This window comes from Anomaloglossus baeobatrachus, chromosome 12 (assembly GCF_048569485.1).
Source record: "Anomaloglossus baeobatrachus isolate aAnoBae1 chromosome 12, aAnoBae1.hap1, whole genome shotgun sequence".
Classification (NCBI taxonomy): domain Eukaryota; kingdom Metazoa; phylum Chordata; class Amphibia; order Anura; family Aromobatidae; genus Anomaloglossus; species Anomaloglossus baeobatrachus.
Genome location: NC_134364.1, coordinates 106,332,222 through 106,404,310, shown reverse-complemented (window position 1 = coordinate 106,404,310; position 72,089 = coordinate 106,332,222). Strand labels below are relative to the sequence as shown.

The 72,089-nt window shown below is 44.2% G+C and overlaps 3 protein-coding genes across 3 annotated transcripts; all 3 read left to right on the top strand.

The window, feature by feature from the left end:
* Window positions 1–35,050: 35,050 nt before the first annotated feature.
* LOC142257633 (olfactory receptor 12D1-like) lies at window positions 35,051–36,001 on the top strand. The gene has a single exon (XM_075329770.1). It carries the CDS (start codon window positions 35,051–35,053, stop codon window positions 35,999–36,001), a length of 951 nt encoding a protein of 316 aa, XP_075185885.1.
* Window positions 36,002–45,284: 9,283 nt separating this feature from the next.
* On the top strand, window positions 45,285–46,223 carry LOC142257632 (olfactory receptor 12D1-like). Its single transcript, XM_075329769.1, has one exon. The coding sequence runs from the start codon at window positions 45,285–45,287 to the stop codon at window positions 46,221–46,223; it is 939 nt and encodes a 312-aa protein (XP_075185884.1).
* A 17,268-nt stretch (window positions 46,224–63,491) lies between these two features.
* LOC142257631 (olfactory receptor 12D1-like) lies at window positions 63,492–64,439 on the top strand. The gene has a single exon (XM_075329768.1). It carries the CDS (start codon window positions 63,492–63,494, stop codon window positions 64,437–64,439), a length of 948 nt encoding a protein of 315 aa, XP_075185883.1.
* The last annotated feature ends 7,650 nt before the right edge of the window (window positions 64,440–72,089 follow it).

The following is a 72,089-nucleotide window of genomic DNA, read 5'->3' as shown; positions in this document are numbered from 1 at the left end:
GGGTTGCTGCAGCGGTAAGGCCCAGTTCCGTGACCCCGTTGGTGTCATTAAATGGCAAATGATGGGGATGATGGGAGTTATTTGTGATACCACCTGTGGATCTCGGCCAGAGACAGCTGACGCTGCAAGATGGGGACCGCTGGGGCAGATGGTGGCGCAGCTTGGATGGCATAGCTCTCTACAGGTAGAGCTGGGCCCCAGAGATGTTGGGAGTAGTAGTCCTGATACTTGATAGAGGGACTTAACGTTGGGGGGCAGGACTGAGGCTGCTGTTAATAATTTGGCAACACAAGAGCTGTAGTTTCCTTTACATTTTACTTAATAGTAGAGTGTACAAGCGCGGGAGACTGATCTAGTATGTAACAGAGGTCCGGTCAGCCAGGAAGTAATTGAGGGGATCTGCCTAGCCAGGTGGTTGGAGGCCTTCCTTCTAGCGCTGTAGTGTGCGGGTCCCAGTGGCTTGGAGCTACACTGTGGTCCCTTCTTCTCACATTGGTAATGATTCTCACCCACATGGCAGGCAGCGTGAGTCCTTTACTGGTGCCGCTCTTTGGTCATGGCTCCTAGCACTACTACTATGCTGCTGTGTCCTGGGCACTGGGTGGGTCAGGAGACTTGCAATCTTCTACCCTCTGGATTCTGCTGGTGGGACTTTAGTACCCACATGGTCTAGGACTCTGGTACCCTGTTCTCTGAGCTCGATCCTGAGAGAGCTCAGTTACAGCTTCCTTCTCAGAGACCGTCTCCACTGTTCTGCCTAGTTTAGTTTCACTTTCATGTGTCTGTGTGTTCCTAACTCCTCCTCCAGGCCAGAATGTATAGCGATGGTCCCCTCAAACCAGGTTCTTGAGCTCCCCTTTCTGGTATGGAGTAGGAAGTGTTGAGTGCTGGTCACCTAGCATGGGTGCTAGTAACCTAGCCCTTCTTGCTTCCAGGCACAGCATGTTACGGGGGGGACTGGCAAATCAGGATAAGGTGGTAAATATCCCAATCGCCAGATGGGGCCCATCGTGCTCCAGATGACAAAGGAGCTGCTGGCAACCCGAAAGTTAGACGGAGAATACAGAGCTGAGTGGCTCTAAGATAACCCAGGAGACCTGGGAACCGGTCATGTGTATTTGGACACATCAGACCGGACGACAACCCAGTTAGCGTTTTGGTGTACCTGGCACTACACCAACCACATGTGCAGGGAACACATCAGGCCGGGTGGTGACCAGGTAGCGTTGACCAGAAGACCACCTCGAAAGTGCCCAGTCGGCCACATGTATAGGAGACGTCAGACCGAGCGGTCCCCCGATTAGCGTTTCTGGTCAGGCCAGGTGGTCACACCGGTACGGTAGCGTTGACTGGGAAGCCGAAGAGGATAACAGGTGGCGCAGCAGCCGCAGCCCAGTTGATTGCACTAGCAGGACAAGACATTAAGAGGTGGAAGCCCAGCGCCTGACCCTAGCGTGCTGAGCCACGGCGGTGTTTTGGCGTGACAGGCACCGGACGCCTAACCCTACCTACAGCTTCCAATCTATTGCTTATGCCACAATGAGGCTCTAACATGGAGTTGTGCTCTGTCTGAGCAAATGTGAAGACTGCACACTTCCATGTTATCTCCAGCCCATTTTATAACCTGGGTCCACCCCAAACCCAGGGTGGACCACAATGGCACCTCCAGGGTCCAATAGCGAAGTGCCACGTCATCAGCGACATCACCAGTGGCCTATCCGGAACTGCCACATCACTGATGACCACATGGCTGCCACGCCCCAAACACCTCACCAGTCACCGTCTGATGACCAATGGTGAGGTGCCGTGTCATAGGGGCGGGCCTCCGCGAGCCAGTCCGGAGTGGCCACATCATCAGGACACCTGATGTGTGCCGGCCTATCAGAGCCTGCCACCTCACGGACATGCCCAGTGAGGTCCTTAACAGACCTAGCCTCTGATTTACTAAGTGCCCGAGCATGCTCAGTAGGCACAACACAGGACTTAGACATGGCACGATGTCCAAGTACCTGTGCAAAGAGGCTTTTCGCACTAAGTGTAGGAGCATGCTCAGTGGCCTGAACTGAGGACTCAGCCTCAGGAATGGCACTATCAGGCTGAGCATACTCACTAGGTGAAACACTGGACTTTAGTTCTGGATGTGGTAAATCGGCACGCACATGCGCACTAGCCGCATCTCCACACTTAGACGTGGAGAAGGAAGCAGCCAGCTGGATGACCCAAGGCACGGACAAAAATGGCAGCCGGCGCCTGGGCGCAACAGGAACCGCAGCAGGCTGCTTGCGGCTATGACGGCGCTGATTCGTAACATAGCATCACCCCCTGTGGGGAGGGCAATGTTACTGTGGCAATCGGACCACTGGGGTGCTACAGAGACACATACAAACTCAGAGGAGACGTGACAGAGCTAAAATCCCTAACTACAGTCTCACCCCAATGCACAAAATCTTACTGCACCAAAACTGCTAACAGGGATTAAAAAACAACCAGGCTGCTGCTTTCTTCATGACAGGTATCTATCAAATCAGTATAACAGAAAATTATGGCCAAACCTTTACTTTAACATGGTAAATCATAATGACAGGTTCTCTTTAAGAAGCCATACCTTTTCTGTGTGAATTCCACACTACAAATTGCATAAAATTATTCTATGCAAAAATACGGGAAATGTGTAAAATACATTTTTTCAATTGTTCTCTAGTAGTGATGAGTGAGCCTGCTTGGTGCTCAAAGCTCAGTGCTTGATCAAGTACCATGGGTGCTCGAGTACCCATTTTGTTTCCTCCCCTGACACAGCCCCTGGCCACCGGAGTCTCCATCATCCATGTGCAGGAGGCATCAGACATCACCCGGTAACCTCCATTCCGTCTTTCTGGTCAACACAGTCCCCTTCATGCACATGCAGCAGGCATCAGACATCACCCATCAACCTCAGTTCTGTCTTCCCAAATGACATAGTCCCTATCATCGGCATGCACCTGGCAACATCCGTTTCATGTGACCTTTACAAATATTCCCCTTGGCCAAAGTAACTGTGTGGTTAGTTCTACTCGAGTCCCCGTTCAGGAAAAAAATCTCTTTCTCTCTTTTCTGGAACGGGAACTCGAGTGGAAGGAACCGAACAGTTACTTTGGCTGAAGGGAACAATTCGATGGTGCACAAGAAATTTAAGAGCGATGCCTACTGCATGCCATTTATGGGTATTGTGGTGGCGGGAAGATGGAATGGAGCTTGTCGAATGATGTCTGCTGCCTACTGCATATGGATGATGGGGATTGTGGTGGTCGGGAGCTGTGTCAGGACAGGTAATAGAATGGGGACTTGGAAAAATGGACTTTGTGTTTGGTATTCGAATTGAGCATATTCGAGAGACTAACATGCGATTCGAGTGCTGAGCATCTAAGCACTTTTGTGCTCGCTCATCAATATTCTTTACTCCTCAGTACAAGCTATCCTTCTAATTGCAAAAATAAAAATCCGTTGTAAAGTTTATGAAAAAAATCTACACATCACATTCTATAAAAATATGATAGAGGAAAGTAACAATTGTATTTACCTCTGAGTTATTCCCCATTATTATGTGTGGATAATGTTGTTTGGTGCCATCACATTATCTTCTCTTAGTTGATGGATGAATAAAGGACAATATTAAATACAACAATCATCTGTGCTATTTATAATGATGTGAATTGGAAGAGGAGTCGCAGGAACAAGTCCTTAGGGGAAGATTTGTCACTTGAGATTTATCGGCCTAAATTAAGACTTTTTAATGAAGTAGCTAAAAAGTGTAATAAGATCTATAAAAGTAATTCCGGGCCCGGGACTTCCTGTGATGCGGTCTGTGCTGACGCTGCGGGGGGAGTGACCAGGGAGGTATGGCGCCATGCTTAAAAGCATGTTTCATTCACAGCGTGGTCATCCCCCTGATGAAATGATCACACTCATAGGATTGTGAAACGTATACGTCGGGGTCTCCAGGGGGACCTCTTGCTGCCACTCATTGGCTGTGTGTGTCTTATGGGTATGCTTCCATTTTGGGTCTGCGCCCATTGTTTTTTACTCTATGCCTGAATCAGGCTCAATGTGATTGCCACCTTGCTTTGCTATGCAAATGTAATTTTCATGCCTATAATAGCATTTGTGCCTGTGCTTTCATGGATTATATGTGATGCTGACGCTGTGTTGGATCATTGTATTTACAATTTATGACTCCTGCTTTACCTATGCGTATCAGCATTGATTACATCATTCATTTATGACTCTCCCATGAGCACGTATTTTTCATTTTTTGCAAATGCTATATGGTATTTATCATGGGTATTATGTTGATGGCCTTGATTATTCCCGATGCATGATTTAATGGGGGGCACGCATCTTATGCTTATGACATTTCCTCCGTTTTTCATTGCATCTGGCTGTAATTGTACGTGCGTATTTGTCACATATATATAATTATGTTGCCATCCCAACAGTTACTCATGTCTATTTAAAAATCATTATCCCATGGTGGCCCATTGACACTATATTGTATGTTTTAAACATCATCTATACAATTTTTTGTCACATACATGCCTTTGATGTTGCCGCCTATCCTCTATTGTGCCAGTCCTGTGCTTCAATAAATTGTTAATTTTGCAATACACTCTGTTTGTTCTCCTTGTTCTCATATGCCTAGAGTGTGCCATGTAGGAAGGTATATCATGTTGTCCTTTTCCTACCTATATTGTGTGGCCTTTTGCTTTCTAACATATTTTTCTGTGGTTCCCACAGCTCATTCCACTTCCATTATGGATTTCCGCTCCCATGACGAATCATGGTTAAATGAGCTGGACAAGGCACTCGCTGAGGTCGGCGGCGCTGCAGCAGAGACGGAGGGAGACTGTGCATTGTCCGAAAATGTGCAAAGCTATAGAAACTTGCTCCACAGACGCACCAAGGTTTGGTGGAACCGGGCGTTTCTGGATAAATACATACAGAGGGGGCTCATACCAAGGGGCCTAAGGGTCCAAATTTTTCCATCCTTCCAGGTGGATAATGATTCCATTAAATCCCGCTGGGAGGAGCTTTCTAATGCCTGTTCAAGGGGATTCCTCAGCCTTCTGAGTGAAATGGACAGTGCCTCGATCTCGGAGATGGAGGGGGAGATGGAGAAACTCTTGACCATAATCAAAGAGAGTATGTCGGTTGATGCCTTGGCCAAGTTTACTAGTCAGAACGAGTCTGACCTCGTACGCCTGGAAAAAGAAATCAAAACAGTAAAAATCAAAAAATTCCAACGGGATCAAAATGACTCCCATCAAGATCGCGTCTATAGGTGGCGATCCAATGTTGTTGGACGTCGATCTAGATCACATTCGCTTTCCAGGATACGGGGCGCTGGCTCAGCTGGACGACTTAATATGGTTCCCAGTGATACTGATGAATCAGATATGGAGATTGGTCAACCCAGTGGCATCTTGACAAGGCTCAAGTCTAAACAGCAACAACCCAATACAAGCAAGCGTAAAGCTTTACAGGTAATCAATCTGTCTAACCATACCCTCTCCACCTCTCAGATTAATGTTCTGTCTAAAGGATTATCCTTTTCACCTACCAATTCCTTTCACTGCTTTACAGCAGTGAAGGATTTATATCTTTTTGCCCGGAAGGTTGTCTTAAGCAAACTTCATAATAAACGTAACCAATCTGGTGAACCATTGGACCCTCGCGAACAGCAGGCTATACGGGATCTTGAGGAGCTGCTAGACGAGGCTGTGCCCACCATGCATGATAATTTTCCACCTAGTGTTTTACCCAGATCGACCAGGTTTCCCCCCTTGTCCGTTTGTCCCGCCGTGGAAATATTTACTAAACTCGTTGTTAAAGATTTTGAACAACTGTCCAGGAGACGTCGCCATGATAATCTTACACACCGAGATAGATTGGCGATTGAGTCCCTGGACAGGTTGGATGATGTCGTTATCAAACCCGCGGACAAGGGGGGAAACATTGTGATCTGGCCCACTATCATGTACGAGAGGGAGGCATTTCGCCAGCTACGTGACAAAGCTACTTACCATCGTCTCCACTATAACCCCGCTCTAACCTTCTCCGCCCAACTCCAGTCCATCCTTGGCAAAGCATGTGATGATGGCATCATTAGTAAGCAGGTTGTAGAGGGACTCACAGTACGTTTTCCTAAAATATCTACTTTCTATCTACTGCCAAAAATCCACAAAGATGCCCTCTGTCCTCCTGGCCGTCCTATTGTGTCCGGCATTGAGGGGTTGTGTGAGCCAACATGTCGATTTATCGACTATTACCTAAAACCTTTGGTCGAAACACTCCCCTCATATGTTCGTGACACTATGGACGTTCTCAGGAGGATAGACGGCATCTCTGTGGATGAAGGGACACTGCTTGTTACTGCAGATGTTGAGTCCCTCTACACCTGCATTTGCCATGAGGATGGTCTGGCGGCTACCAAGCATTTTTTGTTGGCCTCAGGTCGGGATGGCTCGATGTGTGACTTAATCCTTGAGTTGCTCCGCTTTGTCCTTACCCACAATTTCTTTTTATTTAAAGATAATTATTATTTGCAGCAGCGCGGCACTGCCATGGGCGCGGCCTGTGCGCCTTCATACGCAAACCTCTTCCTGGGGTTCTGGGAGAGGGGTTTGCTATGCGACGGAGGCGGGCCGGCCGATGCCCATGTGCAGTGCTGGTTGCGATATATTGATGATTTGTTTATTTTGTGGGCGGGCAAGGCGGAGCAACTTGACGAATTCATGGGCCGACTGGGCATGAACTCTTGTAATATTAAATTAACTCACAGGAGTAATGCAAGACGTCTGGATTTCCTTGATATTGACATTGAGATTGATGGCAATCAGGTTATCCAGACAAATGTTTTCCGCAAAACAACTTCGGTTAACTTCCTGCTTCATGCCTCGTCGTCCCATGATCAGTCTACTATTCGAGCCATTCCGACGGGTCAATTTTTGCGCATGAAGCGCATTTGCTCCTCCGACCTTAAGTTTGAGGAGCAAGCGGCGGATCTTACAATTCGGTTTCAAGAGCGGGGTTATAGTAATAGGAGCATAAAAAGAGCTTATTTACGGGCAAAACATACCCCTCGTTCAACTTTGCTTTATGGTGGGGCAGCTAAGTCTGGCATCTCCTCTAATCCTGGTCCGATTCGGTTTATCTCTACATTTAATCATGAATGGAATAGTATGCGATCTATCCTGAACAGGCATTGGGGGGTCCTCCAGTCCGACTCTACTCTCCGCAATTTATTATCTGATTATCCACTTTTGACATCCCGTAGGTCACGTAATCTCCGTGACATTCTTGTCCGGAGTCATTACATCCCATGCCAGCCCAGTACCTTTTTGGACCTTGGTAGCCCCCTCAAGGGCTGTTTTCCCTGCGGCCACTGTCTGGCCTGCAGCAATGTCCTTCGCAGTTCATCCTTCACCTCTGCTGATGGGGTCCGTACCTATGATATTCGGCACTATGTATCGTGCGGCACCAGCAACGTGGTTTACTATGCTACTTGTGGGTGCCGCATGATATATATAGGTCTCACCAGCAGAGAGTTACGCAAACGCGTGAGGGAACATGTGAGGGACATTGCTGCGGCCCGAACGGTGGTTGATACTTCCAGCCTTAAGACCCTCCCACGTCATTTTCGTGCCTTCCATGCATGTGATCCTAAATGCCTGCTTGTTAGGGGTATAGATGTTATCCATGGGGGTGCACGAGGAGGGAATGTACGAAAAATTCTAGCACAACGTGAAACCCGCTGGATTTACACCCTGGGAACAATGTCCCCTAGGGGGTTAAATGAACATCTTAGCTTTGCACCATTTTTGTGATAATGCATTGTCTCTTTTTCCTGTCTCCCTGGTCTTAAGTGCCTCGTTTTTAATTATTTACTTTTCTGTTTTTAATTTCAGTAATAAATTTCTCCTGGCACTTCTTTAGGAGCGCTGAATACCTCTGCATGGCATTCTCTCATATTCTTTATGTTTGGGATCACGGATCTGGACTTATATTCAAGACCACAAGATCGTTTGCATCGCATCTTCCTTCCATGTGATCTATGTTACTCTTTTTTCTCATGCCCCCTCCCTGGTCCCTCCCCTCTGCGCCTGACAGCCGCATTTCCGGGTAACAGCCGGTCTCCTCGGCATCTTTGATCGCCTCTGCGCATGCGCTGGTTATGAGTGACGCGTCCTCATCTCCGCGCATGCGCATACCACTTTGATGGGCGTTGATTGCCGGGGATTCTGGGCCCGGGACTTCCTGTGATGCGGTCTGTGCTGACGCTGCGGGGGGAGTGACCAGGGAGGTATGGCGCCATGCTTAAAAGCATGTTTCATTCACAGCGTGGTCATCCCCCTGATGAAATGATCACACTCATAGGATCGTGAAACGTATACGTCGGGGTCTCCAGGGGGACCTCTTGCTGCCACTCATTGGCTGTGTGTGTCTTATGGGTATGCTTCCATTTTGGGTCTGCGCCCATTGTTTTTTACTCTATGCCTGAATCAGGCTCAATGTGATTGCCACCTTGCTTTGCTATGCAAATGTAATTTTCATGCCTATAATAGCATTTGTGCCTGTGCTTTCATGGATTATATGTGATGCTGACGCTGTGTTGGATTATTGTATTTACAATTTATGACTCCTGCTTTACCTATGCGTATCAGCATTGATTACATCATTCATTTATGACTCTCCCATGAGCACGTATTTTTCATTTTTTGCAAATGCTATATGGTATTTATCATGGGTATTATGTTGATGGCCTTGATTATTCCCGATGCATGATTTAATGGGGGGCACGCATCTTATGCTTATGACATTTCCTCCGTTTTTCATTGCATCTGGCTGTAATTGTACGTGCGTATTTGTCACATATATATAATTATGTTGCCATCCCAACAGTTACTCATGTCTATTTAATAATCATTATCCCATGGTGGCCCATTGACACTATATTGTATGTTTTAAACATCATCTATACAATTTTTTGTCACATACATGCCTTTGATGTTGCCGCCTATCCTCTATTGTGCCAGTCCTGTGCTTCAATAAATTGTTAATTTTGCAATACACTCTGTTTGTTCTCCTTGTTCTAATTTGCCATGTTTGTCAAGGTTATAATTTGGCAAGATCTTGACAAAAATATTTCTGTGTCTCTCAATGCTGTATCAGAGACAATATGAGGCACATTATTGGCCTAAAGTAGGCAATGGACTATTTAAGATCTAAATTATTAAAATATTCTGATACAGTATGACAATGTATTAAAAGTAGTGATGGGTGGACCTTGTCTGTAAAAGTCCGGATCCACGAGGGTTTAAAAGAATTCGATCACCGACCCCAGGCCTGACGTTTTCAAGGCACTCCAGGATCGATCTGAATCCAGCCACCCGAGTAAAAAAAATAAAAATCAAAGAAAAAAGAAAGAAAATAAGAGTAAAGCAAGCACTTCATACTTACTGGTCTCTGCAATGCTGTACACTGCTTCCGGGACTGCTCACTCTATTTCCGGGACTGCTCATTATCTTCATGCATATGTCGCGGGCTGGGAGGAAGCCACTGCGCTGTGCTCGCTAACAGTCGGGTCCGGCGCTGCTGCGATGGCTGCTCGGTGGCTCAAGCGGTGGGCCGGATCCGGGGACTCGAGCGGCGCTCCTCGCCCGTGAGTGAAAGGGGTGGTTGGTTTGGGAGATTTAGTCCATGACGCCACCCACGGGTCGTGGTGAAGATAGGCACCACCGCTGCCGATGACGAGGATCACGGGAGCGATAGTAAAGAACAGCTGGGATGTTGTTTTTCCCCTCCGTGGGTAGGGGTTGGTGGTCCTGGGGCCCGATGATCTGACGGGGAGGCAGGGTCGGTGAGGTGCAGGGTTGCAGGGACAGCACGGCGCGGTGCCGGATGGCACGGGTGTACTCACTCAGCAAGAAAGGTACAAAGTCCTCGGTAAACCAAACGGCTGGATGGACGGGTCCCGCAGCCGGCTGCAGTGCTTCTCCCCGGACAGGTGATGGCGGCTGTCTTTCCCTGCACCTTGATGTTCTCTGACTACTATGGATTCCCAACGGTAGTCCGCTCCCCGGTGTATGGGTACCGGAGGAGCCCGTTTGCCCACAGACGCTGGCCCTTGGGTCTCTAGCCTTAGGCGGTAGCTGTATACCCTCACAGTGTGGGCTGTTGCCTTCAATCGGGACTTTTGCTGTTGTGAAACCCCTGGGGTTCCAGTCACATTCGGATCTGACTATGGTCGGCGGCTCCAAGCCTGGTCGGGGTCCGATGGCTCTGCCTGTGTGTGCTGGCTTCACTTCGCTCCCCGGTTGGTACCGGCGGACCGTCACCCGTCCCCGGTCCTACGGTTCCGCGTTGCTCCACCACTCCTGCAGATGGTCCCCGGTCCTACGGTTCCGCGTTGCTCCACCACTCCTGCAGATGGCCACCACCGTCTGCCAACCTTGCTGTTAGTGCCTGGGCCACAAACCCAGACACCCAAGTGGTTGCTCCTCACTCCTCAAACTCCAACACTCAACTGCCCACTTAACTGTCACTTTTCCCGCCTCCAGGCCTGTGAACTCCTTGGTAGGTGGAGCCAACCACTTGGCCCCGCCCCACCTGGTGTGGACATGAGACACTGGAGGGAGGCAACAAGGATTTTTGTTTGGCTGGTTTCCCTGTCTAATGGGGGTGGGGGTGTTTGAGTGTTATCTGTGACGACCTGGCTAGGCCAGGGCGCCACATTCCCCCTTGGTGAAATGCAGACCGTCCGTGGGCTGCCCGTCCATCACCGGTTTTATTTTTATTTTCAAAAACTGTAAAATATAAATAACATGGAAACATTTCAAACATAAGCATTTCTTGTAAGGACACTTCAACGTTGCACATATAAACATTTTTAATAAACAGACGGACAGTTGTCTTCCGCTCTCCCACCCAAGCAACCTAGCCCTGATGCTGCCCCTAAGAAGTGGGCAGCACCCTTTGACCCCAGTCCAGGTTCAGGCTGCCCGAGCGGGAACGGGTACGGTTACTCGCACCCGGCTGTCACTTCAGGGGAACCCACGTCCTTGGGGGACCCCTGATCCCCCGGAGGATGGCTCTGCTGAGGGCCCTTCCTCCAATCTGCCTCTCTGGAGGCGGCTCCACGGAATATCACCCTCAACTTATTTACAGGCCCACAAGTTCGTGGGTGGCCTGCCAGTTCTCGGCCTTGTCCATGAGTAGTCTCTCATGCAGGTGGGGTAAACACATAAAGTCCCTCCGGGGACAACTTGCCGGCAACGGACGGAATAATCACACAGTCAATCAGGTGAAGAACTCGGTTGATTTTTGGCATTCATTTAAACTGCTGAGGGTCCCAACGGGGACAACAACTTTTCTTTTCCTCCTTTTTAAACAGCAATCCCGCGGCACAGCTGCTGTTGCTGCCGCTCCCAGTGGGGAGCACCTTCTGCTTGCTCCGGTTCAGGTGGTGTGGGGGATGGGCCCAGACAGGGTCCCTCCGTGCCGGCTACGACCGGTACCTTCGATAATGAGGGACCCCGCTGTGACGTGGCCTGCTCTGCCTCCTGGCAGCTGCATCCCCGCCGTGCCTCAGCCGAGGCCCGGGGTCTGGGAGCGGTTGACGGGACTTGCGGTGCTGGCCTCTGGTCGAGGATCACCTCCGCTGCGGCCGGGCGGACTGCTGGGGCCGTCGTCATCTCCGTCGCAGTCGGAATGTAAGTCGGGACGGGTGCCAGGGCGGTGACAAAGGTAAGGCCCGGGGGTCGCAGGTCTGGGCCCTCTCCCTCAGATGCTGCGGGCGCCGCTACCAGTGACAGGGGTAATGCGTCGGTCGGGGCGTTGGCTGCGGGCATGGGCAGTGAGGGAGGTAGCATGGTGGACGGCAGCAGGCCGGGCCCCTCAGCCGTATCGACCGATCCCTCAGGGACATAGGGGCGTGGGTCGCTTACCCGCTCCTCTGAGACCACCTCCACTTCGGATGCCCAAACGGTTGCGGCCAGGCCCTTCATCTCCGACGTCCACTTCGCCAGCATGAAGTGGACTTGGGCCTGGAGCTCCTGGCACATCTTTTGGCTGGATCCAGGAACATGTTTCAGCAGAGTCCTAGCGTCCCTACACGCTGCAGCGCTAGTTACATGCCGCCGCGGCTGCGACCACCACTCCTCCGACAACTCCCTCGGGCGCAGACATCTTTTTCCCATCCCCCCTTGGTACTCTTCAGCACTTCCGTTTGTTGGGGGCGGGGCTTCGCTTTCGCGCCTTCCCTGCTCAGAGAAGATGCTTGAGCGGGAGATTTTCAAGCCAAGATGGCGACGCTTTCAAATTTTTGGCCGGACACCGCCAGCGGAGATCACAAGGTGCACATATACTGGTAAGTAGATGGGTTCAATCCTGTTCGTGACGCCAAGTTGTCGCGGGCGGGGAGAACGCCGTCGCTGCTGCGCTCTCGCTAACGCTCGGGTCCGGCGCTGCTGCGGCTGCTGCTCGGTGGCTTGAGTGGTGGGCCGGATCCGGGGACTCGAGCAGCGCTCCTCGCCTGTGAGTGAAAGGGGTGGTTGGTTTGGGGGATTTAGTCCGTGACACCACCCACGGGTCGAGGTGAAGATAGGCACCACCGCTGCTGGTAACGGGGATCCCGGGAGCGATGGTAGGGAGCAGCTGGGATGTGGTTTTCCCCCTCCGTGGGTAGGGGTCGGTGGTCCCAGGGCCCGGTGATGTTGTGACGGGGAGGCAGGGTTGGTGAGGTGCAGGGTTGCAGGGACAGCACGGCGCGGTGCCGGATGGCACGGGTGTACTCACTCAGCAAGAAAGGTACAAAGTCCTCGGTAAACCAAACGGCTGGATGGACGGGTCCCGCAGCCGGCTGCAGTGCTTCTCCCCGGACAAGTGATGGCGGCTGTGTTTCCCTGCACCTTGATGTTCTCTGACTACTATGGATTCCCAACGGTAGTCTGCTCCCCAGTTTATGGGTACCGGAGGAGCCCGTTTGCCCGCTGTTACCTTCAATCGGGACTCTTGCTGTTGTGAAACCCCTGGGGTTCCAGTCACATTCGGATCTGACTATTGTCGGCGGCTCCAAGCCTGGTCGGGGTCCGATGGCCCTGCCTGTGTGTTCTGGCTTCACTTCGCTCCCCGGTCGGTACCGGCGGACCGTCACCCGTCCCCGGTCCTACGGTTCCGCGTTGCTCCACCACTCCTGCAGATGGCCACCACCATCTGCCAACCTTGCTGTTAGTGCCTGGGCCACAAACCCAGACACCCAAGTGCTTGCTCCTCACTCCTCAAACTCCAACACTCAACTGCCCACTTAACTGTCACTTTTCCCGCCTTCAGGCCTGTGAACTCCTCGGTGGGTGGAGCCAACCGCTTGGCCCCACCCCACCTGGTGTGGACATCAGACACTGGAGGGAGGCAACAAGGATTTTTGTTTGACAGCTACAGGCTGCAGCCCCCAAACCTGTGCTTAAACACCTAGAAAACACCCTCAAAGGTGTCCAAATGGTGACAAACAGCTCACAACACAACACAAACACATGGGAAAGTGACAAGGACATATACTCATGCGAAAACAAAAGAGCAGGACAAGGAAAAAGTGGAGGACACACAGATATAGGCATGGCACGCCCTTCTAAAATCATGTAAAACACCGCAAGGTTACTCCAAGCGGAGTCTCCCTTTTTTCCAAAAATTGGGCCCCACACACACCCACCCCTTCAGTGGCAGCACTTGTGCCCCAGTTGTACACTTCACAGCTAGATTTGCATCAAGCACATTCAAAAATATGCCATAATTAACCGTCCCCAGGATGACACCAGGGTAGGTAGCAAAGTCTTTCCTGATCCCAGCTCTGTTCATCTTGGCTCCTTTTAAAAAACACAGCAAACAAGGGTTACTCCAAGCGGAGTCTCCCTTTTTTCCAAAAATTGGGCCCCACACACCCACCCATTCAGTGGCAGCACTTGTGCCCTAGTTGCAAACAGGATGTTTTGATTTGCATGAAGCACATTCCAAATCCACAAGCATTTACTCTCCCCAGGATGACACAGGGGTAGTAAATTCCTTCTGGATCCATGACTTGTTCATTTTGATGAACGTCAGTCTGTCCACATTGTCGCTGGACAGACGCGTGCGCTTATCTGTCAGCACACACCCAGCAGCACTGAAGACACGTTCAGAGACAACGCTGGCAGCTGGACACGACAAAATCTCCAAGGCGTAACTGGAGAGCTCTGGCCATTTTTCTAGATTTGAAGCCCAAAATGAGCAAGGCTCCATTTGCAAAGTCATGGCATCGATGTTCATTTGGAGATACTCCTGTATCATCCTCTCCAGCCGTTGACTATGTGTCAGACTTGTTGTCTCTGGTGGTCTTGCAAAGGAGGGTCTAAAAAAATTATGAAAAGATTCCATAAAATTGCTGTTACCAGCACCAGATACGGTCCTACTGGTACGGGTAGACTGTTGAAGATGACGAGACCGTCCCATGTTTGGCAAGTTACAACTGGGAGATTCACTCCCTGCACCTGCACGGTTGTTTGGTGGAAAAGCCGAGCTAAGATCGAGTAACAGCTTCTGCTGATACTCCTGCATACGTGCGTCCCTTTCTATGGCTGGAATTATGTCACAAAATTTGGACTTGTACCGGGGATCTAATAGTGTGGCAAGCCAGTAGTCATCATCACTTCTAATTTTGACAATACGAGTGTCATGTTGGAGGTAGTGGAGCAAGAAGGCACTCATGTGTCTTGCGCAGCCATGCGGACCAAGTCCACGCTGTGTTTGTGGCATAGAGGTGCTAACCGTTCTTTCTTCCTCTGACATCTCCCCCCAACCTCTTTCAACAGAAATTTGACCAAGGTCTCCCTCATCCGCTGAGTCTTCCATGTCCATGGACAGTTCGTCCTCCATTTCTTCATGTTCTCCTGCACCTTCCTCAACATTTAGCCTGCTACCATGCGCCCTTGTTGATCCCTGTCCCCCATGGTCCCATGCCTGCCGCGTTGGTGATGATGAACGTCTGGACCTTGGTGATGTTGTTGTCCCTTGCGCATATGAATCCTCCTGTAGTTCCTCCCCTTCCTGTTGTCCCACCCCCTGACTCCGAATAGTGTTTAGCGTGTGCTCCAGCATGTAAATGACTGGAATTGTCATGCTGATAATGGCATTGTCAGCGCTAAACATAATCGTCGCCATGTCGAAACTGTGCAGAAGGGTGCATAGGTCCTTGATCTGAGACCACTCCATCAGGGTGATCTGCCCCACCTCTGCATCTCGTTGGCCCAGGCTATACGTCATGACGTATTGCACCAGGGCTCGGCGGTGCTGCCACAGTCGCTGTAACATGTGGAGAGTTGAATTCCAGCGTGTCGCCACATCGCATTTCAGGCAATGAACCAGCAGGCCGAAAGACTTCTGGAGCGATGCAAGTCGCTCAGCTGCGGCGCTTGAACGGTGGAAGTGAGCAGACAGTTTTCGTGCCCTGTTCAGAAGGCCATCTAGGCCGGGATAGTGTGTTAAGAATTGCTGAACAACAAGGTTCAACACGTGAGCAATACATGGCACGTGTGTCACCTTGCCCAGGCGAAGGGCTGCACCCAGGTTTGCAGCATTATCGCACACGGCCTTACCAGGCTGCAAGTTGAGCGGAGACAACCATTTATTAAACTCGGACCGCAGAGCTGACCACAACTCCTCAGCTGTGTGACTCTTATTCCCAAGACATGTCAAGCTAAAGACCGCCTGATGCCGTTGCGCTCTGCTGCCAGCATAGTAATGAGGCGTGCGTGATTCCTTCTGCGCAGTGAGAACGCTGGTGGCCTGACCAGGCAGGCTTGGGGCGGAGGTGGAGGACCCAGATGAGGTGGAGGAGGCAGAAGCAGTGGCAGAACTTGGACAGACAGAGGATTGACACACAAGTCGTGGGGACGGCAAGACTTGTGCAGCAGACCCTTCAACATCTATCACCATAGTTACCCAGTGCCCAGTCAGCGACATGTAACGTCCCTGTCCATGCTTACTGGTCCAAGTATCGGTGGTGAAATGCACCCGTTCACACACAGAGTTTCGCAAGGAAGCGGTGATGTTGTGTGCGACATGCTGGTGTAGCGCGGGCACACCTTTCTTACAGAAGTAGTGGCGACTAGGCATCTGGTACTGGGGCACAGCGACAGACATAAGGTCTCTAAAATCCTGTGTGTCCACTAGGCGGAAAGGCAGCATTTCGGTAGCCAAGAGCTTACAGAGTCAACCTCTTAGCTTTGTCATGGGTCGCAGGAAGTGGCCTTTTATTTGACCACATCTGAGGGACAGAGATCTGGCTGCTGTGTGTAGACGGTAACACCAAAAATCAGCCTAGGTATAGTATGAATAAACTGGGGATTATATATAGTAAGGTAGTCTCCAGACATAAGGAAAAAATACCACCACCCAATTTTCCATACATAAAGATGGATACTCTGATCTGTATCAATACAGGCAACCAATTCACAAAAAGATCAGATAGCAAGATTTCATGTAAAAAATCACTTTATTTGTCAAAAAAAGGGGTAAAAATGAACAAGTGGAGTATAATAGCAGAGAGGATACACATGATAGGCATACCAAAACAGCTGGGAGCAAACAAGCGTGCAATAAAGGAGAACCATAGAAGAGCCTTGTAAGAAAGTATATGGGACGCCAGGCAGACACAGGGGATACACCCAGGTACAATCCCAGATTAACAAAGTACAAAAGGCATCATATCAGTGGCAAGCAGTTGTAGAACAATAAGCACACATCAGGGAGGGGGCGCCCCCTCCTCCCTGACAAAGGCTGACGCTGAAACGCGCGTCGGATGGGACCTGGCGCCATTACCTGCTGTGAGTATGTGTGCTTATTGTTCTACAACTGCTTGCCACTGATATGATGCCTTTTGTACTTTGTTAATCTGGGATTGTACCTGGGATTGTACCTGGGTGTATCCCCTGTGTCTGCCTGGCGTCCCATATACTTTCTTGTTCTTGGGATGACAACTCAGAGGACTGCTGTTTTTTGAATGCGGTACTTGAAGTGGCTGAGAGGGTACTTGTTGGACCACTTGAGATCCATTCAAGCATTTTCCTTTTTTGGCCATCATCTACCTTTGTTCCTGTTGTTCGTGTCCATAAAAAAGGGAGCACATCGGGTTGTCCACGGTAAGTAGTAGACATCTTACTTTTGCTGGTAGATGGTCTATCTTCAGCAGATGATAATGGAGCTTTGCCACCTTCCCCACGGACAAAACCTTTTTTTCCTTTTCCACCACGCCTCTTCCCCTTTCCACCAGCATCTGTCATTTTGCCACTCATGTTGATTGCGACAAGATTGTGCACTGAAAATGTGGTAGTAAAAATTGAGAGGTGGTGTAGATTGCAGCGGTGGTCTAGCTTTATTAACAGCAGAATAATAAAGAATAAATATCCCTGACAATGCAACTACGGCCCTTAAACTGGCAGCATAAATTGCTAGTATAATGGATTAGTAACTATGAGTTGGAGTGTGCAATGCAGGCAGACGTGCTGCAAATATCTGTGCACTAGTGGGACTAGACAAAAGTCAAATAGCCACGTTTAGGATGACACTAGGTACACTGAGTGTTTGCTAGTATAATGGCTTAGTTATAATGAGTTGGAGTTTGCAGAGGACAGGAGGGTACAGTGCCAGGATTGTGGGGCTCTGGGTAGAGGAATGGAAGCCTGCCTTTCTATTCCCTCCTAATGGGGAAATGCAGCGACGAAATCTCTGACCTTAGCTACACAGACGCTGTCTCTGTTTTCAGGACCTGTCACCTATGGCTCTGACCCTGCCGGTTTGAGCCTTTAAAAGGACTTATAGAAAGTGCTATCCCTAAGCTGTCCAGCGCTGTGTATGGAGCGCATACAGCAGTATCGGCGATAGGACAAAGGACGGAGCTGCGCCAGTGATGTCTGACACCAAGGACGCAGAAGAGATAATGGCGTCCGGACGGGCAGATACTCGTTTTTATAATGCAGGGACATGTGACATGGACATCCTATCACACATGCCGTTGCTTCTCTGGCTAAAAGTCCACTGAGCTGTGTGTGTGTCTGGGATTGGCTGACATGCTGGCCCGCCCCACTACACGCGCGCGCTTAGGGAAGGAAGACAAGGAAAAAAAAAAAAAATGGATATCGCCATTATACAAACAGCAGTGATCTGAAGGCGCTGTTCACGCACACTATACACTGAAATTTCATAATAGTGTGAGTCACAGAGTGACTTACACTATTACAGCGGAAAGCCAGCTAGGAATTAGCTGTTTTTTTGCTGCTAGAACCATTATCGAACGTTTCTAGAACTATTGAGCTTTTGCAAAAAGCTCGAGTTCTAGTTCGATCTAGAACAGGTTCCAAAATCACTCGAGCCTAGAACTGGAGAACCTCGAACCGCGAACCGCGCTCAACTCTAACACAGGCACGTCGGGCAGCGGTAAGCGCTCCATGGAGGAGTCGAAGATCACAGGTTTAATTAATGAGGATGAGTGGGGAGAAGCTGAGGGCACATAATGGAGGTACATTTGTGAAGGAACACAGCTTTGCGACAGGCAGAGGGGGAGTACTGTATTCCAAAGGAGGTAAAGCGGGTGTGTGTGGTGATGGGGGTGCATTGTATGCGTGTGTGTGTGTGTGTGTGTGTGTGTGTGTATGGTGATGGGGGTACATTGTAGTGTGTGTGTGTGTGTGTGTGTGGTGATGGGGGTAATTGCATTGTAGTGTGTGTGTGTGTGTGTGTGTGGTGATGGGGGTAATTGCATTGTAGTGTGTGTGTGTGTCAAGGAGGTGATGAGGGTGTATTGTGTGTGTCTGTGTGTGTGTGTATGGGGTGTGGATTGTATTGTGTGTGCTTTTGTAGGGGGTGATGGAGGGGTGCATTGTATAGTGTGTGTGTGTGTGGTGATGGGGGTGCATTGTATTGTGCGTGTGTGCGGGGTTTACAAAAGAGCAGTTTGGGGGGAATATTTTGGAGAGGGGCAATATGGAGGGATATTATAGAGAGAAGCAGTGTGTGGGTATATTACAAAGTGAGCAATGTGGAGGGGACATTATGGAGAGAAGCTGTGTATGGGGACATTTTGGAAAGAGGCAGCGTGGGGGAATATTAAGGAGAGAGGCATTGTGGGAGGTATTTTGGATAAGGGTAGTGTGGGGGGATATTTTGTGATGGAAGCACAGCAATTATTTATTCAGGTCCATAGCATGGGAGATACTGTATTTATATTCATGGGGCAGTATAATGATACTTTTATTTTTAAAGATTCTGTGTGAGAAATTGCTGCTGAAGAATAAAGAGGGAGGGCTTCAGAGACGAGCAGTGGGCACGGAACCTCATCATGGCGTCTGTACTGCGTGGAGACAAAAGGGACGGGAATGACTCAGATGTCACCTATATAGGTACCTGGATGTAAATGATTATTTGTGATATTGCCTGCATCTTATCAGTATTGTGGTTCCTGTATGGTCCGCAGTCTGATAACAACAACATATCCTTACCATTGTAAAGGACAAGCTGAGAGTTGTAGATTCCGGCATCTTCCGAGTTGTCCCATTGATCTGCATTGTAAAATGCAGAGCGTTTTTTGAGTGGAAAACACCAAAAGAATGGAGCGGTCACTTCTTTTAATCACTTGGTGGTTTTAGAAACCTGAAGTGGGTAAAAGATGCTCAAAATCCTGAACCTGTGCACAGCGAGTAGATGCAGATGGTCATTCAAGGATTTTTTCATAGTGGTTTCCATGGTGAAATTTCTCACGAAAAAGCTAATACAAGGAGAGCTCAAAACTGGTTCACAGACTAAAAACTCCTTAATTTATAAAATATTAATTTTATTAACAGAAGCAATTAATTAAAAAAAAACACTTCCACATTGTATAGAAAATGTCCATATAGTGCCATACAACAATTCAAAACATATATCCCCCTTATTATTGAAGTCCTATGTGTTTCCCCTATTTAGGAGCAAGAACAAATGTCAGTAAGGCATAGTACGGAAATATATCCCTGAACAGTCCAGTAGTCAAGGGTCCTACAGTCAAGATCCCTAAAGGCAGCACTTTACCCTAAGTTAGTTGGTTCTGTATTGAGATATAGTTCTGTATATACTGCCACTTCCTATATTAGTGAGGAGGTTGTCAACCCTCTACCCCTAATCGACCCAAAAAAACAGAGCAATAATTTTTTTACAATTGGATCATAATAGTCCCGTATTGTTTTATATGCATATATTGTCTTCACATAGGTCTGACTTTTTTATTCTGTGTGATGTCATTTCCTCCGTCTGTTTCTCCTCCTTTTCCTCTTTTAAGTTTCACTTTATGTCTAAACTAGTATGGACTTGGACTAAGAGTGAGTAGGTCGAAACGCGTACCATCATCATCACGGGTCGTAGAGGATCTTAATGTTTTGGATGTGACTCACATCTCCCCCTGTTTTTAATGGAATCTGAATAAAGAATTAGTTTTATACACTTGGACGTGGATGCTGGATTTTTCCCTTTTCCTGGAGTTCCCTGGCTTGGCCGGCCTTTCCATCCGTGCACCTGTCCCTCATCGGAGTCCCCTCAGACCTGGCTGAGCTGATTTCTCTTTTTTCTCTAGTTTCCGGTGTAGGTCTCTTGCTCTCTGAAGACTGACACTACCCACAAGACAAAACTTTGACACCTATCTTGTAGTTTTGACATTTAAAATCCTTTCAGGCAGACAGCAGTACAATAGCATCGATTGCCCCACTCTACATAGGGTTTTAAAAAAGCAGGAAGGTACAATCTATGCAACACACAGACTGTGGCCCGGCATTTGAATTTGAAAAATGAAGACATGCTACACTGACCGTTGTAGGCCTTTTGCTCCCAGAAAACTGGCAGTACTGACAAAAATATCTATGTGTGAGGTGGATAGAAAAGGTATCTTTTCCATGTAGAGTGTAAAGACATTATTAGACAAATTGACTCATTTGCACCCTAGTTTGGCAGTGTTGCTGCCCTTGCTTACACAGATGCATGAAAACTTCATTTGGAAAGGCTGCAGCTCAGTGATCAAGAGCTGATGCAACACTTGCAGGCATTTCTGAAAATATGATAAAGAAAAGGACCTCTCACAAGAAACATTAAAGCCATAATCGACCAAACAAACCGATTTCTCAACCGAGAAGAAATATTGTAAATTGCAGGATACAACTGTACCGCCCCGGGGCTCGGTCGGCTGCCGAGCCACTCGGATCCATGCTTGTCGGTGAGTGGCTCGAGCTCTTCCACGGACTCGGGGGTCACGTCGCTCTGAAAGGGGGTTGGCGCTACACATAGGGACTTCGGTGGGGAGGTCCACGGCCGGAGCCGAGGTGGTTTGCAGGGGGATTTAAGTTTGTGACGCCACCCATGGATTGTGGTGAATGGATGGACACCACCACTGCCGTTTACTAGGCTCCCGGGGACGGTGTTGCGTAGCTTGGTGTTGACCCCCTCCGTGTGTAGGAGGATGATGGTCCCAGGGGCCCGAGGGAGGTGCTGAGGCGAGGGGATGGATGTGTGCTGGGGTGCTGGTGCGGTGCGGCGCGGTGCGTGGCCCGAAGGCACTGGTGTACTCACTATGATAAAACACACTGGAGTCTCTGGTAAACCAAACAAGATGATGAACGGTGCCCGCAGCCGGCTGCAGCTTCCCCTTAACAGGTTGGTGGTTTCCGCCTTTTTCCTGCACCTCTTTAGTGTAAACGTTATGACTCTCCCCACTCCCCACTCCCCAGCTTGCTGTGTGTCGGGAAAGCCCTGTTTGCCCTCAGACGCTGGCCCCTTAGGTCTCTATGCCTTGGCGGTGGCTTTACCCTAATGGTTGGGCTGTTGTGTTCAGTCGGGTCTTGTGTGGGAAAGGTCCTAAAGTCCAGTCCTCAATCAGTTGATTTGACTTAGCCTAGTTGTTTCTGGGCCCCGTACTGGGTCTGAGTACCCCTCCTGGTGCTCCGGTTTCCAATCGGTTCCCCGGTTCAGTACCGGTGGGCCACCGCCCGTCCCCGGTCCCTATGGTTCCACCGGCTGTAATCCCAGCTCCTGCAGGTGGCCACTACCATCTGCCTCTTTGCCAAAGGTGACTGGGCTCCAACCCAGACACCTAGCGTAGACTTTGGCAGGCCTGAGCACAGGTCTGCCCTTGAACTTGACTCTCCTCACTTCCCTCCACTGTCAAAGCTCAACTCCAACTCCCACTAACTGTTTTCCCGCCTCTGGGCCTGTGAACTCCTCGGTGGGTGGGGTCAACCGCCTGGCTCCGTCCCCCTGGTGTGAACATCAAACCCGGAGGGTGGTGACAAAGGTTTGTAGTTTGGATGCTGTCACCTTTCTAAGGGGAGGGTGTGTGTGTCCACGGGACTACCTGGGACGACCTGACTAGTCCAGGGTGTCACACAACATATTTGGAAAGAGGGCAGTGCTCTAATAACACAATGGAAAGGAGCTTCTTTATATTAAGTACCAGTCAACCCTTCTATATATCTTATAAAATATGATGGATTGCATTGTGTGTATGGACTTGAACTTCACACAGATGAAAGGGTGTCTGCTCTCATTGTTCTACCAGATAGAGTTACATCATCCTGAATCAGCGATGTTCACTTATCAAGGGGGTGGCACCAGGGGCACCTACAGGGAAGACCTCCGTGAAGACAACCTGCCTTTTGGTGGCACTTCACGGCTGAAAATCGTGAGCTGGAAAGAAAGGGTATCTTTATAATGCAGACTGTCACAACATAATCAGGCTTAGATTGTCTCATTTTCACCCTACTTTGGCAAATTTGCTGCCATTGCATAAATGTACGAATGAAGACTCCTTTTGGGAATTGCCAACATAACCTCCTTGGCTTCCCCCTCATCTGCTGAGCTACACAGCTGCGTGCATCTGGGTTCACACTAAGTGGGATCTACAACTTCATCATAAGGCTCTATGTTGTCCCACTCCTCCTCTTCCTGACCTGACATCACAGGACAGTAGGCATGCACCTCATGTATCAGAGTCTCTTCTTCATCACCTCCACTAGTTGACCAGGGTCAGGGGGTTGCTGGGAGTCTACTTCGTTTGGACCAGTATCCAACTCACAAAGATTTTGGGCAGCGGTGCAGATGCTTCCCTCCTCTTCAGCCTTGGAATCTTTGAAGTGCACCTGCGATGCCCATGAGATTGAATGTGTAAACAGCTCTTGTGACTCGCTTTTCTGTGGTTCCCCACAGTCAGTTTGTCAGTTAGAGATTTGTGACGTGGGTGGAAGCAAGTGTAATTGGGGTGTACCACTGAGGAATAAACTGTGTGTGATGTTGAGGTACAGGAAGAGGAGACAAGAAGAGGCCACTTGATGCAGCGCTTCCATCCACTCCAGCACCTGCTGTTTATCAGCCTTATTTCAAAGTTGAAGCAATGTGCGCCTGCCAAAGAATTCTAGTGGTATAAGCTGTCCAGTAACGGAAGTTGTTCTCCTTTCTGTTGGGATATGATGAGCTGGCATTTGCTCACTAGACCTTTGACTAACAGAACTTCCCACACATACACCTCCAACACCTCGCCTATTCCCCATCCAAGACAATCTTGTCATGATTTACCACTCATGGTTGATGTACCCATTCCCTTTCAAACAGATGTTTCACAAAACTACGCCCACACGTCAGAAACATGACACAAAAGATAATTTATTTCCTGCCTGAGTTGGCAATATTTTGAAGGCACTAAAATGTACCACTACGTAGAATTACGTTTCACTGACTAATTTGGAGCAGACAAGGAAAAGTGCCAAGAAGACCTTTTAAGCTTGTTCAATAGCACATTTTCAGCAGGCACTAATAAGAATAATAATAAATGTGCTTCACTGTGTAATTTTGAGCAGGCAATTAAAATTGCCAAAAATCACATTTTACATACATCCCTAGAAACTTTTTAGGTCACACATGGGTAACTAGCAATACTTATAAATGTGCCTCATAATGTCTGATTCCATACATTCCCCATTCTTCATTGTTGTGATCATACACAGATTTAATATAATTGACTCTACATTATTTTTCTCAATTGAGGTTACTGTTGCTTATTATCTGTGCTAGATCAGCACAATTTGTTCTTATACTGCATTTTCATATATTAGTATAGTGGTACTCTTTATTGGGGTATCCTTTTTTTTCTGGGTTAATATATATAAATGTGTTTGTGTAATTTTCAGCAGGCAATTCAATTTGGCAAGAATCACTTTTAAGATACTTCCCTAACAACTTTTTAGGCCACACATGGCTAACTACCAATACTTATAAATGTTTGAGTAATTTTCCGCAGGCAATTAAAATTGGCAAGAAACACTTTTTAAGATACCTCACTAACAACTTTATAGGCCATGCACGGCTAACTACTAATACCTATAAATGTGTTTGCATAATTTTCAGCAGGCAACTAAGATTGGCAAGAACCATTTTTTACATACTTTCCAAGCAACTTTTTAGGCCACGATCGGCTAGCTAGCAATACTTATAAATGTGTTTGTGTCAATTTCAGCAGGCAATTAACCTGCTACTGACATAGCATGTATTGAGTACATCCTAGATAATGTTGATGTAATCACCACCGGCTGCTGCGGTGAGCCAGCAGTGAGCCCTGCACATGTCAGCTGATTTGCACAGCTGACATGTGCAGCTATCAACAGCTGACATGTGCAGCTATCAGTCGTGGGTGGATCCGCGATCCATTCCTGCCTGTTAACCCCTTTGATGTAAAAATGTGACAGCACGATGTAAATGGCCGCGGCAGGGAAGAGGCTTTTACCGGCCACCATTGGAGGCCCCATTATGTGATCACGAGGAGCAAATGGTTGCTATGGTAGAACAGGGTCATGTGATGACTCCTGTCGCTATCATGTCACTTCCTAAAGAAGCAGGTAAGAGGTCAACGAGGTAACTCAACTATAAACCGAGGGGGGCTTCACAGCATAAAAAAAATGTGCTGAAAAAGTCGGCTTATTCACAATGATATACAGTATTTCCTGATTTTCAGCAAATCTCCTAAAATAATGCAAAATATATTGAGAAAAATAAATGCAAAATTTATAGAGCAAATATTATTTTTTTTTACTATACAGTTGACCTTAATCTACCTCTTATTTTTATTCTTAATGCTGCTTGCATAAAATACAATAACTATACAATAAGCTAGAGTTTGAGTTATCAATCATGCTCTGCATTGTCTTAATTTTAGAAAAACATTTATACACATTCTCTAGGGAAGTCAGAAAATATTAATTGCATCGGGACTTGGTAGTCCTTTAGGGTTTACAAAAGTAATATAAATTTGTGAATGCAAAGCGGTCTAGTCTTTGTGCTAACGTGAAGGTCAAAATACAGTTTCTGCACGTGAACTGGTGATAAATTTTTGTTTGAACTCCCTTTTGATTTTTTTGGGAGGTAAGTGTAGTTATTTTAACATATATGTACATACATAAATACATATATTTTTTCTTGCCTTACATTTTCCTGGCCAGGCACTAACTACTGCTTTGATTTCTATAATTCAATAATATTAATAATTCTTACAGGGTGCATTATTTATTAGTTAAAAAATTGTCCACTACTCTTAGATTAATGGCCTATCCATAGAATAGGTCATCAATGTCTAAAGCCGGTTTCACACATCCAGCATTTCGCCGCTTTGCCGGATCAGTCACACTCCAGCACAGTGCAATACAGTACAATGGCATCGCGGCAAGCTCCAGTCACATGCTGTCATGTGACCGGATCATGTTACCGGAGCTTGCTACGATGCCATTGTACTGTATTGCACTGTATTTGAGTGTGACGGATCCGGCAAAGCGGCGAAATGCACGATGTGTGAAATTGGCCTTATCGGTCATGGTCAGACACCCAATACCTCCACCGATTAACTGACCTCGGTGTCACAGCCAGTGACTGATCATCCACCTCATATTCAAATCGATAACAGGTAGATGTGCACTACCGGGCAATGGCCACAAACAGAAGACGGGGTAGCTCCGGAACTAAGCATTTCCGATTGCCTGCTGCCACCTCCAAAACTGAAAACAGCTAATCAGTGGGAGAACAGCGTGTCAGACCCCAGTCGATCAGACACGGATTTCCCATCCTAAGGAAAGGTCATCAGTGTTAAAGTACTGGACAACCTAGTTAATTTTTCACCTTCAGCTTGATTGGTGCTTAGTCTGAAATTTTCCATTTTATTTTAAAGATTATTTTGCAGAATAGACTAGGTTTTAAATATTTTTTTCTCATTCATTTTGACATTAAATAGAGGAGAACGAGAAGACATTCGTAATACTACCACACATTTTCAATTTAATTTCACAATCCGCCTTACTGGTACTTAACATTTAACGATTAGCTCTGAGTTCTTCTTACAGTAGAAAAGTCAGGTTTTTTTTAATTACTTTTATGTGCCTTTTTTCCTGTAGGACAAACCAGGTTTTAAGACTTTTTTTTAAATTAATTTACATAGGCGTAGTGAACATTTATTAGTTAAAAAAGAACACTCAATTAACGTCTTTAAGTTGTGTTCACTTCCACTATGCTCTCCGTAACGGAGAGATAATACAGGAGATACCATATACAGGTGCATCTCAATAAATTAGAATGTCATCAAAAAGTTAATTTATTTCAGTAATTCAATACAAAAAGGAAACGCATATATTATATAGAGTCATTACACACAGAGGTATCTATGCCTATATATTATATAGAGTCATTACACACAGAGGTATCTATTTCTATATATTATATAGAGTCATTACACACAGAGGTATCTATTTCTATATATTATATGGAGTCAATACACACAGAGGGATCTATTTCTATATATTATATAGAGTCATTACACGCAGAGGGATCTATTCCTATATATTATATAGAGTCATTACACACAGAGGGATCTATTTCTATATATTATATAGAGTCATTGCACACAGAGTGATCTATTTCACGTGTTTATTATATATTACAGTATATAGAGTCATTACACACAGAGTGATCTATTTTACGTGTTTATTATATAGAGTCATTACACACGGAGGGATCTATTTAATGTGTTTATTATATAGAGTTATTACACACAGAGTGATCTATTTCACGTGTTTATTATATAGAGTCATTACACACGAAGGGATCTATTTTGAGTGTTTATTGTTTATTATATAGATACAGGTAAAATATATTTTTGTACCGTGTTAGCCAGTAGAGATAAAAAAAAGTTTGTTTAATAGAACTGAGAGTCCTCAGTGGTTGATACCTTTTAATGGCTAACTGAAAAGATGGTAATAATTGCAAGCTTTCGAGACTACTCAGGTCTCTTCATCAGGCATGGTATAACACAAAATCTGAAGAGTCACATATTTATACACAACAGGACATAGAATAGTGTAGTGAAAGAAGAAAAAGAAAATAAAAAAAAACAAAAAACAAAAAAGTCCTGCAAATCAGAACTATCACTATGGCAAGGGGGCAAACTGTTGTCGCCATAAATATTGTTGTGGTTCATAGATAAGCAGTGTGAAAGCTTTATTGTCCTCTGATTGGAGTCTGGTCCAGGCTGTGAGGCCCCCCGGATGCTCTGAAGAGCACATTTCTTAATTGATGTAAAAAGACATAAATCCATGAGACACATTCATTCCTGCTCTGAATGTGTCAAAGGTCATCATAAGCTTGTATTCCCAGACTTTCCTGTCTCTTTGGGACTTGAAATTCCCTTTCAATACCAGCAACTTCATGTCCATGATGCTGTGGTCTGAGTTACAAAAATGTTTGGCCACAGGTAGATCCATCCTTTTTTCTCTAATTGTGTGGCGGTGAGAATTCATCCTTGCCCTGAGCTGTTGTCCGGTCTCCCCTACATACAGACCCCCAGTTGGTTGTAGTTTCCGTGCAGCTGCTCTTAACACCTCCAGATGTGGATTGTAGGTGATTACAAGAGGGACCCGGTTGTTTTCTTCTTTAGTTTTATAATGTAGGACATGGTTTCTTGATATTCTGGTGGCTCTTGTAATCTGGTTTTCAATTGTTCTTCGGTGGTAGCCTTGATTCAGAAAGGTCTTTCTGAGGCCCTCAAGGTGATTGTCTCTATCTGTAGTATTGGAACATATCCGATTGTTCCTGATGGCCTGACTGAACACTATAGAGTTTTTTATGTGTTTTGGATGAAAACTGTCCCATTTCAGGTATGTTGGACGGTCAATTGGCTTCTTGTCCAGGGATGTCTCTATTTCATTGTTCGGTAGTTTAACGATGGTGTCCAAAAAGTTGATTTCAGTGCAGGAGTAGCTGAGTGTTAGGTTGATGGTGGGATGAAACTGATTAAAGTGTTCATGGAAGGTCTTCAGCTGCTCCTCAGACTCTGTCCAGATGATTAAAATATCATCAATGTAACGGTAGTAGGCCAGAGGCCTGATAGGACAAGAAGATAAAAAGTCACTCTCAAGCTTGGCCATGAAAAGATTTGCATATTGTGGTGCCATTTTGCTTCCCATTGCAGTCCTAGTCTCCTGTAGCTATCTGTTATTTTCAAATACAAAGTAATTATGGGTGAGGATGAATTTTATAAGTTTTACCACAGAATCGGCATCAATTCCTCTATTTTCCAGGAAACCTTTGCAAGCATTTAATCCATCCTGGTGTGGAATATTCGGGTACAAGGATTCCACATCCATGGTGGCAAGGATGGTTCCCTCTGGTAGAGGACCTGTTGCTGATAGTTTTTTCAATAGGTCAGTAGTTTCCTGGATGTAGCTGGTTGTATCCCTACCAAGGGTTTAAGGATACCATCTACCAATCCAGAGACTTGTTCAGTGAGGGTGCCCACACATGAAATGATGGGTCTTCCTGGGTTTCCAGATTTGTGAATTTCGGGAAGCATGTAGAAAGTGCCTATTCTTGGACTCACCGGTATCAGTTCATCAGTTCTTATGGATATGTGCATCCCCCATACTCTGGAATGCTCTACCTCAGCACATCAGACTCTCCCGTACCGTGGAAAGCTTCAAGAGGAACCTCAAGACCCACGTCTTCCAACAAGCCTACAAACTACAATAGCCCTCAGTCCAGTAGACCACTGCGCAACCAGCTCTGTCCTCACCTATTGTACCATCACCCATTCCCTGTAGACTGTGAGCCCTCGCGGGCAGGGTCCTCTCTCCTCCTATACCAGTCTGTTTTGTACTGTTAATGATTGTTGTACGTATACCCTCTTTCACTTGTAAAGCGCCATGGAATAAATGGCGCTATAATAATAAATAATAATAATAATAATAATGTCAGACAGACAAGAGGCCAACTTGTTAAGTTTTTGTGTTATACCATGCCTGATGAAGAGACCTGAGTAGTCTCGAAAGCTTGCTATTATTAACATCTTTTCAGTTAGCCATTAAAATATATCAACTACTGAGGACTCTCAGTTCTTTTAAATAAACTTTTTTTATTATATAGAGTCATTACACACAGAGTGATTTATTTCAAGTCGTTATTTCTGTTAATGTTGATGATTATGGCTTACAGCCAATGAAAACCCAAAAGACATTATCTCAGAAAATTAGAATATTATATAAGACCAACTGAAACAATGATTTTAAACTTAGAAATGTTGGCGCCTTCTGAAAAGTCTGCACAGTAAATGCACTCAATACTTGGTCGGCTCCTTTTGTATGAATTACTTCATCAATGCGGCAATGTGGCATGGAGGGGATCAGCCTGTAGCACTGCTGAGGTGTTATGGAAGCCCAGGTGGCTTTGATAGCTGCCTTCAGCTCGTCTGCATTATTGGGTCTGGTGTCTCTCATCTTCCTCTTGACAATACTCTATAGATTCTCTATGAGGTTTAGGTCAGGCAAGTTTGCTGGCCAATCAACCACAGTGATACTGGGGTTATTAAATCAGGCATTGGTACTTTTGGCAGTCTGGACAGGTGCCAAGTCCTGCTAGAAAATTAAATTTTCATCTCCAAAAAGCTTGTCGGCAGAGGGAAGCATGAAGTCCTGTAAAATGTCCTGGTAGACGGTTGCACTGACTTTGGTCTTGATAAAACACAGTGGACCTACACCAGCAGATGACATGGCTCCCCAAACCATCACAAATTGTGCAGACCTCACACTAGACCTCCAGCAGCTTGGATTGTGGCCTCTCCACTCTTCCTCCAGACTCTAGGACCTTGATTTCCAAAAGAAATGCAAATTTTACTTTCATCTGAAAACAAAACCTTGAACCACTGAGCAACAGTCCAGTTATTTTTCTCCTTGGCACAGGTAAGGCGTTACTGATGTTGTCTATTAGCCATGAGTGGCTTGACATAAGGAATACAACAGTTTTAGCCCATGTCCTGGATACATCTGTGTGTGGTGGCTCTTGAAGCACTGACTCAAGCAGCGTCCACTCCTTGTGAATCTCTCCCAAATTTTTTGAATAGGGGATTTCATAACAATCTTATCAAAACTGTGGTTATCCCGGTTGCTTGTGCACCTTTTTCTACCAGACTTTTTCCTTCCACTCAACTTTCCATTAATATGCTTGGATACAGCATTCTATGAGAGCCACTGTTTTTAATATTCCGTCTTTTTTTCTACATTTTTCTATAATTTCCTTTAATGGTTTTCAATAAAACATGTTTTTAGCTATATTAATTGCTTTATGCATGTGAGATGCTCTGTATACTACAATGTCCATTATTCCCCACTTTAAAATATGTTCATTTAGTGCCAATCATTTACCCTCAATGTAGGCTGCATATAAAGCAGGAGGCAAGCACTGAGTATATCCCTGATGAAGAAGTGAGTTGTTTTGAAACGCTTTAATTGGCTACACAGGCCTCCATACTCAGGGGTGATGTCACCCACTTCCTTTCTGCATATTCTGCGTCTGGTGCCTTTCCACATTGCTGGCGCCGCTGTCAGCCGAGGTATTCCAGCAGCAGCATCACACTTAGCAGATCGGGGCTCTCACTGTTGTGCCGAGATAGACCCGCACAGTACCCCACACCTGGCACTTCTTCTGGTCTGTACACCACCCAGGACCAAGCTATGTGCATGGTCTTGGGTGGTGTATTAATCTCCTTGTAGATTCCCTCGTGACCCGCTTCCTCTACCCCAGGACGGAGTCTGCTGTATCGCAATCCCTCACCAGCCACCTGGGTTCATTTACTACTCTACCTACCATACCCTGTCAGGTCATCTGAAGTCACAGTGAGTGGTTAGATCTTATGGTTTATGGTATTTTCTACCTTGCCATCAGATTCATCCTTTGTTTTTCCACGTTTATTAATTTTTTTGTGGGCGATCTTGTTGCCAATGTGGACCATCCTCTACTACCTCTTTTGGCTTACTATTCACACAGTTCTTGTGTGGGACATACCTATAGACCACCTGTGCAGCAACATTAATATTATACTAGAAATAAGCCCGATGCTATCACATCGGGAGTGCGGTGAAATGAACATCTGTCTATGCTTAGTGGTGATGGCAGGAGCAGTGGACAAGTGTCACACTGTTTACGCTTTCCAACATATCTGTTGTATGTCATCCCTCTGCATTTGTGTATTGTATGTGTTGCGTCACTTGACCTCTTTTACCCCTGTGCACTGTCTCTTCCTTGTTGTGTGCTGTATATTGGTATCTGGTGTTGTGTTTCTTGAGCTGTGTTCACAAATTGAGCTGTGTTCACAAATTGTGCTTATTCAGCCCACAATTTGGATTCTGTCTGCACTGTTGTCCCTGGTTACAATGGCTATGATGTGGATGCGAACTGCGGCTGCGCAACTAACAGTGTCGCAGTGCATTGTGGGATACGGTGACATCCTCGACTGGCAATTATGTATGTAGATACAGTATTTATTGGTGACACTATTACAACAGTGGTGATTTGCTGCTAACTGCTCTTCTTTGTCTATACTAGAGTATTGTCTACTAATTGGTGCATGGATATTACCATAATCATCAAAGTTAACAGAACTAAATACTTGAAATAGATCCCTCTGTGTGTAATGACTCTATATAATATATAGGAATAGATCCCTCTGTGTGTAATGACTCTATATAATATATAATAAATATGTGACATAGATCCCTCTGTGTGTAATGAATGACTCTTCATAAAATATTCGTTTTCCTTGTTGTAGTGGATTACTGAAAAAAATTAACTTCTTGATGACATGCTAATTTATTGAGATGCACTTCTAAATGACGACCACTTACATGGAAGGATGAAAAACCTGCATTTACAAAAGTATCTATGTGCATTTTTTTTTGTTTTTTTACTGGCTAACTTGTGGGAGCAAATATGAACAAGCTTAAGATATCTCATCTCCAGATTGTACTATTTTTTTCCAGCATATTCAAAGAAAGAATGAAGTGCCTGAAAGTTGTACTTTTTTTATTTTCTGTTTTTGTATTTTCCTATGATTTGTATTTTTTATTTTATTTTATGATTTGGTTTTTCCTTGTTTTTTTTTTTAATTCATTTAAAGGTAATCTGTCCTGAACCAAAATGATACTATCTTTCAGTTAGATATTTAATCTGCATGATAATAACATTACTGAACGTGCATCTATTGGGAGAAAACAAATTTTATTCCATTTGGGAGCCCGTGCTTTCAGTCACGGCTAAATACACAGTGAGAGGCAGCTGTAAACACGCCTCTGCACTTTGATTGACAGCTGGTCCTGTAGCGCATCAGTGAACTGTCAATCTAAATGCCAGGGTGTGCTTACATGACTCACAGTATAGTAAGTGGTGACTGTAGCAAGTCTGGGCACACCGGTATGATTGTAGGCAGTTGATTTGCAAAATTGATGAAGTTCATTTTCTCCCAGTAGTCAAAGTTTTAATAAGGCAGCTGTACACTAGTGTAGTGCTATTAATGGGAACCGCTCATGTAAAAAATATGTTGTTAACCTGCAGATATAGGGTAAGTTTGCAGGTTAATATCATTTTGACACCATGTGTCTGCCGTACTGAGAGCTCCACTGCCTGGAAGAAATAATCTGTATTTTTCTGGGCAGCCAATGCCTTTCAGTCATAAAGGCACAGCCGGAACAATTTCAGTCATCTCTCTATGCATAGTGAGCGGCGGCTGTAACCATGACCCTGGCACTGACTGATAGCTGGCTGAGCATTGCATCAGTATGTCGTGGGCGGTGGACAGACCACAACCGGGGGGGCTCTCGAGGTGCTTGGATCAGGGCGGTGGCTGTGACTCGAGTGGCAGCCGTCCGACAGCCCACAAGTGAAAAGGGGTTATTTACAGGGGAAAGAGTCTTTGTCAGTGACGCCATCCGTTGGTTGGTTGTGAGGGATGGTGAAATACTGCCGCTGCCTTGTAGGTAGGTGCCCGGAGCTGATAGAGCAGGGCAGCAAGAGGGGATCCCCTCCACGGGTAGGGGAGGTGTAGTCCCGGGGCCAAGGGAATGGTGAGGGATTGCAGAGAGCAGGAAACTCACAGTTCAGTTGTCATGGTGCTGGATGAGCCGCTGATGATTTGGAGGGTCAGTAAACACACAGAGTCCGTGTTGTAAACCAAGGCCGGATGCCGGGAGCCTCTGGAGGGGTGTGCTGGATCCCGCATGCAGATATACAGCCAGGGGCCCTTTCTCCTGCACTTTCTGTCTGTCTCTCTTTTCTGGACTAGTCCATTTCTAACGGACTCCAGACCGGATCCCCTCTCTCGGCATCGGCGGGCTACAACCCTGCCCCGGTCTACCTCAGGTTCCCGGTGACTGGTTCTCCGTCGCCTGTGGCCCTCACTGCCACCTAGTCAGAGTTGCTAGTTCAGTCATCCGGTGTTCTGGGGCTCCAACCCCTAGTTCAGTCATCCGGTGGTCTGGGGCTCCAACCCCGACTACCACCCTCTCCAGGGAGCTACAACTCCCTCCTGTCAGCTCTCCCCTCCTCTCTCTGACACAAACTGCTCTGCTCTGCCCCTCCACTTCACTGTCCTGTCTTGTTCTTTCCCATTGTCATGGGAGGGAGTTGGTGACTAGGGCCTGATTGGCTGGTGTGGGGACTGTGTTGGTGCCAAAGAGGAGGATGGCCTGCATTTTGGTGGATTTGTACAGGCTCTGTGACAACCTGGTTTTACCAGGGCGTCACAAGTACACAGCCGGTTGCCAGTCACAACTGTATAACTGAAAGCTGCCAGGAAGGATAAAAATCATTTCCTCCTGTCAGCGGGGCTCCCAGTGCCGCATGCCATCAGAATGCTATTAACCTGCAGATTATTCCCATATTTGCAGGTTCATAGTGTTTTTTTCATGACAGGTTCCCTTTAACCTTCAAATTAATCATGTATCTTAAGGTCAATAGAATTTGGGGAGTTGACAGGTAACGTTAAAATATTTTTTTTAAATAACAGTCAACAGTGGTTATTTGTTGAGATCTGCACACCGGACTCCACCGCATGTTGACTTCTGAGACAGGTTCCCTGCAAGTGAAAGCTTCTGTTAAACCCCTATCTTTAAAATAAATATTATAACATTGATGGGGTAGATAACTGTTACCTGATTCTTAATTTCTTACCTTGGGATTCTTAACATTCTTTTATCCAAATAGTGTTCTACAGAGGAAAGAACCGCAAATTTAACCAATTGGAGGTAAGTTAACGTCCAATCTTTCAAGGAGCCTTGAATATCAGCCAAGCCTGAGATGCACTTAAAATTTTATTTCAATATGTGGCCTTTATCCAGGGTATTTATTGTAGTTTAGTACTCTAAGAGCTTCTGAATAGTCAGCAGAATAGCTATCTCCAAGTCTAGGAATTTATGGATCTGCCTAAATTTGTGATATGTCTCTATGCTAGAGAAGTGGATGTCTGTAGACAAAATCTGTTTTATACTAACAAGAACACTTAAAAATTCTGTTGACTTAATCCTTTTAAGCCAAAATAGAAAAAAAGAAAATAAATTATTGTGAAATTATGTTTTTTGGGCAGAAAAAAAGATTTGATAAACTTTGTACACTTTAGTTACAGATGTTAATGGAAAAGTTGAATGAGACCCATGTAACAGAATTCATACTTCTAGGAATCACTGATCTCGTTCAGTTACAAGTTGTACTTTTTGTTACTTTTCTTATGTTCTACCTCCTAAGCTTTATTGGCAATTTAAGCATTGTGGCGGTAATTATTGCTGATTATGGTCTTCACACTCCAATGTACTTTCTACTGGGCAACCTTTCTTTTTTGGATTTCTTCTACGCAACCACAACAGTCCCTAAAATGCTGTCTGGTTTACTTATAGAAGATAAGAAAATAACTTTTGAAGCGTGCATAGTCCAGCTTCACATCTTTCATTTCCTAGGAAGCACAGAAGCTATGCTTCTTATGTCAATGTCTTATGACCGGTATGTTGCCATTTGTAACCCACTGAGATACCATGTCCTTATGGCCAAGGCTGTGTGTTTGCAACTTGCCTTCACGTCTTGGCTTGTTGGATTTTTATATTCCCTGACCCATACAATTTTGACTTCCAGACTTCCTTTCTGCCACTTGAACAAAATAACCCACTTCTACTGTGATATAAAACCCCTGTTGAAGTTGGCATGTACCGACACACATATTAACGAGAGCTTGGTCAACATAGTGACAGGTTCTGTGGCTGTAGGCACATTTATTCTAATTATTATCTCGTACAGCTTTATTGCAACCCATATCCAGAATATCCGATCAGAGCATGGTAGAAGTAAAGCCCTCTCCACCTGCACTTCCCACCTCACTGTGGTCCTTTTGTATTATGGAACAGCTTTCTGCACGTATTTGAGACCAGCGACCAAGGATTCCCTGGAGCAAGACAGACTGACTGCAATCCTCTTCACGGTCATCACGCCAGCATTAAACCCTATTATCTATGCTCTGAGAAACAAAGATGTGAAAAGGGCTTTTAGAAAACTGTTTTTGGAAAGTCAATTACTAAAACAATTACCCTGTTAGTTAATACAGCTATCTCTAAAGGACCAAGAAGACCCTAGTTATATCCCATCATCATCAGGAGGACTTACCAACCAACTTATATTTTGGTCATCTACAGGCCCTACCAATCTTTCAACCTTGGTCAAAAAGATCCTTGTTATCTTGGACAATTGAGATCTTAGAAATTTTCAACCCCATAGTGATTGAGCCAAATTTTGACCTTATTAACCAAGCCAAATTTTTGTCGTGAAACTGAAATGACAGAAGGGGGGCGCAAATGGTGTCTTATCCGGTGGTACCAGAAAGAATTTTAAAGGTGCACTAACCTGGTGCAGTTATGTTATAGACACAACCACTATAACCACGTGTTGACGAAGGCTGCTGCAGAACCTAGGAAGATAGCGTTGAAGGAGATGGAAGAAAAGGATCTATCCGCGCTGCCAGAAGATGATCACGGAAGATCAACAGGGATTAAGACATTGGATTTTATTGTTCTACGCGTTTCAGAGCTGTATAACCCCTTCTTCAGGAATAAAAATCAATAATGTATATTACCTAATGTACAGCAAGGATAGATCCTTTTCTTCCATCTCCTCCAATGCTAAGCCAAATTTTTAAAATTTGAACAGTGTCACTTTATGGGGTAATTTTTCTGGAATGCTTCACTTAATCCCAATGATTCTGAGATTATTTATGTCACAACACATTGTACTTTATATTCGTTGTAAATTTAGGGTGATGTATTTTGCATGTGTGCACATATTGGAAATTTGATGAAAATTTTGAAAAGTGCAGTTTTAATACTTTCAGTATTTTTTATTCTTAAACAGTCATGTTGTACAAAATAATTAATAAATACATTTCCCATACATCTACTTTACATATGGATAATTTTTCAAAATTTTTAGTTCAAATTAAGTTTTATTATGATTTTCCACAGAAAGTAACGTCAACATTACAAAGCAACTTATTAGTATATGGAGTAATCACATTGAGAAGGCATGTAATTACAAAAACATAAGTCTAATTTATATCCCAACAGTTAACATAAAATAAACATCTCCTCCGTGGAAGCTCAGGTGGTTTTAATGTGACGACCTGGCAAAACCAGGTTGTCACAGAGACTGCACAAATCTTCCAGGTGCAGGCCTCCATCCTCCTTGGCATACCAACAAAATCCCACACACAGGTACATACACCAGCCACAAAAGCCTAGTCACCAAAGGGTAGTCATAAATGGGCTGTAGTCAGCAGTGGGGTGCCGCAGGGATCTGTGCTAGGACCGATTCTTTTTAATCTCTTTATTAATGACCTTGTGGATGGGATTGATAGTAAAGTGTCAGTCTTTGCTGATGACACCAAACTATGTAGGATATTAAAAACTGACCTTGATAATACAATATTACAAAACGATCTGGATAAGATGTCAGAATGGGCAGATACTTGGCAAATGAGATTTAATGTTGATAAATGTAAAGTAATGCCCTAGGACGGAGTAATCCTATAACTGCGTATACATTAAATGGAAGTAAACTCGGGACTACAGATCAGGAGAAGGACTTGGGTATTCTCATTACAAATAAGCTGAGCAGCAGCACTCAATGTCAAGCAGCAGCTGCTAAAGCAAACAAGATTCTAGGGTGTGTAAAAAGAGATTAGATCCCGTGATCCCAACGTATTGTTACCCCTCTATAAATCACTTGTAAGGCCACATCTGGAATATAGGAACCAGTTTTGGGCTCCACATTTTAAAAAGGACATTCAGAAGTTAGAGGCAGTTCAAAGGCGGCAACTAGACTACTACAAGGAATGGAGGCCGCCCGTATGATGAGAGGTTGAAAAAGTTAGATATGTTTAGCTTAGAAAAAAGACGTCTCAGAGGAGATCTCATTTATATGTATAAATACATGTGTGGTCAATATAAAGGACTGGCACATGACTTATTTCTTCCAAAGACAATACTAAGGACCAGGGGGCACTCACTGCGAGTGGAAGAAAAGCGATTCTGACAGCCAAATAGGAAAGGGTTCTTTACAGTTAGAGCAGTCAGACTGTGGAATGCCCTACCACAAGACGTAGTAATGACGGATACTATAACAGCTTTTAAAAAAGGGCTGGATGATTTCCTCGGTACACACCACATTGTTGGTTATAGATGACTTAGTGACCAAATGTAGAACTGGTGGAGGAAGGTTGAACTAGATGGACCTAGGTCTTTTTTCAACCTACGTAACTATGTAACATCCCCCCAGGACAATAGGGACACACCAGTGGATGGGGCAAGGCAGATGGTGACGCCCACCTAGGGGTGCTGAGGTGTCAGGGGAAAGAACAATACAGAACAAGTTAGGGAGAGGAACTGAGAAGAGTCAAGTGACACCGTAGTCAGGGGTTGGAGCCTCTAAACTACCGGACTACCTGAGCTGACTAGGTGCAGATGGCAGAGCAGGGCCACAGGCGATGGATATCTGGTACCGGAAGACCTTAAGTGGACCAGGGCAGGGTCGTAGCCCGCCGGTGCCAACAGCAGGAATCCGGTCCGAAGGCTGTGCACAGTCAGGGTGCCTAGACCCTAGGGCGAAGACAGCTTCAATCCCCTTGTCAATTAACCAGCAGGGGACAAGATTCCACGTCTTGTCCCGCCAGCAGCCCAGATAGAGCGAGACGGAAGCCCAACGCGGGGGATAGGGCATCTGCATGTGTCTACAGAAATCCCAAGGGTCAGTTCTCGCGGGCCACAGCTCCCACAGCAAAGACACCGGGAGTGGAATTTTCCCATTCCTTGCGGACTAGTCAAGACACAAGACACAAAATTAGAGTGCAGGAGGAAGGGTCCTTGTTCTGCTCACCGAAGTGCGGGACCCGAGCACACCCCTCCAGAGGCGACCAGCATCCGGCACTTGGTTTACTACTTGGACTCTGTCTGAATTATTCAACAACAGTAAGTACACCAGTATCATCCGGTCCAGCCTGCAGACGGTGTCCCAGCACTCTACACCAACCTGCACCTGTGCCCCGGGACAACACCTCCCCTACCCGTGGAGGGGATACCATCCTGCTGCCCCACTCCACCAGCCCCGGGTCCCCCATACCAAGGCAGCAGCAGTGTCACCAACCATCACTGCAACCCACGGGTTGCATCACACTGACAAACTTTCCCCTGTAAATAGCCCCTTTATTACGTTGTGGGCGATGGGCTGCTGCAAGAGGCCCAGATCTGGTTGCCGCTCGAGCCACCATCATGTTTCCGGATCCGATCGTCTCGAGTATCTCCCCACTGGCCGTGGCCGGCGCCCTCACCCACGACATTAAGATTGTGAGTAGGCTAGTAAGATCAGAGTAAGAAAAAAGTAGGAAGGGGAAAAATAAGCAAGGACTTGAGAGGGAGAAACAAGAAGGATCAAGGATTAAGCAAGTGGGAACACACATAAGGGAAGTCCGAAGGAAAAAATAGTGGGCGTCATCCAGCCTGCATGGCCCCCCCAAACAGGGATGGACTAGTTCCTGCTCATCTCAGTCCCCCTCGGGTAGCCATGAGTCTCTATCAGGCGAATCCCTGAAGAAGATCCATGGGGCCCATAGGTCTAGGATTCTCACTGATGTTTCCGTGGTCTGTCCAATCAATTCCTCTAATCTAAACATGTCGTTCAATTCTGTGATCAAGTCAAACCTAGAAGGGGCCTGTGTCTGTTTCCAGAATCTAGGTATGAGTCTTCTCGCCGCCGCTAGGATGTGTCGAAAGAGACTTTTTTTTAATCTAGAAATCGAAAATTTGCAGAGCGATAAAAGCGCGAGCTCTGGGGAGGGAGTGACGCTGCAAGTTGAAAGCCGGTTAATGAGATCAAATGCTGCCATCCAGAAACCTCTAATGGATTCACATGACTATTATATATGCATGTATGAGCCTCTAACTCGTAAGCATCTCCAGCAGGTGGGAACATCGCATGGACAGCAGTGGGACAACGGTACCATATATATAGTATCTTGTACCCTCTCTCCTGGGTCAATGCACTGAGTGAAGATTTCTATATAAAGAGCGAAAATGTTGCTCTATCTTTTGTAGTCAGGAATCTGCCCAAATCGACCTCCCATCTAGAGAAGAAGGTGGGTGAGTCTACTGACGCAATTCTACTTTCCATAAACGTTTTGTAGAGCAGCGATATAGTATGTTCTGGGGGGTCCTTCACCTTGCAGAGCAGCTCGAAGGGCAACAATGATCTAAAAAGGTTTTCCTGTGGATGGAGAGAGCTAATATACTGTAGTTCTGTAGTTGTCTGTGAAAAAAACATGCGTGGGGGGACCTGGGAGTTTTGAAATAGTTAACTGACAGGTATAAGAATAGTTGGAGAACTAAAATCTGATATCGTAGGATGATCTGCTCTATGTTTGTGTAGGAATTTAGTTCTATTAATCCCCAACCGAAAAGAGTGGGTTGTCATAGATAGGTATGAGGGGTTGAGAAAAGGCGCAAGAGCCTTTAGCCTTGTCTGACAAAGCAAGCTAGGTTTCTTATAAGGAAGGAGGGCATGCCACTTAAGGCCGAAGGGGCATGGTTAGACCAGATGAAAACCAGCGGGCTACAACCAGGTGTGTCTTGTTCAATGTCTACCCATCTCTTCCCACCCCTGTGGTGATATAGGTCGAGTATGCATGTACCTAGGGAAGCCATACTGTAGAGGCAAAAGTCTGGGACTCCCAATACCACAATATTCTTAGGACTACTAAGTAGCTGGAAAAATAGCCGGGGCCGCTTGGATGCCCAGAAAAACGTATTAATTGCTTTCTTGAGGCGTGAAAAGAAGGATGCTGAGACCCAGATGGGGAGGGCTTAGTAAAAATATAGCAGTCGCGGCAACAAGTCCATCTTAACTGCACTCATCCTACCAAACCAAGACAGGTGTAGCTTGTTCCATTGCTCAAGATCTCGTTCTGCCAACCGCAGGGCAGGAACATAATTTTGAGCAAATAAACTTATGATCTCAGCCGATATTTTGATTCCTAGATATGTGAGGGGCCCTGATTGCCATTTTTCAAACATTTTTAAATTTTGCAAGGATGTTAGAATGTTTAAAGGTTTAACAGCAATTTTTCATTTTTTCAAGAAAGTTAGGGGATTTAATTAGTAACATTTTGGGGTGCATAATATTTTTTGATTACTTCCAGTAAAAAGGCTAGGTTCACATTCTTGTGTTTTGTACTGAGAACTTATGCTGGCGTTTCCATGTAAAGCACCCAAGAATATGATACAGATGAAACTCTGGATAAAACCACTCACTCTAATGAGGGATATGGAGACACTTTGGTCTCCATTTAGAGTCTGTTATGGTGCTATCCATCTTTTTCAGGCTTTCACAGAACTGTGGTTGACTACACTTGTGCGCTAAAAGGATGCCTAAAATGAATGGACATTGCCGGGATGAAACAGAAACCAGACAGAGTCCAAAGTGTTTCCATCTGCCTCATAATAGGGAGAGTTTCTCTCAAGGGTTTTATTTGCATCACATTTTTTTATGATTTACATGGAAACCCAGAGGAGCATTGCACCTATAAGACTCCTCACCACTGACCGCCAGATTGGTTTGCCAGGAGAAAAGTTTTCCTCTGAGACCCCAGTAGAGCTTCTCATTCAGCCAGATCAGACGTCATACTTTGCACTAACAAGCCAGCCAGACCCTGGCGCAGTCTTACTGTTATGGGGGGACCGGCAGATTAGGACCAGGGGGTATATATCCCAATCGCCAGTCGGGACCAACCGTGCTCCAGATGACAAAGGAGCTGCTGGCACCCTGAAGGTTAGGTGGAGAATATGGAGCTGGATGGCTCTAAGATAACCCAGGAAACCTGGGAACCAGTCACGTGTGTAGGGACACGTCAGACTGGATGACAACCCAGTTAGCGTTTTGGTGGAGCGGGCGCTATACCAACCACATGTATAGAGAACACGTCAGACCAGATAGTGGCCAGGTAGTGTTGACCAAGAAGACCGCCGTGACAGCGCCCTGTTGGTCACGTGTGTAAAACACGATAGGCCGAGCGGTCCTCCGATTAGCATTTCTGGTCACCACACGACTGGCCACGTGTGTGATGGACACGTCAGGCCAGGTAGTCACACCAGTAAGGATGAGTGGGAAGCCAAGGAGGATAATAGGGGTCACACACCCAATCCAGGAAATCCCTGTTAACTCCACAGGGGTCCTGGGAAACGCTGTCTGTGCTCATAGGGGCACACCCGACAGGAGGCACAGCAGGTATGCTGTCCGTGTGCGTAGAGGGCACAACCGGATAGGTGGCACAGCAGGTACGCTGTCCATGTGCGTAGAGGGCACAACCAGACAGGTGGTGCAGCAGGTACGCTATCCGTGCGTGTAGTAAGCACAACTAGACAGATGGCACCGTAGTCGCAGGCCAGTTAACGCCACTGGACTGCTACAGCTCAACTAGAATGGCAGCAAGGAAGCACGGCGCCTTACCCTGATGTGCCGAGCCACGAATCTTGGCGTGACAGGCATTGTTCGCCTAGTCCTACCTACCGCTTCCAATAAGGCTTATGCCGCCATGAACTCTATACATGGAGGTGTGCTCAGTACAAGCATATGAGAAGACTGCGCACCTCCATGTTGTTTCCAGCCCCTTTTATAACCTGGGTCCACCCAAAAATCAGGGTGGAACCTCCAAGGTCCAATAGCAGAGTGCCATGTCATCAGCGACGTCCCCAGTGGCCTATCCAGAACCACCACGTCATTGATGACCTCATGGCAGCCACGCCCCAAACACCTCACCAGTAATTGTCTGATGACCAATGGTGAAGTGCCAGGTCATAGGGGCGGGCCTCTGCGAGCCAGTCCGGAGTGACCACGTCATCAGGACACCTGATAACCTTTGCACTATCAGGGCCTGCCACCTCACGGACATGCCCTGTGAGGTCCTTACCGGCCCTAGCCTCTGATGCACTAAGTGCCTGGGCATGCTCAGTAGCCTGAACAACATTCTCAGAAATCAGACTATCTGCTAGAACATGCTCAGTACCCTGAACTGAGGACTAAAGGCCCTGTCACACACAGAGATAAATCTGCGGCAGATCTGTGGTTGCAGTGAAATTGTGGACAATCAGTGCTAGTTTTGTGGTTGTGTACAAATGGAACAATATGTCCATGATTTCACTGCAACCACAGATCTGCCAAAGATTTATCTCTATGTGTGGCAGGGCCTTCAGTCTCAGAAATGACACAATCAGGCTGAGCATGCTCACTAGGTGAAACACTGGAGTTAGGCTCTGGCTGAGGTAAATCAGCACACGCCTGTGCACTAGCCGCCACTCCACACTTAGACGTGGAGGAGGAAGCAGCCATCTGCACAACCCGAGGCACGTCCAAAAAAGGCAGCTGGCGCCTGGGCCCAACAGGAACCGCAGCATGCTGCTTGTGGCTATGGCGGCGCCGATTCATAACAGGATGTTTCTGTGTTTTATGTTTATTTCTTATTATTTACAGAATTAGTAATGGGGGTCTCCTAGACAACTACCCATTATTAATCCAGGGTTTAGTGGCAGTTGTGATTTTTGACAAACCACAGCTGTCATTTACTCTTTATATTACTCCGATAGCCAGCACCCCAAGCCAATAGGGATAAGCCGAGTAAAGCACTGGAATTGTTGCATCCAATGCTATTTTTAGGCTGCAGGTGCCCAATAACCATGGGCCTTCCAAGTCTAAGAATACGAGCCCCAAGATGTCAGCTTTATCTTCCCTGAGTATTAAAATTGGGGGAGACCGCATGTTGTTTTTTTAAATTATTTAATAAAATAATTTTAAAAAACCCACATGGGGTCCCTCACACAGCCAAGATAATACACATGGCTGGGGGCTGCAGCCTTAAGGTTTATATGCGATGGGTATCAATATACTTATTGGTATCAATATACTTATACTTAATTACTTATTTATTTTTATACTCTATTTGGGGACCCAGACGGCCTCTGTGAGGGCAACAAATCAGAAATGCCAGCACAACGGAAGTGTCACTGCAGCTAATCACAGATTCTGTCAAAAACAGTGGGCGGGGGAAGTAGTGACTATGCATGAGATGTAATGAGTGGACCTGAAAGCAGTGTGACTGGTAAGTATGTCATGCTTTAACTATTTTGCTTCCTTTTTTTCATTATCCTTGTGACTGAACCCAAAGAGGAACTGGACATACAGGTAAAAGTCTAGTATTCAGTACGAACCCCGAACGTTACAGTTTGGATTTGCTCATCATTACTAGTGAATAATCATTTTTATAATTATTATTTTTATCAATTCCTTCTTAGCAACGTTCTTACAATACAGGTTAAATTCATAAACATGATTAGCATTCTAAATAAAGACTGTTAATTTTAATATGCAAATTCTCTAGAGAACCCATAAATGATTTATTAGTTTGGGACTTATCAGTCCTTTTGGGTGTACAAATATAAGATAAATTGGTGAATGCCAAGAGATCTTGCCTTTGTCTTAATATGACGGTCAAATTGCGATTTCTGCCCATGAGATGTAGATACATTATTCCTGGTCTTCCTTCTTGAATTTATTTGGTAAGTACACTTTTTTATATATCTTATTTACTGAAATCAAGTATTGCATTTTTCTTGTGATAGGTTTTTTTAGTTTCTTTTTTTCTATTTATGTACAGATTACAGAAGTAAAATATATTGGTGAAAACAGAATAAGTCATATTTGTTGGTGAAGATTCTGGTACAAGGAGGAAATTATGTTTATGGAGCATGTAAAGAAACACTGCCAACGTAACTGATCCACTGTGTATTACACAGGCATTCCCTCTTTAGGGATTTTTGTCTTACTCTACAAACCCATGCCCTGTATTAAGTATAAGATAATGCATTAATGCTGCCCAGATTTTTAGCCTCTGTGAGTCACTCACAAAAACATAGGTCTTAATATCCTTGACCTATTGCATTAAAAGCTGGGCAATTTTGAATTTTTGGATCTGCACAAATTAGGGACAAATATGTATATCAGAGAATGGATGATTCCACTATGGGCAAGAGCTGGATTACAAGCTTTTGCCTTGGGTTTTATTTTAAGATCTTAACCGTTTTCTAAAGCTTAGAATAACTATAAATAGAGACCATGAACATTTTTAGAAATTAGAATAGGAAAGTATTGGAAAATGTTATGACTTTTTCTTAAGAGACAACAAATAACATTTCTTTGGTGAACCAAGAATATGCTTTTAGATCGAAATGGAAATCTGAATAAATTATTGGTAAAATTGTGAGTTTTGTAAACTGTGCTTACAGCTTTAAATGGAAGAATTAAATGAGACCCATGTAACTGAATTCATACTTTTAGGAATCACTGATCTCCCACATTTACAGGTGATACTCTTCATCACTTTTCTTATATTCTACCTCCTAAGCTTTATTGGCAATTTAAGCATTGTGGCATTGGTGATTACTGATCGTGGTCTTCACACTCCAATGTACTTTCTATTGGGAAACCTTTCTTTCTTGGATTTCTTCTATGCAACCACAACTGTCCCCAAGTTATTGTCTTGTTTAGTTTTTGAAGACAAGAAAATATCTTTTGAAGGTTGCATAGTCCAGCTCCACATATTTCATTTTTTGGGAAGTACAGAAGCTATGCTTCTTGCATCAATGTCTTATGACCGGTATGTCGCCATTTGTAACCCACTAAGATATCATGTCCTTATGGCAAGGGCAGCGTGTTTTCAACTAGCCTTCACTTCTTGGCTTATTGGTTTCTTGTATTCCCTGACACATACAATTTTGACATCCAAACTTCCTTTCTGTAACATGAACAAAATAACCCATTTCTATTGTGATATAAAACCTCTGTTGAAGTTGGCATGTACTGACACACATATTAACGAGAGCTTGGTCAACATTCTTACAGGTTCTGTAGCTCTAGGCACATTCACTTTAATTATTATCTCCTATATCTTTATTGCAACCCATATCCAGAAAATCCAAACACAGCATGGTAGAAGTAAAGCCCTCTCCACCTGCACTTCCCACCTCACAGTGGTTTTTTTGTATTATGGAACAGCTTTCTGCACGTATTTGAGACCTGCAACCAAGGATTCCCTGGAGCAAGACAGACTGACTGCAATCCTCTTCACAGTCATCACGCCAGCATTAAACCCCATAATCTATGCTCTGAGAAATAAAGATGTGAAAAAGGCTTTTAGGAAATTTTTTCGGGAAAATCTATTTTTGAAATAACTACACGATTAATACAGCTATATATAAGACTGTTGACAGATATTAAATATTCATCAACATATCCCACCATCGTCAACAAGAGCCACTAAACTTTCAACCAAATTGGCCAAATTGGATCATTTTAGCCAAATCTCTAGTTTTCTGTCGTTTTGGTGTCTAGTAAAAATGAAACATGTAAATATAATAATAATATTTTTTTTTTATATAGTGCCAACATATTCCACAGTGCTTTACAATTTAGATGGGGACATGTACAGACAATATGAGACATTACAGAATAGCAAAATTCAACAGATACCAAGAGGAGTGAGAACCCTGCTCAGATGCTCAGAAGTTTACAATCTATGAATATTGAGACTTATGTTTCTTGAGTTTGCTTAACAAGCCTTATTGAACAGTTATCACTTATTTTTTGGAAACTTATGTTTTCTATGTATTAACCTTAAAGTGCCATGACAATGATTATCCAGACCTCTTCCGATAAATAGAACATTAATCTTACTTGGGCCCATATTTTACGGTAACTATCATGATTAAGGGTGCTGTGATACCTGAAATGTGTAGATGCTAACATACACCAAGAAGTTTTAATCTTATGTCCCATGTGTTATACTTAGCCAAATAAAGAAGTCTTGATGTCTGTGTGTAGTGTTAACATGTTAGTAGCCATCAGGAATTCATACTAGTAGTCTTTTAGACACCCTTAAAGATATCAGACTTTACCAGTTTAGTTTATATTAGCTTGTTTTCTGTAATTTTCCCAGACACTTGGAGATATAGTTATAGTGCCAATGTTCAGTGAGAAAATAAATGTTTATGGTATCACATAGCTCTCTTATCAATGTTTAGTGAGAATGTGCATGTTTATAGTATGGTAAAACATCTGAAACCAGGAGCTTTTGGCATGTCTCATCCGATGACGTATTTGTCCTGTGTAGATTGACGTCTGAAGACTTGGCCACTCAAAAGAGGGATACTATATTAGACAAATTGAACCTGTTAGAGTTTGTGTAACAATTGGCTATGTGAGCATTTGTTTTCAAGTATGATAAAGATTGATGAAGATTACAGCAACGTGAAAAGCCTGTGTACATGTGGAGGGGACGCCGGTGACACCACAGTGTGGATCTCAGGAGTTTGTCTTTTCTCTTTTGCTTCTCATAGCTGATGCTCTCAGACAGATGATGGGTGTAACGCCTGGTGAAGTATTTCCTTTGTAGTGTGCAATGTAAGTACTTTACCTTTGTGATTTATGTTATACAAAAGTATACGCAATATCACACTATTTCCTATTTTCTGGAATCATTATAATAAAATTAATTGCCTTCTTTAAAGCCATATCCGATTCCTTTAAATACTTGGCAAAACACTGTGGTGCTTGATTCTCTCTACTTCTTCATCCCTTCTTCGAGCCGTGGTAGAGTCGATCTTCCGTCCTCCGGACAGCAGAAGATGTATCATGGTAAGCTGGAACTTTCCTTTGATTCTACAGCAGAAGACATATCATGGGGAGCTGGAACTTTCCTTCGTTTCTATAGCAGAGGATATATCACAGTGAGCTGTAAATTTCCTTAGTTTCTAATGACCATTTTTAGATCCTTTAGATCCTTGGCCATCGAAACATTTTATCGACAACAGGTTGAATGCATATGACAAGTCAATCTTAGTAGAATCATATAATATATCCCCTTAGCAAAAATTTCAGGTGCTATTGCGAGTCGCAGCCATAAGAAATTAAAATCATATAGGTCATGCTTAATGCTTAAAAAAATGTTATCCTCTTCAAGATCATAACTTAAGGGAAAATTATAAAGTGCAGACAAACACATTTATTTCTTGGGTTGAATTTTGTTACCATTGCAATATTGGTGGAATATCATGCTTAATATTCTATTTGCAACATTTTGAATCTATGTCTAATAAAGTTGGCTATAAACTGTGTCTTTGTGTTTTTATTTTTCATAGTTACATGCAGTTTTAAGAAAAAATAAGAAAACTCTATAACATTTTTCATATTTCTGTAAGAATTTGTAATAAAATGTGACCTACTTGTTTAAATCACAATTTTAGACTACCACGATTTAGGAAGATTAGACTGTGATACATGAACATATACTGTTTGAATCTTTTATAGGTTCCCTTTGGACAAGCATTCAGGCTACGTATCACATGATGAGTTTTTGGTGAGTTTTTTTTAACTTGCACTTTTAAAACATTTTTCATTCAGCATTTTTTTGTCTGTTTGCTGTGTAATACTTTAAATAAACTGGTTTGTTTTTTTAAACTTCCTGGTATATGGCTATGAGAAAACGTTATTGAAAATCATAGGTACAGATTATATTGCATTGAGAACGACGGTCAATTATGTGATATGCATACTCTGGGTCCAGTACTCTGCTTTGATCGATAAACTTATTTAGAGAGAGCATGCACTGTGTAGTGGGCGCAGATTCGCTCAATAAACTTGAATTGATCAAGGCTGCAACCACTAGTCGAATAGACAGCAATGAATCTGCAAAGTGCAAAGTGACTGCAGAGTATTGATTCTATACCAGAAAACCACTTTAACTAGGACTATAAAACTTGAAAGTGTGGGTGTCACAGGTGTTTTGCCTACTAACTAGAGATGAGTTATCCTGATTGGCAAAGATTGGAACATGTTAAGATCGTCCGATCTTTGGCAGTATTGGATCGGAATCGGACATCTGATCATTTGCCTCAAAAGTCGACGATCTTGCCCAGAATTGGTAAATTTTTGGATGGCAAAAGCCATCCTCTTCCTGCCCATCATAGCCATGTCAAGTATTGGCATGGTTGTGAGTGGCCACTGTGAGAAGCAAAAGGGTTAAAGCAGTACATACTGCGTCACTGCGGCTGCAGTGCTTCTTCCAGGCCAATAATTTTCTCTAATGCATATTCACTGCTTTTTCCGGCCACCAGCGTCTCTGATTGGCTGCTATTGGGCCATGGCCCCACCCTCTGAGACAGTGTTTGTGACGGGTTGGAATTACAAACGCTGTCTGTGTCCTTATACTGGTGAAAAATCTAATATATAAAGCTAAGTGTATGTATGTACAGTATAGACCAAAAGTTTGGACAAACCTTCTCATTCAAAGAGTTTTCTTTATTTTCATGACTCTGAAAATTGTAGATTCACATTGAAGGCATCAAAACTATGAATTAACACATGTGGAATGAAATACTTAAAAAAGTGTGAAACAACTGAAAATATGTCTTATATTCTAGGTTCTTCAAAGTAGCCACCTTTTGCTTTGATTACTGCTTTGCACACTCTTGGCATTCTCTTGATGAGCTTCAAGAGGTAGTCACCGGAAATGGTTTTTACTTCACAGGTCTGCCCTGTCAGGTTTAATAAGTGGGATTTCTTGCCTTATAAATGGGGTTGGGCCCATCAGTTGTGTTGTGCAGAAATCTGGTGATACACAGCTGATAGTCCTACTGAATAGACTGTTAGAATTTATATTATGGCAAGAAAAAAGCAGCAAAGTAAATAAAACGAGTGGCCATCATTACTTTAAGAAAAGAAGGTCAGTCAGTCCAAAAAATTGGAAAAACTTTGAAAGTGTCCCCAAGTGCAGTGGCAAAAACCATCAAACTACAAAAAAAACTGGCTCACATGAGGGCCGCCCCAGGAAAGGAAGACCAAGAGTCACCTCTACTGCGGAGGAAATGTTTATCCGAGTCACCAGCCTCAGAAATCGCAAGTTAACAGCAGCTCAGATTAGAGACCAGGTCAATGCCACACAGAGTTCTAACAGCAGACACATCTCTAGAACAACTGTTAAGAGGAGACTTTGTGCAGCAGGCCTTCATGGTAAAATAGCTACTAGGAAACCAATGCTAAGGACAGGCAACAAGTAGAAGAGACTTGTTTGGGCTAAAGAACACAAGGAATGGACATTAGACCAGTGGAAATCTGTGCTTTGGTCTGATGAGTCTAAATTTGAGATCTTTGGATACAACCACCGTATCTTTGTGCAACGCAGAAAAGGTGGACGGATGGACTCTACATGCCATGTTCCCACCGTGAAGCATGGAGTAGGAGGTGTGATGGTGAGGGGGTGCTTTGCTGGGGACATTGTTGGGGATTTATTCAAAATTGAAGGCATACTGAACCAGCATGGCTAACACAGCATCTTGCAGCGGTGTGCTATTCCATCCGGTTTGCGTTTAGTTGGACCATCATTTATTTTTCAACAGGACAATAACCCCAAACACACCTCTAGGCTGTGTAAGGACTATTTGACTAAGAAGGAGAGTGATGGGGTGCTACGCCAGATGACCTGGCCTCCACAGTCACCAGACCTGAACCCAATTGAGATGGTTTCGGGTGAGCTGGACCGCAGAGTGAAGCCAACAAGTGCTATGCATCTCTGGGAACTCCTTCAAGACTGTTGGAAGACCATTTCCGGGGACTACCTCTTGAAGCTCATCAAGAGAATGCCAAGAGTGTGCAAAGCAGTAATCAAAGCAAAAGGTGGATACTTTGAAGAACCTAGAATATAAGACATATTTTCAGTTGTTTCACAATTTTTTGTTAAGTATTTCATTCCACATGTGTTAATTCATAGGTTTGATGCCTTCAATGTGAATCTACAATTTTCAGAGTCCTGAAAATAAAGAAAACTCTTTGAATGAGAAGGTGTGTCCAAACCTTTGGTCTGTACTGTTTATGTACAATCACAACATTTTTGCTCAGACACCCCATTTGACTCAGGGAACATCATAGACTGTGTTTTGAGGGGAAATTATAACCCAGCACTTTACAGTTATTCGCCCATTAAAGTCAATGGAGCTGGGAGCCATAATGCAGCCAGAACTTCAGAAGAATGCGCAGCCACGTCCTTGAATGAAATATTGGCGTGTCACAATGCAGCCAGGGAAAGAGACAGACAGAGACAGACAGACAAAGAGACAGACAGACAGGGAAAGAGACAGACAGGGAAAGAGACAGACAGGGAAAGACAGACCGGGAAAAATACAGACAGAGACAGGCAGAGACAGACAGAAAGATAGACAAACAAAGAGAAAGACAAAAAAACAGGCAGACACAAATAGGCACAGACGAAGAGACCGACAGAGACAAAGAGACAGACAGGGAATGAGACAGACAAGGAATGAAACAGATAGGGAAATACAGGGAATGAAACAGACAGGGAAAGACAGGGAAAGAGGCAGAGAAAGAAACAGAGAGAGAGAGACTGGGAGAGAAACACAGAGACTGGGAGAGAAACAGAGAGACAGTTACTATCCTGGGAAATGCCGGATACTACAGCTGCTGAGGAGCTACCGAGACACCGCAAGCTGACAGCAGATGGCAGGCTGTGATTACCGCTAGCCATACATTGTAATCACCTTGGTCCCAGCAGCTTTTCCTGTCAGAGCTGCGTGCTCCGCCAGGAGGAGCTGCCAAGACACTTAATGCTGACAACAGATTTCAGGCTGTGATCACCTCTCTTCCAAGATGGCATTGTCAGTGTTGAAGTGCTAGCAGGGAGTGGGACACGGCCCTACACTTTAACACTAACAACTCTGTCTGGGGAATACAGGGCAGGCTATACCTCCATGCTGGCACTGTCACTGTTAAAGTACTGGAAAAGTGCAGGACACGGCCCCGCATTTTAAGAGTGATTTAGGTCACCAGAGGTCATGCCGTGGGAACCCGGGTATGACTTCCGATAAACTCTGTGATGTCACTGCTGCCAGCAGGGTCCTTCTTGTAAGAATTTCCCGGAGCCTGGAGAGATTGAACATATTTTTGGTCTCCCCAGGCTCGGATGTACCAGAGCCAGGACCGTTGTTGGACCTCATGTGTCTTATGACGGACTTGGGTGTTATTGGGGTTAATAAAGTGGTGAAAGAGGGTGGTTTTGTATTTTATTCCAAATTAAGGATTTTCGTCTGTGTATGTGTATTTCTTTTTACTTATAGGATTAATGATGCAGGGGTCTCAAAGAAGACCCCTTCGCATCACTAATTCTGAGCTTGTTGACAGCTGTGTGCTGTTATTAACCTCTCATTACCCTAATTGCCACTGCCCCAGGGCAATTGGGATGAGCTGGGTAAAGTCCCAGGACTGTCACATCTAATGCATGTGGCAATTCTGGGTGGCTGCTTGCTAATATTTTTAGGCTGGGGGGCTACCAATAACGTGGGTCTCCCCAGCCTGAGAAAACTAGACCCCAGCTGGGAGGCTTTATCTTGGCTGGGTATCAAAATTGTGGGGACCTCTCATGGTTTTTTTAAATTATTTATCTATTTTACTATACGATATAGACCCACCCACTGGTGGCTATGATTGGTTGCAGTCAGACAGCTGTCACTCAGCGTGTAAGCAGGTCTGACTGCAACCAATCACAGCCACCGGTGTGCAGGGGAAGCAGTGAATATGTATAAGCCTAATGAGTAGGGGCAGTGAATATGTAATGATTTTTATGAGCTGGTAGAGAACAAGAAGAAAGGCAGCAGGACCAATGTGACAGCCACGCCGTGCCGTGATCGGTGAGTATGAAACACTTGGAGAGAGATGCTGGAAATGTAATGTGCACAAAATGGCAGCGACCAGCCAATTACAGTAATGCCACAGTCAAGATGACTTTGTCATTACTGTGATTGGCTAAGAAGCCCAACATGTTTACTGGCTGCAAATCAGGCACCAAACATGCTGGGTGGGCCATCGGAATATAGTTACTTGTTATATAACAACTCGAATACCCTACTATTCTGCGAATAGTAATGAATACATTCGCTCATCACTAATTTAATTTAAAAAACGGTCCCTCCAGTTTTGATAACCAGTCATGATAAAGTCCGACATCTGGGGCTGGCATTCTCAGGCTGTGGAGACCCATGCTTATCGGGGGCCCCGCAAGCCTAAAATTAGCAGCCTGCAGCCACCAAAGACTGTTGCATTCATTAGATGCAACAAGCCCAGCACTTGACCCGGCTCTTCCCGATTGCCCTGGTGCAAAAAATTGAAACTCTTTAAGCGGAAATGCACAACAATGCCCCCCTTTCATCAAAGTATTTCCGCCAGAAAAATTTGCAAATTTGTTTATGCAATACAAGGTTACACAAATATTTTGGAACTTTTAGTGTATTCAAGTCAGATTAAGCCAATTTTAGCTTATGCCACAATTAATCCAGCTTTACCTTATGCTACAAATCTTACTCAAGTCTCTGGAGGCACCAGTGACTTCAGCTTTGTCCAATATTAAGACTTTCTTGGACAATGTTGGTCTTGACGAAGCAGGCCAATATGATAGGAAGAAAAGAACACCAGCATCAAATGCTCATTTCAAATTTTAAACATTGTGGTTTATGGCTGTGTGTGGAGTTAGGGCCTGAATGTATAGCAATCATTATGGGTACAATAAATTTGAAGGTATGTCAAAACATCTTAAAAGAAATTGTAGAAACAGCAATCCATAACCACAAGCATCTAGCAAGGAAGGGTTCAAATTTCCTTATTTACATTTTGCAAATCTTAATTAAGTTAAAGAAATGAAATCCAAGTACTAGGCACTCCCAAATAATGAAGGTTCAAATACTGAAATATTCACGAGGGATGATCAAAGCTCATCAAAATTTATTAAAACCACAATGTGTTTCGGTTGAAACCAGGCTTCCTCAGGTGTCTAACAAACCACTTAGACACCTGAAGAAGGCTCGTTTCAGCTAAAATAAATTGTGTTTTTTCTACATTTTTAATCATCTTTGTTCTTCCTTGGTAAATATTCGGACCTTTATTATTTGGGAATGCCTAATCACTGGACCTAACGCTTTGTATTTCTATATGCTGAAAAACTCCTCTCTCTTTCCCACAGGGATAATTCATATTATATATTAAATTAAAGTATTATATTACTCTATCTCCCTTCACTGTGCATCTTGACTTTGAGTTTAAAAAATTTAGACACTTAGCGCTAGAGATGAGCGATCCTGATCGGCAAAGATTGGAAAATGTTAAAAGTGTATGATCTTTAGCTGGATCGGGATCATACATCTGAACGATTACTGCAAAATTCTGCGATCTTGCCAAGGATTGTATGCAAAACCATCTGCTCCCTGCCCATCACAGCCATGTCATGTATTGGCATGGCTGTGACTGGTCACTGTAAAAAAAAAAAAGGGAAGCAAAAGGGTTAAAGTAGTACATATTTACTAAGTCTTCAAGTAGCTGCTGTGCTACCTTCGGATCTGATAATTATCACTAATGCACATACACTGCTTTCCCCTTCCACCGGCATCTGACTGGCTGCCGTTGGACCATGCCCTCACCCTCTGAGACTGTGTCAGTGATTGGTTGGAATCACAAACGCCATCTGCATCCTTATAATTCTGATAAATAAATAAAACAATTGGTATAGGGTCTCCCCTGTATTGTTATCAGCACAAATAAAGCCCATGGCTACAAGCTGCAGCTCCTAGCCATGCGCTTATCTTGACTGTGTATCAAAAAAAGAGGAACCTCATGCTGCTTTTTTAAAATTATTTAAATAAATCATTTTAGAAATCGACGTGCGGTCCCCCCAAATTTGATTCCCAGCCATGATAAAGCCTGACAGCTGGGGCTGTTATTCTAAAGCTGGTCAGACCCATGCTTATATGAGCCACTGAGCCTAAAAATAGCAGCCTGCAACTGCCCAGGATTGTTGTATCTGTGACGCCCCTGGACTATCAGGTCATCACAGGGTATTGCACAATCCACCCTCCCGTGCAATATCCACCTCCTTCCTGGTTACGGGTCCTCAACTACATGGTGTTGCCTACATCAGCTAATCAAATCCTAGGTACACTCTGCACCACACCCACCAAACACATCAGTGGATGGCCTGAGTGGAATAGGGTCGCCTACTTGGTGGGTTGGAAAGGGAAAGTCAGGAGTATCAGGAGAGAAGGGAGTGTTGTGTTGGAAGTGAAGGAGAAAGGAGGTTAGGAGCCGGGCTCCTAGGAAGCTATGTAGGTGGCAGACGGTGGTCTGGACCTAGAGGAGTGGATCCCCGGTCACAGGGGATCATGGCAAGGGGCACGGAACTGTTGAGGAGAACAGCTGGCGGCCTTCCACCATCACCGAGCTGGGACCAAGGCACGACAGGGCACGCGGACCCTAGGTCAGGGAGTAGCTTCAGGCAACCTGACAATTTACCCGACGAGAATGGAGCCTTCAAGATCCGCTCTCCACCCGCTCCAAAATCTGGGTACTAGCGCAACGACGGAGATATGACTTTCCACAAAAACGGTTCAGGAAATCCCAAGCGTGAACCCTGAGAGCAAGCTCCCACACTTAGCCATAGTGGAGAGCGGGACCTGGCTTGTCCCAAGCTAACGGGACCAACAGAGAAGTAAACTTAGTGCCAGGAGGCAGGTCACGGATCACCAGGCAGCACCATCGGGGATGGGACCCAAACTAGCTCCCCTCAGCAGCAGTGGTGTCCAGAACCTTGGTTTCCCCAGTTGTCGGTGTCAGCTTAATGGACTGAGTGAGTACGCAAGTGACCCCTTTACTCCCCACAGCACTCCCCAAACACCATCACTGAGTCCCAGGGCATCCCCCCTACCCGTGGAGGGTCCAAACACCTGGGTACTCCCAAACGGCAGCGGCGGTATCCCCTCTAGTTACCGCACACCATGGGTGGCGTCACGGACTATAACACTATTCCCTGTAAATACCCCCTTCATTTGAGTGGCTGCACGAGGCCCCGGTCTGGAGACCACTGGAGCAACCGTGGATACGGATCCGAGCAGCCCCGGCTGCTGCCACAGGGGCAGCACATATCCATTGGATGTGACGACCCCAGAATTTTACCTGGCTCATCCCGATTTCCCTGGTGCGATGGTAATCGGTGTAAAATTTTCAGCACCAAATCTACATCTCTTCACAAAAATCCCAATGGTTTTATGCCAGGAGATGTAGGTCTTACCTGAGGTGAGGTCCCTGACTTTACTTCGGTCATCTAAGGTCAGGTTATCTGGGGTCACAGCCATGAAAACCTCATGCTGTGACCAGAAATAACCTGAGTGATGTCACCGTTGATTGCGTAACTCAGTCATTCTCTGTCTGCACTCACAGCGGGCAGTGATGCTTTATGGCCACTCACTGTGACTCAGATGTAGCAGAGCTGAATTGCCGTGGGACCTTGTGTGCATTACATCAGATCTGCAGGGGTGTTTTGGGGTTAATACAGTGGGGAAAGAGGGTATTTTATTCCAAATAAAGGATTTTTCTGTGTTTATGGTTATTTCTTTTTACTTTTTGCATTAGTGATGCTAATTTTGGGCTTGATGACAGTTGCATGCTGTTATTAACCCCTCATTACCTCGATTGTCATTGCACCAGGGCAATCGGAAGGAGCTGGATAAAGCGCCAAGCTTATCTCATGTAATGGATGTGACAATTCCGGGTGGCTACAGGTTGCTATTTTTAGGCTGGGAGGGCAATATCCATGGCCCTCTCCAGCCTGAGAATACCAGCCCCCAGCTTTTTGGCTTTATTTTGGGTGGACAACATGCTGTTTTATAAAATTATTTAAATAATTTTACAAAATTGCCGCAAGCTGTTCTACTTATTTTGATACACAGTCAAAATAAGTGGAGCGCTAGGGGCTGAAGCTTGTAGCCGGTCCAGGTTATCTGTGAGTCCGCCCATCACTAATTGTCACATCTAATAAATGCGGCCATTCCAGGCAGCTGCAAGCTGATATTTTTAGGCTGGTGGCTCCCAATAAGCATGGGTTTCCCCAGCTTGAGAATACTAGCCACAGCTGTCGGGCTTTATCATGGCTGGGTATTAAAATTCGAGGGGACCGCATGCAGGATTTTTAATTATTTATTTATTTATTTTCAAAAAGTCACATACGGTTCCGCTTATTTTTATTATACACAGCCAAGATAAGCACATGGCTGGGGGCTGCAGGCTGCAGCCTGTAGCCATGGGCTTTATCTGTTTTAGTATCAATACAGAGAGACTGCATACAAATTATTTTATTTATTTATTTATCATTATTATAAGGACACAGGCAGCTTGTCTGATTCCAACCAATCAGTTACGCTGTCTCAGAGGGTGGAGACGTAGTCCAATGGCAGCCAAGCAGAGACGCTGGTGGAAGGGGAAAGCAGTGATAATGCATTAATGATAATTGTTGGACCCAGAAGTAGTGCTGCAGCCGCGGGGAGACTCGGTAAGAACAAACTGCTTTAGGCCTTTTTTATTTTCTTTCTTTTACATCCCCCCTACAACACTTTACAACACGTCACTTTTGCCTTCCATTGAATTTAATGGGTTTGGCTAGAATCAGCAATCGGATTGGCTAGGATTGTTCATCCAATCAAGAACTCAGGCAGGATCGGTGATCCTTAACCAATCCGATCCTTGTCAGGATCGCTCATCTCTACTTAGTGCATAAAAAAGACCAGTTTTCTATCAGCACAGCAGCCAGCATCAAGGTATATTTTTTTGCCGGGTCCCTACTTAAAGGCCTTTACCAGGCCTTGACACTTGCTGCTGGACTCACATAAATCTGGCCTTTTTTATGTGCTGTCTCAATTTTTAAATTTACTTCTTTAGCAGTTAGGCATGTACAAATTCTTATATTCAATGTTTGCATACCTTAGCATTTCAGAATGCACCTGTATATTTGTATATATTTCATGTTCAGTTTGCACCTGTTCACATTGTCTGTTATGACATGCCGTCAGTTTTCTCCTTTTTGATTATACGGTCATGCCTTCTGACTGAGCACTCCTTCCCACCAGCTTAAGGAAATTTCTAATTTTCTATTAGCAGGTTCCTGACAGCACTTAAAATAGGGCTTTTCAGTTTGGGTAGAGGCACTTTGGTAGGGACCCAGCAAAGGGATAAGTCTTGACATTGGCTGCTGGGCTCACATAAAAGTGACCTTTTTATTTGCAAAGTTTCTCAATTTTTAAATTTAGTTCCTTAGCATTAATGCATGCCCAAATTCCTATATTCAATGGCTGCATACCTTAGCAACTCAGAGTGCAGCTGTATATTTCTTAGAATATATTTCATGTTTAGTTTGCACTTGTTCACATATATATCAGGATGGGTCCAGATTGGGGGACATATATGCCAGAATGGGCACAGGATAGAAGACATATTAGATTGGGGAACATATATACTTGGAAGGGGCACAGGATGAAACCCAGGACAGTGGACATATATACCAGGATGGTGAGCATATATACCTGAAAGGGGCCCAATGTTTTTGAGCTATATATCTGGAAGGGGCAAGGGATAGGGGACATATATACCAGGATGGGGGACATAAATTCCAGGAAGGGGCCCAGAATGAGGGAAATTAGTAATGGGTAAGTAACCCATCAGACTCTACAGTGCCTACAAGTAGTATTCAACCCCCTGCAGATTTAGCAGGTTTACAGATTCGGAATTAACTTGGCATTGTGACATTTGGACTGTAGATCAGCCTGGAAGTGTGAAATGCACTGCAGCAAAAAAGAATGTTATTTTTTTTTTGGTTTTTTTTTAAATTGTGAAAAGTTTATTCAGAGGGTCATTTATTATTCAACCCCTCAAACCACCAGAATTCTGTTTGGTTCCCCTAAAGTATTAAGAAGTATTTCAGGCACAAAGAACAATGAGCTTCACATGTTTGGATTAATTATCTCTTTTTCCAGCCTTTTCTGACTAATTAAGACCCTCCCCAAACTTGTGAACAGCACTCATACATGGTCAACATGGGAAAGACAAAGGAGCATTCCAAGGCCATCAGAGACAAGATCGTGGAGGGTCACAAGGCTGGCAAGGGGTACAAAACCCTTTCCAAGGAGTTGGGCCTACCTGTCTCCACTGTTGGGAGCATCATCCGGAAGTGGAAGGCTTATGGAACTACTGTTAGCCTTCCACGGCCTGGACAGCCTTTGAAAGTTTCCTCCCGTGCCGAGGCCAAGCTTGTCCGAAGAGTCAAGGCTAACCCAAGGACAACAAGGAAGGAGGTCCGGGAAGATCTCATGGCAGTGGGGACATTGGTTTCAGTCAATACCATAAGTAACGTACTCCACCGCAATGGTCTCCGTTCCAGACGAGCCTGTAAGGTACCTTTACTTTCAAAGCGTCATGTCAAGGCTCGTCTACAGTTTGCTCATGATCACTTGGAGGACTCTGAGACAGACTGGTTCAAGGTTCTCTCGTCTGATGAGACCAAAATCGAGATCTTTGGTGCCAACCACACATGTGACGTTTGGAGACTGGATGGCACTGCATACGACCCCAAGAATACCATCCCTACAGTCAAGCATGGTGGTGGCAGCATCATGCTGTGGGGCTGTTTCTCAGCCAAGGGGCCTGGCCATCTGGTCCGCATCCATGGGAAGATGGACAGCACGGCCTACCTGGAGATTTTGGCCAAGAACCTCCGCTCCTCCATCAAGGATCTTAAGATGGGTCATCATTTCATCTTCCAACAAGACAACGACCCAAAGCACACAGCCAAGAAAACCAAGGCCTGGTTCAAGAGGGAAAAAATCAAGGTGTTGCAGTGGCCTAGTCAGTCTCCTGACCTTAACCCAATTGAAAACTTGTGGAAGGAGCTCAAGATTAAAGTCCACATGAGACACCCAAAGAACCTAGATAACTTGGAGAAGATCTGCATGGAGGAGTGGGCCAAGATAACTCCAGAGACCTGTGCCGGCCTGATCAGGTCTTATAAAAGACGATTATTAGCTGTTATTGCAAACAAGGGTTATTCCAGAAAATATTAAACCTAGGGGTTCAATAATAATTGACCCACACTTTTATGTTGAAAATTTATTAAAATTTAACTGAGCAACATAACTTGTTGGTTTGTAAGATTTATGCATCTGTTAATAAATCCTGCTCTTGTTTGAAGTTTGCAGGCTCTAACTTATTTGTATCTTATCAAACCTGCTAAATCTGCAGGGGGTTGAAAACTACTTGTAGGCACTGTAGTTACATTAATGAGTGCCAAAAAATATTCAATTCTGTGATCTTAAGATGTAGACATGATTGAACATAATAGAAGTGCAGCAAAAGCTCTGAAGTGTGGCTAAATTAGCCATAAAAATAGTGTAAAAACTGAGTCTTTTTTTTTTCCATTTTTTCTTATAAATCCATAGATTACACCCCTTTCCATAGTGCCAACCCAGCCTAAATATAGCTTATTTTTCACCTGTTCACATAGATATCATAGACTGTAGCTTACGAGCAGGGCCCTCACTCCTCCTGGTATCTTAATTTTGTTTTTTTTTGTATTGTCTCAAATTGTCTGCACATGTCCCCTCTGAATTGTAAAGCGCTGCGGAATATGTTGGCGCCATAGAAATTAAACTTTATTATTATTTTTTATTATTATTATTATTATTATTATATCAGGTTTGTCCCATAATCGGGGACATATATACCAGGGTGGGGCCAGGATAGGAAACATATATACCAGGATGGGCCTAGGTTGGAGGACATATATACAAGAAATATATATGTAGAATATATGTGGAAAGAGCATAGATTGGGGAACATATATACCTGGAAGGAGCACAGGATGGAATCAAGGATGGGGGACATATACACCAGCATGGAGGACATATATACCTGGAAGGGGCCCAGAGTGGGGGACCTATATATCTGGAAGGGGCCCAGGATGGGAGACATATATACCAGGAAGGGGCCCTGGATAGGGGACATATGTACAAGGATATAAATACAGGGAAGGGGCCCAGAATGAGGGACATTAGTACAGAGTAAGGGACATTACTACATAATGAGGGGAGAGCAGCACATATGTCTATGTAGGACTTAGAATGCTACAAGGTGCCATACATCTGACCAACATGCATAGGAGGGCCACAAATCCAAGTCTTGCACCGCAGCTCATCAGATTCTAGTTACACAACTGAGTGCCAACATATTCAATTATTTCTGTGATCTTAAGATTTGGATATAATTTAATATAATAGAAGTGCAGCAAAAGTTCTGAAGTGAGGCACAATATCCATAACAATAGTGTAAAAACTGATCATGTTTTTCTTTATTTCTTATAAATCCATAGATTTAAAGGAGTTGTCCGACATAAACTCCAAAAAAAAAAAAAAAAGTTAACCTGTGCTGTCTTGTCATATAAAATACCCCCTACATTATTTTTTTTGTTTTCTAACTTTTGTTTCTCCTGATTTTTCACTTTATTCTCTGCAGCTCCTTGTTTACATTCAGCACAACCTAAATAGACATGTTTGACTGCCAAACCCACAGTCACAGCTGGCACCGCCCGGCCTCAGTGTCCAGCCACACCCTCTGCTCGCCCTCTGCACACATTCCCTGTCAGTATTCTCTGCCCCAGCACCTGATAGATAAATGAGTACTATGTAATGAAAATTATATATAGCTCCTAATGTGAGTCTATAGGACATACACACACACACACACACACACACACACACACATACACACACACACACATACACACACACACACACACATACACACATACACACACACACACACACACACACAACACACACACACACACACACACACACACACACATACACCTAGAGTTATATAATATACATAATCCACCCTCATGCACTCCCTTCTCTCCCACTGCACTGTCTCCTCTGCCCCCCAGCACTCCCCTGTCTCTCACCCCCATGAAGTCTCGTCTCTGCCCCCCTGCTGTGTCACCCATGAACTCTCTTCTCTAGCCCTCCACTCTGTCAGCCGTGCACGCTCTTCTCTTCCCCCTCCCCCCCGCTCGCTCTCCATTCTCACCCATGCAGCATGTTGTCTCTTCTCTGTGCTGTGATGATTGCAGTATCCTATACAGAGCTCAGTGCTGTTGTTCGCTGGTGTCAGGTGACATCCCTGCTTCTGACTGTATTCAGAAGCGAGGAACAAGGGAGGCTGCATTCATCACAGAGACAGCGCACGGGGGAGGGGGGTCACAGTTGCCCGGGCACCATACAACATAATGAGCTGAGGACACTGTTGGACAAACAGCGCTACGGTGTCCTAGACAGAGAGGGCAACCCTGTGTTTGTCCAGCACATACAGGGCACAGATAGCAGGGCACAGATAGCAGCGCACAGGGAGGGGGGCGGGGCTCATTGCACTGTACCCGACCAGCAGGGCGGCAACATGCAGTGGCGGATTTGCATGTCAACATGGTCCATCCCATGTTGACATGAAATGACAGTAGCAAAATCACAGCAGGAGCAGTCACATGACCCCTCTGAGCCTGGGGAGAGGGGCTGACAGCAGGGCAGGTAAGTGCTCTCTATCTACTTACCTGCCCCAATGTAGCCCAATAGTGTAAATAATAAAAAAAAAGCAAAATAAGCCGGATAACCCCTTTAACCCTTCTTCATGTTGCCAACCCAGCCTAAATATAGCTTATGTCTTTTTGACCTAACATAAAAAATTGATTTACAAATTGTTAACATATTTTAGAATAAGTGATAAGAATCAATGGTGTTTATTTGCTTAAACCCAACAATACACCATTTTGTATTATTAACTGCTCAATGAACAATTCTTCCTATATTGACCTCAGTGTTCTTTCCCCTGGATGAATTTATATATTTTCTCTTTCCTTTAATTACCTGTATTTGTAATTAATGTCTATGCTATGTAATTTCTTTAGGGACCTTGTTAGATGTAGATTTATTCCACAAAGACTTATCCATCTATTATAAATATGACTTGAAATCTTCTAACACATTTTGAACACTAACATCTTGTGATGTGAGAAATACAAGTATTTAAAAAAGATATTTCTACTTTATTAACTAAATCTCCAATATTTTAATTCCTTTTTTAAACCAGATTTCCTCCCAGCTTTAAAATAAGAATTCATTGAATATGTGTAAATAATATCCTAAAGAACAATCCATAACTAGGTAGGAGAAACCTTGAATTTCTTTATAATTGTGTCCATGATTTTATTCTTTAGTGATATATCAACATACATACATACTGTAGATATCCCAACATATCAACGTAAAAAAAAATAGCTAAATTTGAGCATCATAAATTATATAAATTGATTTTTTTTCAATTCTTGATCTTAAAAGTAGTTGATAACGGTAAGTTCTAGAGAAAAGTTATAAATAATCCTCATTAAACTAATTGATATATGGTTAACAAGATAATTTTCTATACTTTAACATTTGTTATAATCAAATTCTTTCCTCTTCAAGTCAATGCTCATGTCCCGTAAAGTTGGAGCTTTAACATCAATGTTGAGATATGGAGAAATGGAAGTAGACAATATGACTTCCGTAGATGGTTTCATTCTTTTAGGGATCACTGATGTTCCACAACTTCAGATCTTCCTTTTTATAATTTTTCTCATGTTCTATGTGTTTAATTTATCAGGAAATCTCAGCATCTTTCTTCTAATTATTATCGAACAGTCTCTTTACAAACCGATGTATTTCTTCTTGGGTAATCTTTCGTTTTTGGATGTCTTCTATTCAACTACAATGGAGGCCAAAATGCTGTCCGGCTTACTTCTAAGTGACAAGAGGATATCGGTCTTCGGTTGTATAGCTCAACTCTATTTTTTCCAATTTCTGGGCAGCACTGAGGCCCTTCTTATTTCTTCAATGTCTTATGATAGATATGTTGCCATTTGTAACCCTTTGAGATATCATGTCCTTATGGGAAGAATGTTCTGCATCCAGTTGGCTTCCAGCTGTTGGCTCATTGGATTTCTCTATTCATTATTTCTAACCATAATTACTTTCAGGTTGCCGTATTGTAACAAAAAGCAAGTTACACATTTTTACTGTGACATAAAACCAGTTATAAAATTGGCTTGTGCAAATACTAAACAAAGTGAACTGCTAATGACAGGCATTTTTGTTGTTATAGCTGTAAGTACAGTTCCATTGATCACCGTGTCCTATATGTACATTGGAAGCCATCTTTTAAAACTTCGATCTAGGCAGGAGAGATGGAAAGCCTTCTCCACTTGTACTTCTCACATCACGGTTGTTGTACTATATTTTGGAACCGCCTTGGGTATGTACCTGGGTCCAAATACACAAAACTCATTAGAACAAGACAGACTGAGTGCCATACTGGTCACAGTTATTACGCCAGCCTTAAATCCTCTTATTTACACGTTGAGGAACAAAGAAGTAAAGAATTCTTTCCAAAAGCTACTGGCTCGAAAACAACACTGCGTAAAATGTTATTGACTCTAAAAAATATAAGACATTGATCAAAGTTTAAGCTTTGGCTAAACGTTGCAATAAATTGATGACTACAAAAAAATGTTATTTTTCTTATAATCAAAGTTTGATTTGGTTACCCTTTTGGTAAAAAAAAAAAATGTTTGAATAAAGTTTGGGAATCATTAACTATCTGAGCCATACTTTTATCCTTAGAGATAAAGGCTTATGTAATTGCATGGCTGGAGTAATAAGATCAAAATAGCAATAAAACCTTAACAGAGATATTAGAGATGACCCTGGTTCAGCAGCCCCATTGGTATTCAATGGCCAATTGGAATCTGTGCCTCCTACCTACCTTACCTAGTAAATCCTTACCTACTAAATCCCGGTAATTCTCCAATTAGACCTGACGTGATGTCAACTTTGCACCCTGTTCACACCACTGGTGTTCGAGACGTACATTTTTTAATTAGTATACATTTTCTATCTGAGGACCCTGCCCCACCCATAGCTATGTCTTATTTCACATATATAGCTTGGTCCTTTGCTTCCCATACAGAGCAAGTTTTTAACTGCAGGTGAGGTTACACATAGGTTAGGGTCCCCAAAAATAGAGATTACCTTGGCGTTTGGTTTTGGGGCTCCTTTGCATTGATCAATACAATGGCTAAACATCTCTCATCCCTATTATTCATAGCAGTTATGCATATTCCATTTTCATGTTTTTCCCTTTTTTTAGATAGTCCATTGTATTTTTCAGTCTGGTATTCCCATAGCAGTTCTGCTTTTCATTATTCCCCTATACATTGTGACTGGTGTGCAACTCTTTATCCTATTGTTTAGTTGTATATTTTTGAGTATTGAACCTTGTTCACACCATAGGTGTTCCAGATGTGCATTTTTTAATTAACTTTGCAACATGATGGCACGCAAATAACATCTAATCAAAAGAGAAGCGTGGGGGGCTGGCAGGTAGGATGGGACTTGCAGGGTTCTATTCTGGTGGTCATGACTGCTGCAATTCAATTAGTATATATCTAACCGACACATTTTTAGGCAGTTTTGAATTTAGGTACTTAGGGCACAAATTGACCAATTTTTATGTGCCCACCAGTCACAACAAGGCATACCCTTTTTTGATGAGACCTTAACTTTATCACATATACTTCTCCTGGGTAAAAGCTTACAAATTTAAAGAGCAGGTAGGATCCAATGCTAAGTAAAAACAGCTTTAGACTTTTTTCATATATCTCTGTGCAATCCTTAGCTGTTTTGATCTTATTTATATTACAATCACATCCGCTTATAATTGTTAAAATTTCTTTCAGAATTAGTTGTCTGTAACATACATTTGGAAATAATGACTTCAACCTTTAAAGGAACCTGTAACAGATTTGGGGCCTATAAGCTGGGGCAACCACTAGTGGGCTCTTATAAGCAGGAATCTAACATTCTGTATATAAGAGCCCAGGCTGCTGTGTAGAACATAAAAATCCCTTTATAATACTCACCTAACGGAAGATGCGGTGCAGACTGGTTGGATGGTTGTCTCAGTTTTCCGGTACCGATGCTTCCTCTTTCGGCCATCTTAGTCCTCCTTCTTCTGACGTCTGGGTGCATGACGCATTCTGTATTATCCACACTAGCCAGAATTGAGGTTCTGCGTAAATGGGTTTCTGAGAGCATTTTCTCCATCTTCAGGACAAAAAAACACATCTCATCTCACATGTGATTTTTGTCATGAAGAAGGAGAAATTGCTCTGAGAAATGCATTGATAATAAAAATCACGATTCTATCATCTACTATCTGGATTTTTCCACAGTCGCGAGGTGATAGTCCCATGTTTGCTTCTTTAAGGAATTTGTACACCTTAACTGTGAAGAATCAAGTATAACAGAGGTAAGTCGGCTATTAGATGCTGTTTGCCAAATAATGCTTTCGCTGATTGTTTGGCCGACAGCCCAATCAGCCAAATTTCCCATATATATGAGCTCTTGTTCGGCTCCTATGTTCTCTATGATTATATTTATGAGAAAAATGCAATCTGCAGTACAAAATCGGACATTTCTTACAGACAACTCCTCTTATAATTAGATGGCTGGCACACCCATACACATTAAACTGTTGTCCAAACCCCTAGATATCAGAGGGTGCCATCGACGTTAATCTAATATGTAAGGGAGCCTTTAGGGTCCCATTAAGGAAAGTTACATTTTGTAATGGCTTGTGGGCACACACCAATGGGTTAGTTTAACACATTTATTGTAGAAGTATATTTGGATATTTTTTAATATGTCATTTAGATATTTCAAATTGAGATTATTAAACTGCATTATGCCCATTAGTTTTTCCATGATGAGAAATACAAGGAATTGACAGGTCAAGCACTGAAACCTCAAATAACTTAATATTTGGTATATTAATATGCCATCTAGCTCTCCACTAGAGTAAAAAAAGTGATAAAGGATAAGTACCCTCAAAACATTTTTTGAAGAGGAGAATATGATGCGTTAGCAACTATTACAAAAAAAAAATCAATTAAAGTTAAAAAAAGACCTAACATAGGTGAAAAGTGTCCAATTTCTGCTCATTTGTTTATTGCTCCCTCTCCCGTGAGTAATCCTTTCTTTCATATTAAAACCATTATACAGTTCAAGAGATAAGGACCTTTTTATGCTTATATTTATATTCATTACTATGTGGATGTGACTCACAGGATCCTCTGGGGTGTGCCTTTACACTGCTCTGCCTTATCACCCTATTGACCATGACCCCTGGTTAACGACAAATGAAAACTAGAAAGGAATAAAAAGGGAAATGTCTCTGGAAACATATGATGAATTTGAAAAAAAACAAAAAAGTATTACTCCGAGGAGCAACGGGAATAAAATAAGAGCAAAAACTGGCCATTTTTTATCTGGAGTCAGGACTTCTTTAAATTTGTTTTCCATTACTTTAGAACTGATTTTCATTGGTCCCACATTTGACAATTAAAAAAGAAAAGTCTCTCTATCTCTCTCTCTCTATCTCTCTCTCTCTCTCTCACTCTCTCACTTTCTCTCCCTCGTCCCGGATTCCGCTCCCCATTGACATATATGGGGCCGGATATCGGATCTGGACTTCTTTGTCAGCCCGGCGATGATCCGCCGGACCCGGATTATCAGCAGTCCGCTCAACTCTAGCCATTATATGATCTGCCAAAAACTGAACTTAAATGGAAGAAACTAATATCTGATTTTCACATTTTTCTACTCACCTTGAGAAATTGAGTAATAGTTCATGATTCAGTTTAGGCTCTAAATCAAAAACATCAGAGGTCACAATTTCAACATAGTCCCTATTTTTCAATGTATCAATCAAATTAAGAACTGGTTCTAAAAAGGAATAATTTGTATTGTTCATTGTTCTTAGGCTACATTCAAACATCCATGTGAGAAAGGTATCATTTTGTCATCAGATGTCATCCTCATTGCTTCCTAGTTGCATCCATTTTAAGCAAGTAGATTGTCTGAACTTGTTCATCCATTGACTTTTTCCAATATATCTGCATGTTTTTCTCACTGTCTGACATGAAAGCAGCATAAATCATTCCCATTTCAGGTCAATTCGGAAACAAAATTGTTTATATTTGCCGAGTGCCAGAATAAAGAGAGAGAATGTTTTAAGGCATTTTTATTACTTTCTGCAAAATCATAGGTTTACATACATTTCATTAGTATTTCGTAGCATTGAACTTGAACTGTATGACTTGGGACAAACGTCTTGGATCTCCTTCCACAAGTTTCTCACAATAGTCAGTAGGAATGTGGGCCCATTACTTCTGACAGAACTGTAACTGAGCCATGTTTGTAAATTGCGTTTTCAGCTTTGCACATAAATTTTCAATAGGATTGAGATCAGGACTTTGTGATGGCCATTCCAAAACATTGACTGTGTTCTCCTTAAGCCACTTTGTGACCAATTTGGCAGTATGCGTCAAGCCATTGTCCATTTGGAAGACCCTAGCTTTAAGTTCCCGGCTGATGTCTTGAGATCTTGCTTCAGTATTGCCCCATAATCTTATTTCCTCATGATGCCATCAATTTTGTGCAGCAAAATAGCCCCACACCCTGAAGCTGCCACCCCTGTATTTCACAGTTGGGATGGTCTTCTTAGGCTTCAAAGCTTCTTCCTTTTTCCTTCAAATATAATGATGGTTATTATGGCCAAACAGTTACATTTTAGATTTGTCAGACCACAGGACATGTCTCTAAAAATTAAGGTCTTTGTTCCTGTGTGCATTTGCAAACGTTAATCTGGTTAGTTAATGTTTATTTTGGAATAATGGCTTCTTACTGGAAGAGTGTCCTTTCAGCCCAATCTTACCAGCTTCTGCCAGCAAGTTCAAAAGGTCTTTTGCTTTTGTTCTTGGGTTGATTTGCACATGTCTGACTAAAGCACGTTCATCTCTAGTACACAGAACCCGTCTCCTTCCTGAGCAGTATGATGGCTGGACATTCCCATCTTGTTTGTACTTGCGTAGAATTGTTTGTACAGATGAACGAGGCACCTTCAGCTATCTGGAAATTGCACCCAAGGATGAACCAGGCTTGTGCAAGTTCACAATTCTCTTACTGAGATCTTGGCTGATTTCTTTTGACTTTCCGATGATTCTACACGAAGAAGCAGTGTGTTTCAGTTGTGCATTCAAATACATCCACAGGTGTGTCTCTAACTCAGATGTTGCCAATAAACCTATCAGAAGCTTCCAAAGACATGACATCATCATATTGGTTGTACCATATTGTTTAAAGGCTAGGTACTCTTAATGTATGTAAGCTTTTGACTTTGCAAAAAATAATAAAAGTGCCTTAAAACATTCTCTCTCTCTCATTATTCTGGCATTTGGCAAATATAAATAATTGTGGTTCCTAATTGATCTAAAACGGGAAAGATTTATTCTGATTTTATGCCAAGATATATTCAATTATTTCTGTGTCCATGAATAGGTTATCAATTTTTTCTTTATTAATGGCCTATCTTTTGGATAGGCCACCGGTACCTGATCAATGACGATGTGAAATCCGTCAGCCTTGTCAATCAGCTGTCACTAGTTCCAGCAGTGGCCAGAAGTTTTTGGATGCTGTTGGGACACAGCAGCTTCCTCACTTCAATAATTGTTGTGGTGAGATACTGAAGATTCATCCTCTTTTCAAATGAATAGGGGGTTAATCTGTAGTACCCGCTTGAAAACACTATAGTTATTATAGAGCTGTTGTGTTCAGGCAACATCCAAGAACTTTTGGGCATAGGCCGTAACAGCTGAACTATGGGATGGTCAGGTGTTGCTTCCCCAATGCTCAGATATTGATGGCCTATCCTAACTACAGTATATAACAAAAGTTAATTCACCCCTCACATTTTTGCAAATATTTTGTTATATCATTTAATGGGACAACACTGAAGATATTACACTTTGATCCAATGTAAAATAATCAGTGTACAGCTTGAATAAAAGTGTAAATTTGGTGCCCTCTAGAAAACTCAACATACAGCCATTAACATCTAAACCAATGATGTCAAGAGAGAGTACACCCCTAAGTGAAAATACCCAAATTATGCCCAATGAGCCATTTTGCCTCCTTGATTTCATGTGACTCATTAGTGTTACAGGGTCTCTGGTGTGCATGGGGAGCAGGTGTATTACATTTAGTGTTATCGCTCTCACACTCTCATACTTATTATTGGAAGTTCAACATGGCCCCTCATGGCACAGAATTCGCTGAAAATCTGAAAACAAAATTTTTTGCACTTCATAGAGATTGCCTAGGCTATAAGAAGATTAACAACACTCTGAAACTAAGCTGCAGTATGGTGGCCAAGACTATACAATGGTTTAACAAGAGAGATTTCACTCAGGACATGCTCTGCCATGGTCGACCAAAAAACTAAAGTCAACATGCTCAGCATCATTTCCAGAAGTTATATTTTCAAATTACATGTGTCGCGGGCGGAGGGGATGCGCTCACCACGCTCGGGTCCGGGGCTTCTACTGCTGCTGCTCGGTGGCTCGAACGGTGGGCCAGACTCAGGGACTCGAGCAGCGCTCCTCGCCCGTGAGTGAAAAGGGGTGGTTTTGGTTAGGGAGATTGTTCGTGACGCCACCCACGGGACGTGGTGATGATTACACCACCGCTGCTGGTAACGGGGATCCCGGGAAAGATGGTGGGGTGCAGCTGGGATGTTGTCCCCTCCGTGGGTAGGGGTTGGTGATCCCGGGGCCCGGTGGTGTAACGGGGAGGCCGGATGGCTGGGGTGCAGGGAATGCGCGGCACGGTGCCGGACGGCACTGGTGTACTCACTCAGACAATCACTGACAAAGTCTCTGGTAAACCAAAACGGCCGGATGGACGGGTCCCACAGCCGGCTGCAGCGTTGATGTTGTGCTCTCCCCGGACAGCTGATGGTGGCTGTCTTTCCCTGCACCTTTCAAAATGTTCTTGACTCCTGTGGTTGCCCACCGGTAGTCCGCTCCCCGGCATATAGGTGCTGTAGGAGCCCGTTTTGCCCGCAGGCACTGGCCCTTGCATCTCTAGCCTTTGGCGGTGGCTATATATCCTCACGGTGTGAGCAGTTGCCTTCAATTGGGACTTGGTTGTTAGGGAACCCCGGGGGTTCCTGTCACATTCGGACTTGACTATTGACGGTGGCTCCAAGCCTGGTCGGGGTCCGATGGCCCTGCCTGTGTGCTTAGCTTCACTCCGTTCCCCGATCCGGTACCGGCAGGCCGACGCCCGACCCCGGTCCTTACGACTCTGCGGAGTTCCACCAACTCTTGCAGATGGCCACCACCATCTGCCAACCTTGCTGTCAGTGCCTGGGCTCCAACCCAGACACCTCAAGTGTTCACTCCTCTCACTTTCACCTCCAAGACTGAACTGACACCTTTTCCCGCCTCCAGGCCTGTGAACTCCTCAGTGGGTGGGGCCAACCGCCTGGCTCCTCCCCACCTGGTGTGGACATCAGACCCTGGAGGGAGGCAACAAGGGTTTTTGGTGTGGCTGGTGTAAGTGCCTAGGGTGGGGGTGTGTATGTTGGTGTGTATGTGACTACCTGGCTAGTCCAGGGCGTCACACATGCATGAGAGCTGCCAGCATTGCTGCAGAGATTAAAGGAGTGGGGATAAGCCTGTCTGTACTCAGACTATACGCTGCACACTGCATCAAAGTGGTCTGCATGGCTGTCATCCCAGAAGGATGCCTCTTCTAAAGTTGATCTACAAGAAAGCTTGCAGTTTGCTGAAGATAAGCAAACTAAGAACATGGATTACTGGAACCATGCCCTGTGGTCTAAGGGATCAAGATAAACTTATTTTGTTCAGATGGTATCAAGAATGTGTGATGAAAACTAGGTGAAGAATATAAAGACAAGTGTGTCTTGTCTGTAGTCAAGCATGATGATGAGAGTGTCATGAGTAGTGATGAGCGAGTACTAAAAAGCTCGGGTGCTCGAAGCTCGGGCCGAGCCTCCCAAGATACTCGTGTACTCGGCCCGAGCAACGAGCCCAATGTTATCCTATGGGAGACCCGAGTATTTTTGTGAAATGACCCCCCGGCAGCATGGAGAAACCCTAAAAATGTCACAAAAGTCTCAGAAGAGTGCTCAAATGACATGGCAACAGCATGGGGAAGACC

Coding starts and splice junctions, on each gene's coding strand:
- LOC142257633 (XM_075329770.1), top strand. CDS start 35,051: ATGGAAAAGTTGAATGAGACCCATGTAACAGAATTCATACTTCTAGGA.
- LOC142257632 (XM_075329769.1), top strand. CDS start 45,285: ATGGAAGAATTAAATGAGACCCATGTAACTGAATTCATACTTTTAGGA.
- LOC142257631 (XM_075329768.1), top strand. CDS start 63,492: ATGGAAGTAGACAATATGACTTCCGTAGATGGTTTCATTCTTTTAGGG.